General features: G+C 36.1%; 3 protein-coding genes and 1 non-coding gene across 4 annotated transcripts; 3 read left to right on the forward strand and 1 right to left on the reverse strand.

Annotated features, from left to right (window-relative positions):
* The first annotated feature begins 18,667 nt into the window (after positions 1-18,667).
* On the forward strand, positions 18,668-20,070 carry LOC113343342 (myb-related protein 308-like). Its single transcript, XM_026587566.1, has 3 exons — positions 18,668-18,797; positions 18,902-19,031; positions 19,107-20,070. The coding sequence occupies exons 1-3, from the start codon at positions 18,668-18,670 to the stop codon at positions 20,068-20,070; spliced, it is 1,224 nt and encodes a 407-aa protein (XP_026443351.1).
* Positions 20,071-32,003: 11,933 nt separating this feature from the next.
* LOC113343344 lies at positions 32,004-32,573 on the forward strand. The gene has a single exon (XM_026587567.1). The coding sequence runs from the start codon at positions 32,004-32,006 to the stop codon at positions 32,571-32,573; it is 570 nt and encodes a 189-aa protein (XP_026443352.1).
* An 847-nt stretch (positions 32,574-33,420) lies between these two features.
* LOC113343345 (transcription factor MYB46-like) lies at positions 33,421-34,831 on the forward strand. The gene is made up of 3 exons (XM_026587568.1): positions 33,421-33,559; positions 33,653-33,782; positions 33,856-34,831. Exons 1-3 carry the CDS (start codon positions 33,421-33,423, stop codon positions 34,829-34,831), a joined length of 1,245 nt encoding a protein of 414 aa, XP_026443353.1.
* A 14,300-nt stretch (positions 34,832-49,131) lies between these two features.
* TRNAY-GUA lies at positions 49,132-49,215 on the reverse strand. Its single transcript is given in 2 exon segments — positions 49,132-49,166; positions 49,179-49,215. It is a non-coding gene; the product is annotated as a tRNA-Tyr (tRNA).
* Positions 49,216-72,089: the final 22,874 nt, after the last annotated feature.

Below are 72,089 nucleotides of genomic sequence, written 5' to 3' on the forward strand. Positions count from 1 at the left end.
CATTTAATTATGGTTTTCCATTATATTTTAATTACCAGCAATTAAAGCATAACCTATGGAAAAGGATTATTAGTTAATGTGCTAAATTAATAATGTAAATTTTCTAAGAGATATTTCAGAAATATTGTTTGACATTAATTGTTAATAGGAAACCGAAATTAGGTACTTTAATGCATATCTTGAAAATATTTTCGGTTTTGGAATTTCCTTTTGCCCAAACAACATTGGTATATAAATACTTGAGTTTCCATTTCTTTCAAACTATCCTAAGATCCTGGAAAACTTCATTCGTGTTGTTTCTGGTGGAGCCATCTATCCAGAGAGGAAAGTAACTTAATAGGCGAAATCTCTTATTACCGCTCTTTTAAAGACTTCTGTGGGATCAAGAAGCTCTGCGAATACCGTTGGTTGGAAACTAGTGATTTTGATTGACTAACGGTTATTCAAACTTTGATTGCATCTAGTTTGATTATTCTTGAGAGCCTTCTCTTCTGACATAAGGATCACTCAAACTAGATCAAAGTATCGACGTGATCTTTAGAACTGTTGATAGATCTAAAGACATCTTGTGATAATTTATAGTTAACAGACTCCATTCTGTACGTGATTGATCACAAGAATATTCAAGTTTGTGATGTGTAGGTTATTAAGAAGGCAACCGAAGATTTGAAGACGAAGAAGATTTATCTAATTAGTTTTCATATCTTGTGAATTTTGTCACATTTTGATCGGTTGGGATCCAACTAGATCTTGCTTATCTTTGATAGACTTGTGATTATATAGTTAATAAGATCGACATCACTTTATAGTTGCTCTTTGAATTCTATATTGTTTAATTGCAAATCCGTAAATTGATTATGTCGGTAATGAATATTTGGATTGATCTAACCAGACAAAGGAGTTCATTGATTAAACATAAGAGCCTTTGTCAACGAATCAAACATATCTTTTACCAAAGATTGAATAGAGTGGTTACCACACAGATTTAATTCCTTTACAGTTTGGAATACGATCAAAAAGAGTAAAACAACTTGAGATAGTGATTTCTGTCTTGAAATTCATGTGCGTGACTAAAAGGTCGAAGACCCAGGGATACCGAGTGAACTAAGTAACTAGGGGTAGTTTAGTTGGTCTCAACTATATGAAGTTGACTTTTGTTCTTTGTATAGCGGCTTAATTATAAGAGTATTCAAAACTGGATTAGGTCCCAGGGTTTTCTGCATTTGCGGTTTCCTCGTTAGCAAAATCTTGTTTGCGTTATTTACTTTACTTCCGCATTATAATTTTTTTTTTATTATAATAAAGTAGTACGCTAATCCAAGATACTTGATAGTGATCCTCTGATCAATCGGTATTATAACCGTAACTATTATCAAGTGTATACCTAGTTGTCGTATTTTCCATGGACGATCACACTTGGTATCGGATTTATAGGTTGAAATTAAAAGATTATGATGTATTTGGGTACCCTCGTCTTTTCAATTGGTATCAGAGCAGGAAAACACGAAAAGATCTAACAATCTGTGTTTGGTGCGATCCAACCTATAAGATTTAAGTCTATGGATGATTCAGTTAACATGTTACAAGATTGTGAATAATCAGAAGTTGAAAAAGTTGCTACTTCCTTGACTCAAGATCTAGGAGTTAAGATGATCAATAACACATTTGTTACGTCCGACTCTGAAGTCAAAGAAGATGATGAATAAGAGCTGATAAAACTTCTACAGCCTATTAGACGACTGTCTTTTGAAATACTGAGATTAAAGACCAAATCTAATCTTCTCAGAAAAGAAGTCAGAGATATAGGTATACAACTTGAGACTCCAACCAAAGAGAATATGAATCTCACTGTCAAAGTAGAAGGTCTTGATATAACACTATTTCAAGAACAAGAATATCAATCTAAGACTCTGACTAATGATTCTGTTATAATTTCTTCGAATGAAGAAAACAAAACTCCTTGATCGACTTTTACAGATCATCATGACAAGACTTGTTTGATCACATCTAAAATAGATCATGATGATGAAGGTAATTTGCCTAACTACATCAAGTCATAAGAGAATGAAAAGCCTCCTTCTACAACTACTAATGATCAAACGAAATATAGTTCAAAGGAAACTTTGAATCGGTTCCATATAAAGTATCATAAGGAATACATCTTTCAGTAACTTTACAAGAAACTTGTGCTTCTTCAAAATACTCTTGTAAAAGTGTTAGTGTCTTGTCTTCAAAAACTGAAAGATCATTCCTTAGTAGAATGATAGATTATATCCCAAACTGGTAAAATCGACTCAAATTGCTCAAACTTAACAAAAAAGGTTCAATTGCGTTAGTCCAATTGATTCATGATAAGAAAAACTAAGTTAATTATGATCTTAGTTTAGGCTGATCAAAACAAGGGACAATTATTCAAGTTTTCACAAGAGTTAAGCAGAAAGGTTTAACATACCACTTTTGATAAGCATTACTCAAACCAGATCAAGTTAACGAAAATATAACTTGGAAATACTCTTATTTTTTGGAAATATTATATTTACGATAATATGGTGTCACCGAAATATCTTTTCCGGTGATATATAAGATATTCTTTTTCTACAATTTATTTTCAGATCTAAACTATGGATCAAGATTCGACGTCTTCTCTTTCAAAGGTGCTTGATCTAAAGAAATTCTTCTTCAGTAAATCTACACCATCTCTCGATGCAAAGAAATCGAAAAAGAAGATCAAGAAGAGGGATTAGTTTAGCAATAAGGAAAAACAAATACTATTAAAGAAAGAACACCGTGTTGAGATAATGACTCAATTCTGTATTCAAGACCAAAAAAGAGTTGCATGCTCTTGCAGTGTCATTCATTAAAACGTCTCAACCACAAGAAATTCTGCTTAAAAAGCAAGGTTATCTACTAGAGGAAATCCACAAACTCAAGTTTGAAAATATTAACCAACCATCATCAGGTGCTGAAAACTTATAAGGAATAATATGCATCAAAAGATTAATAAGATTCAGTTCTTATTTTATGTCTTTTATATGAATAGACTAATCAATTGTTGATTCACGTCAATGTTTGTGTAAAGTTTTTTCAAGCTATCAATAAGTTTAAATGGTTAAGTTTTTCTTTTGAATCCTTTGTGTTATTATTTAATAGTTACGATTGCATTGCTTGTTCCGGTCTAATATCTCTTTGCTTTTCTTTCGGTTTATGAGATTTACTTTCAATTTTTACTAACCTTAATGTTTCGATCTCATAATGTGTGTATCTTTTATGCTTTTGTGACTTTTTGATTTAGTGGATTTCGGATCTAACTATTGGGTTGCTTTACCAAATAATTATAAGTAGATTGATTAAACTCATGTGAAAAGTCACAATTATGCTATTGTCAATTTATGTTCCGTAAGTTATATATTTAGTATACATATGATCTTCGGTTTTAGCTTTTTACTTTTGCCACGTAATAGATAAGATCTTGTCTACCTTTATCTGGTAAAGGTTGTCTCTTTTTGTTATTCCTTTGTCTTGCAGGGAATAACCTTAATATTATTTTAGCGTATTCCAACAAGACAACAATATCTCACAGTAGCAGGTAATCATGAAATTTGTGGTAGAAAAAAACATTCTGCCTCAGCGGTCACATGAAACTTTGGGAGAACGACAAAGATTTTGGAAATTTGAATCAGTTAGAAAAATCATATTGTCTAACAATGGGGTAACTATTTACTTATCAGCATGCGTATGAGTCTATATTAGGCCATTTATATCATAACATTTAAGAAACCTAGACAAGTTGAGGTGTATCTATTCATCTCTAGATAATGGTTCCAAAGGAATAAATAATACCGATAAAATGCTCTAAGTTACTCTTCCCCGCTCTTCTAAGAAGTCTTAACAACTCAAAAAATCAATGGTGTAGACTGTTATTAAGGAAAGAACTAAAATTCAGAAGGGGAACTGGTACACTAGAAATAATCAAGGGATCACTTATTTTGGTTTACCAATTGGATCTACTAGAAAGAATGAGGCTGTTTGGGATATAATGGTCGTAAAGATGGAAAAATATATTACGCCTTGAAAGAGAAAATTTCTCTCAAAATCCAAGAGAATTACTCTTATTAGACCCTACTTAGATTGTATCCCTGTTTACTTCAGTCTTTGATGCATATTCCGGCTACAATTGAAAAGAAGATAACTAGACTAATATGCAATCCTGCAGTGCATTATTCAATAAATTTCTTCATTTATTATCAATGAAAATGTTGAGCCTGTCTTTTCGCGAACCAATGGCTAATGGCTCCGTTAGATAAATAATACTAAAATCCATTAATCTTTTCCATGTAAAAGAGAGTTGCAACGTTAGTTTGTATGCGATTACTTTTCCATGTTGATTGCGGCTTGTTAAGTTTGAGTGCATCCCAAAACATGTTACTTAAGAATATGGTGTACCTCTTTATGGACAATAAGAAAGATAAAACTACCAATATGAAACTACGAATGAAGTATGTACAAACTAGTAACGACAACTTAATTACCACATAATTTGTGAATGCTGAAGTGCTCATTTCAGCATGATGGTATTTGAAAATACAAAAACATATGTTGAATCATGAAGTAATGAAATGATGAATTTACTAAGAAAAGTAACAAGCAATATTAACTATTTGCGTTGTTGTTAGTTCTGAACGAAAATGAGTAATAGACACAATGTTGGATGGGATTAAAATTGCCTAAAACAACACTTTTGGTAACCAAATGTCGTATTAATACTAATGAATCATTTCAGAAAGAAAACTCTCAGTTATGCATTCTCCAATTCTACTATTTATGGGAAGATATAAGGATGTGAAAGAGGTGAAGTCAATAATTAAGAGTACTCCGTTACTTTGGGGTTTAATAGATGGAATTATAAACTATTCAACTAATGAAGTTCTCTATAAGTAAAGGTTAATTCAGTTGTTAAGATGATTAAAAAAAGCACCATTGATGATTGTGAGTGTGGAAAATACTACTTATCTTGGTGGAAGAACGAGAAACATAGCTATATTCAGGCGAAATTGAGTTGACGACAAAGTTGGACGTCCTGCCTAAGATATCTTAGGGAAATTCCAACCATATATCTTCCCTATCGACGTCGATTAGCTTGTAAACATTGTTCATCTTAAATGAGACATTAATTTTAGGGAAAACAACTCGAATATCTCTCTTCCTGAAAGACAACCACTAGATTTTACATGCCATATTTAAAAACTACATTTCTCGATGGTGCTTTTATAGTACTTCTGATTGAGAACAAATGGGATGAAAACATGAAGTATCAGGAAATTGGATTTTCTTTTATGAATTAAGAAATTGTTGGGATGTACTTTTTAGAAAAATAAATCTATTCTCAATCAAAATGTGTTTAATAGAAATTAATTTTTTTCTAAAATAAATTAATTTTTGTTATAATTATTTTGACTGTTTCATACTTATGTTTTTAATGGTGTTAACTACACCATAATAACTTTGAGAGTTTTATATTGTGGAGTTAGTGGTGTAAACTATACCACAATAATATTTGATAAATACGTGTTAAAACCTTTTTGTTAGAGCACTGCTCGGTCGAACTCGCAAGCGTTGCTATCTCAAGCTTGTTTGTCAAGTTTAGTTGATCAAAACCATATACTTGATTTCTAGTCTACTTATAGCTATGTCTCGGATTAGGATAGAAGTGAGCATTAGACTTCACGGCATTCACCAATTGAAAAACAAGATCTACTGAAGAGCTTGGAGGAGCTTTATCAACAAAAGGTATGTGGAGACTAAAACTTATCTATCACTCAGAAATCTATTTTATTATATATTCTAAAGAGACTAAGTCGTATAGCTATATACACTTTTACATTATACACATTTGAAATTTCGAGCCGAGTTTATCTTGTTTATATATTTCTCGAAATACGTGTTGGAAGCTTTTTAGCTTTAGCTAAACTACATCATCTACTTGACGAGTTTAGTTGTAGACAATTTATTTGTTAGAAACTAGATATTAAGTCAAGATGATCATGTGAAAATTACCTTGAACATCTTACATGATTTGTGTGAGACAATCATTTGATGTTATCTTGGGAAGTCTCGTAATACTTGAAAATTACTTGAAGCTAGTGGTATGTGTAAGATACCATTGTTTCCTTCTATGGATGTTTCAATGATTTGAATGAGAGTTTTAAAACTACTACCAATGTCTGGATATAACACAATATGCGTACCTTGTAGGCGAACTGTGAATACTAGTTCAGGTCCGGAACTCTTGTTTGCGAACTGTATTTTCAAACGAGTTTAACTGTCAAAGGTCCGGAACTGTGTAGTTGCGTATTCTGATCTTACTTTTTCTATCGTATTTAGTTCAATCTTCTCTAAAATTTCTCGAGATTTATCTCCGATAGGTAAGACATAAAAAGTAATCACAACAGTTCTTCGTCTCAGACTGTTGTGATTCCGCAATAACTTCTTCTGTTAATCAGTTAGGTTATTCACTAGTCCAGAAAGGGGTATTAATCACGCTTTTAAATGACAGATTAATTACCTGAATAATGTTTCACAAACAAATCCTGTCATATAACATGAAAATTGTGGGGTCCATCATTTAACGTAAATAAACTGTCATTCTCAAACGTGATATTTTGCTAGGTGTGTGATTTAATAATGAACCTGTAAGTGACAGAATGAGTCTGACACATACATTAGGTTTTTTTACACCCATCTCTAGTCTTCTATGGCGTACCCAGAAGTGGCTAGCCACCTATAATGCCATGTTTCCATCTCAACTCTCGTTGTCTCTCGTTCTACTACGGTCCTACCCGAGTTCGGCTGTGATTAGTATCTCCCTCTCTCCCAAAACAAACAAAATAAACCCTAGCTATCTCGCAGTCGGCCTCTTCCATCATTTCCTTTCTCTCTAGCTCACAGCCAGAACCTTACAGCCAAACTCGATCTCTCTTTCTCTTAAAATTTTGTTCCCTATCATAACTCGATCTTCATCTTTCTCGTTTCAATCGACGTTTGCAGTTTTGGCTACTTGTTGCAGTACTCATTCTTTTAAGCAAAACCAGTTTTTGTCTGGTGGATTTCGATAATGATGATGATCATATTATCTCATGGGTCTTCTCTAATCCTATTACCAGGTCAAGATCGAAACAAGAAACTTCGATTAATCCAACTTCCACCAGATTTGGTTTTGAATTTTAAAACCCTAGATTTTTATATGTAGGTTGATCTTTGTTTCTTTTTTCTTTGTAGGAATATTAATTGGATTCTGAAAAAACCTAATGGAAACGATGAGGTAACCGTTTCTTCAATTACCAGGGAATTATATATGGGTTTGGGAATATATTGTATAAAATTCTTATTTTGGGTTATATGTTTGTGTTTAAGGATTGTAATTTGGGTGATGTTATGGGTTTGATCTGTTTTTCAGCTAGCACCATTACTAATTGAACAGTGACTCTATTGTTTCGTGTATTTGTTGATTATATATGAGTTTTGTAAATGAATTACTATATGAGTAAAATGTTTAAGGTCAATTTATGGTTTTAATTCTAGTCAGTAGTAGTGGAATTTTGATTGAAACATGGTGGAGAGTTTGGTACAGATCTTGTTCCAAGGATCAAATCAAATCATGTAAAATAATATGTTGTGAACCAGGGTATAATATTTTACATTGCTCTGGCTTTGAAACCAACTATAGGTGTTACTCTATTGATGTGCTAAAAACCTGCTCATATTAGCATCTACAATATATAATTTAGGAAATAGTTTAACATAATAAGCATTTGTGTTTTGTAGTCAATAGATAGTATATGGGGCTTCATTTTCCCCTTTATTTCACTTCTTATAGTCCTATTTAGGGCTGCACATGGGTCGGGTTGGATCGGATTTGGCCTCACCCGTCACCCAACCCACTGATGGTGGGTAACAGAAGTTGTCACCCGCAACCAACCCAATATTATAATGGTTCAATTTTCACCCGACCCACATTACGGTGGGTTGGATCGGGTGGGTGGTGGGTTACCCACCATAAAATACAATGAACATTACATTAAGAACCCAAAGCCAACCCAAAATCAATCTTAGGAAACAAAACCCTAATTAGTATTTACAAATTACAATGATTCCTAGTCTCACCTTTGGTTGTTGGTTTACTGGTAACGATGTTGATTGATTGCTGCTGGTGATGCTGTGATCTGATTTACAAAGCGAAGAGAAAATGAAAAAATAAACTGAGCCTCTGAGACTGCCGTTGAAGGGAACTGATTGAAGACTCTTCAGTGAAGAGAAGCTACCGATGATTAGGTTTAGGCATTATATATTATCACTTTAATGGATGTCGTTCATCTAGGATAGGTAATCTAAGGGTTAGCATTAATTTATTTAGGTGGGTGAGTGGGTTGGGTCGGGTGAGGGAAGTTGTCACCCACAGTCGACCCACCGTACGATGGGTTTTGATGTTGTGACCCATAATCGACCCGCTCCTAAGTGGGTTGGGTCGGGTGCGGGTAATTTCAGGCGGGTGTGGGTTGGGTTGGTGGGTTGAGTCGGTTTTGTGCATCCCTAGTCCTATTGCATATAAACCAAGTTTCCACCATGGATTGTCTACTTATTGTTATCTTTTCCCTTTTCATTTTGTTATCTTGGCAGAACATGGGAAGGTCATTGATGGGTTTTTTTTTTCTGTCCATGGCAGGTAAGTTGACAGTTTTATTGCATTATGTTGTCATGCTTTCCTTCTGTTTTCACATGGTGAAAATACTTCAATTATCAGTTCAAACTTGCAATTTGACATACTATATATGCTTTTCAATGCTTTACAGGAAAGTTTCAGACATAAATTGAGAAGAGTTGGGCAACTGAGATTATTTCTAGAATAAACTTGAGGTTGGGAAATACTGTTCGATAGTGAACTCTCGATTCAAGTGCTTGTTTTCTCGTTCTCAACTGGTTAAGCTCTTTGTTGCATCTTCAGCCGACAGAACTTCCCTAGCACACTTTTGAATTTGTCAAATATACAACGGTATATAATCAGTAATGCACTAACCATGTAATTTTCTTGGAATTGTACCCGACCCTTACATGATTCACCTTTTATGGTATAGAAAACCAACCAACTTTAGTGCCTTTGGTTTTCCTCTCTCTCCCCCTTCCCTATCTCTATCTCTCTCTCTCTCTCTCTGTATTTGTTCCTTTTTCCTGGGGGATGTGTCATGTGGCTAGTAGCAGTAACATCAGTATGTTGTGAGGCAGAGCTATAGAAAATAATATGTTGTGAGGATGTTGCTTGTTATAAACAGGTTTGTTTTGACATGGCATTCCTAGATAATTGTTTGGATCTGTCCTAAGATGCAGCAACCGACTATATATCATTGATTGGGATGCAGGGTTATGAGCTATTAGGTCATATGGAGACATATATCAACAAGGTATGTTTTCTTAGGAGGCTATTGCTTTATGTAAAGTTGTGGCAATTTCCCTTGCTTAGTTGCATTGTGAGTTTGACTTTCATCATGTAAATCCATAGATATACAACTGGGAGCTAATATTAGTCGATTCCAGGATAGTTATATGCCTCACAGCTAACTGAATAAAATTTCCTTGTCATTGTTTGATGCAGATTACTAGTACCGATAGTAAATGTTGTAGCGGTGGCTACTGATCCCATTACGGTAACTTTTACTAGTGATCTTCTGTGTTGCAATTGTACTTATAGTTACATTCAGGTAAGGACAACAATCTATAAGGTGTCTGCTAGTATTTAAATCAAATACCGTGCTAATTGAGTTTTATTTGGTATGCCTTATGTTGTGGATATTAGGTTTTCTGAACTTGTTGGACCCAACTTGGTTCATGGATCTGCCACTTTTACCTTAGGAAGGTAGTACAACTTTTACATATGCTCAATGCGAACTGTTTGCATTCTAGTTTCTGTAACCTCTTGATCTCCTTCCATTTTGTTCTCAATCTTACACTCTTTTTCAAAAATATATTTTTGTAGGAACATTGGCGTTGTAACAAAGCTTCTTTTTACTACAAGAAGCTCAAGAGGTCGTCAATTTATGCTCAAGCTAGCAGGGAAGCTAGCTAGGAAGGAGCTTAGGAGGCTTAAAATGGTCTTCGAAGTTGTGTATTAGGTATAGTGCGATGGAGATGAAGTCATTGGTGATGTTTTAAGAAGAGGTGACATGATTAAGTGGCCAAATAACAAATGGCAATGTGACAGAAGATTGAATTTAGTTTTAATGTTCAATGTATGACTTTGGGTTGCTAGATATACCTTTCAATTTGTAGTCGGAGATTCTACATTTTAAACTCTATGCTGGGAAATTAATAAGATTTTATTTCATTTTCAGAACTTTGTTTCATGTCCAGATTCACTTGAACTGAAATTAATTTCAGATGCATCAAATCTGAATCTGATTGATTACAAAAGTCTGAATCAGTAGCCAAATTCACAAAATCTGAATATAAAAGTCTGAATCGGTAGCCAAAAAATGACGGAAGATGCTATTATTATGAAAATGTTTTTTTACGGCAGATATCAACCTTTATTTTATTTTACATATAATATTCGTGATACTTAATAATAGATCATGTGTGTGATTTAAAGTCACAAATTTTATTCTTCATATTTAATAACGTTTTTTATTTGTTATTTATAAAGAGTCACACCAAATAAATAACTGTTCGAATAACATATGGAAACCGTGATAAATCATGTTTTATAACAGACTTCATCCGTGATTTATAAACCTTTCTGGACTAGTGATTGTGAGGTGACTAACATTTCTAGGATGCTCTTCAGGAGTATAAGACCTGATTATTAGTTGAGTTTCCTGTACACCTTGATCTTTATCTTAACACAAAAATAAAAACCAGAATAGACTTATCTGTGGGAGACAGATTTGTTTATAAGTCTTCGACTTTGGGTCATAGAAACTTTTAGTTGTGGGTGAGATCAGCTAAGGGAATCAAGTGTACAGAGTCATGATGGGATTCAAGAGGCGTAAGGAACGTGATTGTACCTTAATTGTTGTGAGAATTGGTTAGGACTCAACTACATTCTAGTCTGAAGTTAACCTGTAGTAGGCTAGAGTCTGTAGCGGCTTAATATAGTGCGGTGTTCAAATCTGGACTAGGTCCCGAGGTTTTTCTGCATTTGCGGTTTCCTCGTTAACAAAATTTTTGGTGTCTATGTTATTTATTTTCCGCATTTATTTGTTTATATAATTGAAATATCATAGGTTGTGCGTAGTTCAATCATAGTTGATAAATCCGACCTTGTTTGTTGGATATGACTTGATTGAAACTCGGACATTGATCTTTGGTACCATCCGAGTTATTCTCATAACAATCAGTCTCACGGATTTCTATCTAGTTGATTTACTGATTATATTGAGAAAGAGATAAAGCTCTTTGGTATCTTTCTTGATTGAGTCTCACTTTTAAGTTGGTGCTCTCGGAATTATATTGGAGTTTAATCCATATAAATTGCCGAACGAAATATTGGGTGCGATTGCGATTCTCCCGCGTTTTCACTTGTAATATATCATATTTTGGTTGGAAAAAAATGAAAGTTGAATTTTCTTTATATATTTTTTTTCATAGGAGAAAGATTTTGTGAAAGAAAATTTCTCTCAAAAGGGAATTACTCTTATTAGCTACTCACTAGAAAGTATCCTTATTTACATCGTGTCTTTGGTGCATATTTCGGCTACAATTGAAAAGAAGATAACTAGGATAACGCGCAATCATGCAGTTCGTTATTCAATAAATGTCTTCATTATTAATGCAAATGTGGAGCATGTATTCGCGTACCAATGAAAAATGGCTCTATTACAACAATAATACTAAGATACATTAAGTTTTCCATGTAAGGAAGAGTTGCAACATTAATTTGCATGTGATTACTTTTCCATGTTGTTAATTATGGCTTGTTAAGTTGAATGGGATCTTAAAGTCATGTTACTTAAGCAAATGGTATATTAATTTATGGTCAGTAAGCAAGATACAATATTAATATGAAACTATGAATGAAGTATGCACAAACGAGTAACGCCAACTTAATAACCACATAGTTTCCGTGACCCATTTCAGCATGATGACAATTGAGATACAAAAACAGATGTTGAAGCCTGAAGTAATAACATGATGAATTTAATAAGAAAAATCACAACTAATATCAACTATTTACATTACTGTTGGTTCTAAATGAAAATGAGTAATTCACTCAACGTTGGATGAAATTAAAATTTCCTAAAGTAGCACTTTTGGTATCCAATAAATGTCGTTTTAATACTAGTGAGTTGTTTGAGAAAGAAAACTCACAATTATGCCTTCTCCTCTTCTACTATTTGGGGGGAGATATAAGGATGTGAAAGAGGTGAAATCAATAATTTAGAGTAAGTTGTTATTTTGGGGTTCTATGTGTTAAATTTTTAAGAACTATTCAACTAATGAAGTGTTATGTAATTAACGATTAATTCAGTTGTTAAGATGATTAAAAACATGCACCATTGATGACTGTGAGCGTGAAAAAGACTAATTACCTTGGTAGCAGTACGAGAAACATAGTCGTACTCTGGCAAAATTGAGTTGACGGAAAATGGTAGGAGTCCTGCCTAAAATACCAAGGGAAAGTCCAACCATATATCTTCCATATCGACTGGCTCGTAAACATTGTCCGAATCGGAAAAGAGACATTAATGTTACGTAAAACAACATCTTTCTTCCTCAAAGATATATGCTAGATTTTAAATGCTATATTCGAAAATTATAATTCTCAATGGTGCTTTTGTAGTATTACTAATTGAGAATAAATAGGATGAAAACATGAAGTATTAAGAAATTAAATTTTCTATTATTTAGAAATTTATCGAGAATATATATATATATTTAACCTAGGCACCTAATAACTAATTATATTTTACATAGGATTTGGAAAATTTATTTTGGGATTATAACAAAACAAATCCTTTTTTAACAAATACAAATATTCCATTACTACCCTATTATATCTTCTACTCTGCTAAATCTCTATCTTCCCGGTTCAATTAAGAACTAGTAAGATCAATGGTGTCAGATCATTAATTTTTCTCTCCTTTCTCTTTCTGATTTTGTTCCCTCTAGAATTGTTATTTTTTTGAAGCTTTTCAGTAAAACTATCTATTTGTGAATTTCCTTAAAAAATAAATAAATCTAGTTGTGAATAATTTGGATCTTGTTATTCATTGTTCCTTTTTGATTTTTCATCTTAATAGAAAGCTCAAAGAAACCGTCTTAACCATTTTGTTCTATTGTTCCTTTTTGATTGCCGGAAAATCACGAGTGGATCTAACCTTCCTTGTACTATTATATGCTTTCTTAGTTGGAACCAATTTATCAAAATTCTTCTCAGATTTTAATGGTCTTTAATAGCATAATAAAAAAGAGCAAGATTGTTTTTCTTCTTCATAGTGGAGATTAGAAAAGAAGACAACTTTAAAGTTTCAATGGTTAAATTTGAAGAAGCATGTTAATAAAGATACAAAAAATATGCAAAATTCAAAAGTTACTTCGGGCATTTTAATTTCAAAGAAGAATAAAACGAAATATAGTTAGAGAGAGACTTAAAGTAGAACTCTCCAAAGTGATACTAGTACTTTAACGACAAGGGTAATCATGAAACATCACATATTCACATAATAAAAAAATATATTAATATATTAGAAATTCTTAATCATTAAATATATTTGACATACCAGTAAATATTCTTAAACATTAAATAAATGGGGAAAATTATTTGTTGCCCATTTTATCCTTTTTTTTTTATATTCAAATCAAAACCCACCAATAAAATTAGACATTTGAGAAGCCTATAATCAGTTTAGTTTACAAAAAATAACCTTTAGTTATTTATGGAAATTAATCATATTTTAGGTAAAAATCTTTGTGGAAAAAATCCGGATACAAACTAATCCAAAAAGATCAAACTTCACCTTACTCACAATGTAGCAAAATATAATTAAATCCGTTATTATCTCAAAAAAAAATAAAAAATAAAAAGCGATAGTTGGTATTATCACGGAAACTATAAAATTTATCTCTTAAAAACAAACTACTTATTTAGAAAATTAGGTTTTATACTTCTAGGATTGAGTTAAATTAAATCGGATCACAATGAGAAAAGCTTGCATTCACCCGCATAAAATGGTGTTTTCATCTTTTCCTCTAGTTATGTGAACGGATGAGAGGTAGTTAATGATGATAAGACACATCCGTGCGTTATTGATCAGGAAAACCATAACAAAACTAATACTCTCTCCGTCCTAAATTATTAGTCCGCTTTGACTAAGTCAAGATATTAAGGAGACCGGAGAACTGTACAAAACTACCCCTATTAAATGTTATGTTATTACCAAAATTGAAAGGAGTATACGAGTTATGCAGTGTGTAAGATAAATAAATACTTGGTAATTTTATTATTTATAGAAATGTTTAAATAGCAGATAAAAATAAAAATCTTTATGGATTGATTTAGTAGATTTGTTTCCTATTGGGGAAGATATCATTTAAGATTTTAGATTGATTATATTACAAATAATTTTATAATTAATAAAAGTTGAAGGGTAAATTTGAAAGTTTGACTAAGAGATATGACTATAAACAGAAGCTGTTCAAATGTTGGAATCTATTAAAACTCCATATTAAACAAAATTGATACAAATACCCAAAAATTGATACAAAAACCCCAAACAAAATTGTTTTCATCAAATTCTATGATGAAAATAAATTTGGTTTCAACTTAATTTTGCGTATTTTTTTTTATCATGAAACCAAAGATTTTAATGATGAAACCAAATTTTGGTGGTACTGTTTCTGGTTAGTGGTGGTGCTTTTTATGGTGATGTTAGTGGTGGTGTTGGTTGGTGGTGGTGCTTTTTATGGTGATGGTAGTGCTAGTATTTGTTGGTGGATGTGGTGTTGGTTGCTAGTAGTGGTAGTTAGCGGTGCCAAAAACACCTTTGGGGTTTTTGTGTTACTTTTGTTATTTGAGATTTTTGTGTTACTTTTGTTTTGATGGTTTTTTGTGGATCGATAGTGACACCTTTGAGGTTATAACTCGCGGCCCGAAACCATAATGTAAAATTCAAGTTTTACCAAGTCAACATAATATTTTTAGAAAGTCATTATATTAGATATCATTTGATAACACGGTAGACGTTTGACTCATCTTACTGGTTACTCTCTCCACGACATTTGACTCATCATATTTCGATCCCACACATATAGCATGTTATCTCGTCTAAACCAGGATGAAAAACTTTTACTAATCAACACCTCCCTTACACCAACTTCTAACCATGTTATGCACACCGCACTTCTGCCTCATCACGTCTATCACAAGGAAAATGAACTTTTTTGGGGACACTTGGGAAATACAAGGAAATTGCATCCCATAAATTGGAAGAGAGCATGCAATAACAAATCAACAGTAGTCCTAGGCATTAGAACTAGCGAAACAATGAACAAGGCTCTAATTCTCAAAAGGCTTTGGGCCATTCATGAGCAACCAAACTCTTTATGGTCCTCCACCAGCACAGGTAAGTATTTCTCAAACTCTTCCCTTTTACATCCTGTTTTTGTTACTTGCTCTAACCCTAATCCTCTATGGAGAGATGTCAATAACTTGCTGTCTTTTTTCAACTTGGGATTGTTTCACCAAATAAACTCTGGAGAGCAGACAAACATATGGTCTCAACAATGAATCCCATGAGTAAATTCTTTACCCAACACTTCTTCTCAAAACCTGCAAACTGTCTCCCAACTAATCAACCCAACAACAAACACATGGAACATCCAACTCATCCAGACCATCACTGATATGGATACCCCATTAAAAATCATGTTTGTACCTCTACCCTCAAACCCAACTCCTGAAAAACTCATCTGGTACCCTACAAAAAATGGAAGGTACTCTGCTAAATCTGCTTATAGACTATTCCATCAAAAAATCAATCCAACCCAGAACACCAACTCACATCACTTCATATGGTATATTCCTTGCACTCCAAAAATCCAAATTTTTATATGGAAAACCCTAAACAATGGGTTACCTACTAAAGAATTGCTTCATCATAGACAAATCATAAATACCCACATTTGTCCTTGCTACGATGAGTCTCCAGAAACATTATATATCCCACTTGTTATTCTTGTGCCCTGAAACCATTTTAGTGTGGGAACAAGTTGGGAATTCACTGCACCAAAAATATCCTAACAATCCTCTGACCATTACCCCTCTGACCAATGTTCAGAATCTGTTACACTCTATTCACCCACAACCCAAACTTCCGCCAGATTTGATAACTCACCTGTGTTATACCTTATGGCACATATGGAATCACAAAAAAAAAAAAATTATGCTTCCAACACATCTATGAACCACCAAACATCACCATGCATTTAATTTCTAAAGGAGCCACTGAATTCCAATGGGCTCAACACCATCACCCACCTTTACCCCCGAGGCTTGACCCATCAAATCACAACAACAACACCGGAACCATGCACTATTATGCTTCAGTAGGTTGGAACCATCCTCCTACAGGTACCACTAAGCTATACTATGACGGAGCTTCAAGAGGTAACCCAGGCTTTGCTGGAGCAGGAGGCGGTGCTTCGAAATGAAAATAGCAAAGTGTTTTGCGCGATAATAGAACCACTTGGATTTAGTTCAACGATTATGGATGAGACGAGAGGAATGGTAATTGGGATGGAACAAGCTTGCATTATGAATACCACATCTCTAATTATCGAATCTGACTCGTTGACTCTTGTATGCTACCTCACCACCAACACTTCTCCACCATGGCACATCCAACCTCTCATCCACAAAATCAAGTTTTTATTGCATCAAATACCAAATTGAGAGATATTTCATGTCTACAAAGAAGCAAACCAAGTTTTCGATGCTTTGGCAAACATCGCAACTGACAAGACGCAATCCCTCGGACACGCATCAACAACACACATTTGGACTGATATGCACCCTCAATTTCTTAACGATCAACTTGGAATGACATTCCAACATGTACTCAATATTGCTTAATTTTAATAAAATTAGTTTGGTTTCAAAAAAAAATGTTATTTTGGGTATAAAAGCCCCACAGAAAACACCCATTACTGATTTGCCGTTGTCAACGGGTTTTCTTAAAAAAAAAATTTTGTTAATAATGTATAATTAGTTAAGGTTGATTTAGTCCATCTGAAAGTGTAAAAACTTAAATCTAGATTAAAAGAACTATTTTTAACCGTAGATCTTATTATTTTGGGCTATACATATATACCATCTTAATGATGGGTTTATGGAACAGAGAGGAATCAAATTTGGGTTCCTCAAAAATTTCCACTTAAATAAATGGTGTATGCATGGATGCATAGGTTAACAATTGCTTGTTTTAAAACATAAATTTACTCAAATTTAAAATGTGTTTAATAGCAATTAAGTTTTTTTTAAAAGAAATTAGTTTTTGTTATAATTATTTTGATCGTTTCATATTTATGGTTTTAGTGGTATTAACTACACCATAATTACTCAGAGTTTCATATTCTGGAATCAATGGTGTTAATTATACCATAATAACATTTGATTAGATATGTGTCAAAAGCTTTTAATATAAAATCCTATTTTATTTGTTGGAAAAAACAAAAGAGAGTTGAGTTTTCTTTATATTTTGGTTTTTAACGGAAAAAGAGTTCTGGTGAAAGAAAACTTTCATCATTTTTTTTATAAGAGTAATTCTGAGCAAGAATGAAGGTGCAGAAGTTTCACATCCTCTCACATCAAGAGTGGTTGTGTAAGAGAATGAACTCGGCTGTTTTATCCATGACGCGATAACGATGAACTGCTTGCACAATCTTGGGCAGAGCCGCGAAACCTTTTAAAGAGAGCGACCTAGTCTGCGATTCAACCATAATATTTGTTTTGTGTTTGTATTTTTTGCGGGCATAATTCAAGAATTGTTCCAACAATTATAAAGCATTCTATTCCGCCATAGATATCAAAAGAAAAACGATTGCCGAAACGCGATAAGTATCATTGTTTATTGAATTATTAACTATATAATTTTTATTAGCGATTAATACGATGCTTGGAATTTTAGGTTACTTGATAATTAAAATTTAATTTTGATGCATGATCATAATATACCAGAGTTGTAATATATTACGAAGTTTTCTATGCATCTCTTTAACGAAAATGACTTGGGTTTAGAAATGTTTACCAGATATATTAGACATCCTGAAGATCATTCACGTCAATTTTTGGATTCTTTTAAGTCTGAATAGTATTTTTCAACCATGGATTTTGTTTTTGTTAACCTCTACTTTGTATTAACTAAAAATATACTGCACCACATAATTGAATAATGGAAGTTTACGGGTAACTATACATGTTAAGACAAAAACCTCTATGTTTCAAACAATTTTTTCAGTCACCAAAGTAAACAAAATAGAAGTAAGAACAATTTGTTATTTTGTTGGTTTTATTGATCATACATCATACACATATATATAAAGGAAGAGGGTGGTATCTTCTAGACTTGTTATTGTGCTTGCATTTTCATTATAGAGAGAGAAAGAAAGAGACGACATGCAGCAGATGGGACACCACTGCTGCAGTAAACAGAAAGTTAAAAGAGGTCTTTGGTCCCCTGAAGAAGATGAGAAACTCATCAGATGCATAGCTACTCATGGTCATGGTTGCTGGAGTTCTGTTCCCAAACTTGCAGGTTATTATTATGATTTCGTTTTTTAGGAATTTTACATAACTTGTACAACTTCCTTCTTAATTTAGTCTTGTTCATAATTTTTGACATAATCCTAATCCTTACAGGGCTTGAGAGGTGTGGAAAGAGTTGTAGATTAAGATGGATTAATTACTTGAGACCAGACCTAAAAAGAGGTTCATTTTCAGCTCAAGAAGAAAGAATCATCATTGATGTTCATAGAATTCTGGGAAACAGGTATTCATAAATCTAAAAACTTTACAAGAATATATAAAACAATCAAAGTCATAATGTTTACTTTTGAATTAACAGATGGGCTCAAATAGCGAAACATCTACCAGGAAGAACAGACAATGAAGTGAAAAATTTCTGGAATTCATGCATTAAGAAAAAACTAATGGCTCAAGGAATAGATCCAAAAACTCACAATCTTAGCTCTTCTTCTACTTCTGGTTCCTCTTCTTCTTACAACAGTGCATGCAACAATATCATTAACCATCACATATATTTACAGCAACCTACTTCCTCAATTTCTCATTCTCATCAATATCATCATCAGTTAAATTCACCACAGAAAATAATGGTGATGTCCAGAGACTACCCATCAATGGATATGATGAAGAACACTCGAGAAATACCTGCCACTTTTAATGTAACGCCGGCTTCACCCGTACAACAACCTCGTCCTGATCGCCCTCTATATGATCTTGTTTCCATCCCTTCAACCAACTTGAACTATTGCCAAAATAATAACCTTACTAATAGTAACATTAATCATCTTTCTGTTAATGGTTCTACCAATTTAGAGAGTTGCGTTTCATTAATGGATACTGGTAATATTGGTCATAAACCCATTTCATATTCTTCGTTGGTGTATCCATCGTCGGATAATGGGTTTGAACAGTTTTCATCTTCGGAAGAGCATTGCATGTGGGCTAGTGGCGGTAAGGGTGAATCCTTTGAGGAAGCAGCAGTAGCATTGCAGCCAACACAACAGCTATCGGATTGTGAAGAACGATATAAACAAAATTATCAAAAACAACGACAAGAGCAAGAGAATGTTAACGTGTTAACGCTTGTGGAAAATCCGTTCGAATTCGACGAATCCGATGAAGTAACCGTAAAGGATATTAGCGCAGGCGACACCGACAAAAGGGATCAGATTAATTCATTATCATCACTTAATAATACTAACTTCTCAAATTTTGATTTTGAGTTCATAGACTCTACAATTATGTCTTGTGGCATATATTCGTATCATGCATTGCAGAATTAAGCTAGGAATAAGGACAATTTCTCTCTCTCTCTCTCTCTCTCTCTCTCTCTCTCTCTCTCTCTCTCTCTCTCTCTCTCTCTCTCTCCTGTTTATCTGTTACTGTTTCTTGCTATCTTTCTATTTGCAACAAACACACAGTAGCTAGAAACTGTGACAGGTTTCTCTGTTTCTTTGTCTTCAGTGTTATGTTTCAGTTTTTTCTTTTTTGCTGTTACAATTTTATTCCTTTTGGACAGTACAACAACATGCAGTTACTTACAGGCATAACATTAACTTTTAAGTTATCCCCTAGTTTGCCAAATCCGCCTTGAAAAATTGCCGATACATCCTCTCCGCAACATCATTAATTAAATAAAAAGACGCAAAAAACGATATCCATTTTCGGGGTATGCACGATTTTTCGTATTTTTCGTTGGCGTAACTGCTTTTCAAGTACTCGCGGTTGGATTGTCTGAATTTCGTTAAATTGACCTCAACTCTATCTGTCTCACACCGAAGAGGAAAATCTGATCCTCGATTGACATATTTTTCCGAGACAACCCTTGAACTCAAATTAATTAGATGATTTCTCTAGATCGATCTTCGTCTCAATCCTAGAAGATGTTAGTGTCGATTTCCCAACAAGTTTTAACGCCTTTGATGAAGATGGTGGCTCAGAGATTGATGATAAATTAGTTGGATTCTGATCTTCTTCGATCAGGTATATGACTCTGAATCCTGATTGTTACTTTATGTGTTCAAAATTAAACCTTCCCCGAAAGGGAAACAAAATTAAAATCCAAAATTACTCCCTCCGTCCTATTATACAGGCGAGTTTAAAATTTTTGTAGTCTCATTAGATATGCGGAGTTCTAGTTCCAAAGCTTTTTTTTCCACCTACACCCCTGTTAATGATACATGGATATTATATAAAAGTGTTTTACATGTGAGATAGAGATAGTACATGAAATAATATTTGTATTGGAACAAGGTAAGAATAAATTAGGAAAGTAGAAAATTTATGAATACTAGAAATTTTCTTATTCTAAGAGAATACTACTTCTCCGCCTATATCATAGGGACGGAGGGAGTAGTTCTTTTTCTCGATTAGGATATTTTTATTTTATTAATATTGACGTTGGTTTATAGCTCTTTTATAAGTAGTATGCTTGGAAAATTGATTGATTAATTCACGAATCAATTTGATTAAGATAACTAACTTCCAGTAGAAATTCATTCGTGTTTTAACATTATCAGCAAAATTATGAATGATTCTCACATTCTTTATGAACGACAATGGAACCGTGTTCGGCAAAGAACAGGTGGAGCAGTTAAGTATTTTTGTGTAGTTATTGATGAATGTTTTGTTTTGGTTTGTCTACCTAGTGGGTTAAATAAACTTGGAAAATGAGGACTTTGGTAAGAAGGTAGTGGAGACAACATAAGCTAATCTCCAGGTAGCCAACAGTTAACATCGATTTTTCATATGGTCATGCTTTAAAAGAATGGATTGTAGTCGTTTACGTGCTTGGGATATTCATCACATCCCCATCAATGTTATTATCTGGAACATAATGTTATATTAGACTCTTATGTTCCAGTAATATAGGATACATGAGTTTTCAACTCTCTCAGTGTAAACACTTAACTTCAGCTGTGAAGTGTCGTACTGGCAATTTTAGCTATTTTGGAATATGTGGCTTTTCTACTCTCCACTATTACCATAAATCTCCAGCTAGTAACTGCCACACTGCCAAGAATATAATTATGACAAGAATGGATACTAACCTAGAGTTTTTTACGGTGATACTAACCGGTGGATCTTGAGATTAAGAGTGTCGTTCAGGTGCATTTTAATGAATCTTTGAAATTTTAACAGTTCTTTGGAGTCAGTTTTCAATGTTCGGAACAAAATATTCATTTATTGTAAAATTGATACATTGGTTTGATGCTATTGAGGAACCATACTTGTACCCCAGGATGTGACAAATGTCTGGGGAAGTGTCTATGTTTTGTGGTCTACGTTTATTATATTTCTTAACGAGTCCTTGGGTTTTAATGGTTCTTCAGAACTTAGAGTGTTCTAGTGATTTCAAGGATATTTCAGTTGAGTGAACCTAATACTAGTTCTGGGTTGCTATTGCCAACATCTTAGAACGATTTCCATTAAAGCTGCAGCAATTCTTGAATATCCTTGTATTTTGTCGCTTACGTAAATTGTGCATCTTAGATTTTTCTCATTGTGATTTACCAGTTCTTAAGTACCTATTGTGTTCTACTGATTTGAACAAAACAAATAAAATTAAAGTACAGTTAGTGCTACTCTTGACATGGTATTAGAAAGTAATTGTTGTTGTATACATCTTTGTATAATTTCAACTTTCCACTGTAACTGCAACTTTTCTCATCTGTCTATTATGATGGGAGATAGAAATGTTCATTGATTTCACCCATATAATTGACGTCACTTTGAATTTTTAATATTAATATGCTTTTTTCATATCTGGTAACAAATCGTGTATTGTTTTCGCTTCAAGGTTGACCACGATGATGACATGGAAGACATCATAGACGATATCCGTAATGGTGGAGCAAAGGGTGGAATTGGTTGCACCCCAAGAGACCTTTCTAAATCTAAACTAGAGCGTCTTGGGTTTCATTGATAACTGGAGCAGAAAAACTCATGCATGAAAGGGGCAGTAAGTGATATAACTGGAGCCATTAAGAATTCGAACAGTATTGATATCCCATCATTGCTCAAACATAAAGAAGAAACTGGCACTCTAAAGAGCTCTGGTGGAGGAGATGTCATGGATTCGGAGGAGTTACTCGTATATGATTGCAATGTTTTCGTTCCTTGTGCTTTAAGGGGAGTTCTAAACACGTTTGTTCTTATCTGCACAAACCTCTTTTTCATTGCTTAAGTCATTGGTGATAGTCTCTCAGAATGTCATTGAAGTTAACTTCCTTCGCAGGAAAGAACAAGGTAACATTGCTTTATCTGATTTTATTTTGTTGTTTGCTGTTATACCACGATTGTGATATTAAATTTCAGTAATATAGACTTTGTTCATCTCAAACAGAAAAGGCATCTCTAACAAATTAATTGATGTGGTTAGAGCTTCCTCGTTGTTGCTTCTCACAAAAATTACAGTGTTCCCCCCCGCCCCGCCTCACCCCACCGTGAGCGGTCATCTAATTATTTTTGTGTAGTTATTGATGAATGTTTTGTTTTCGTTTGCCTACTTATAGGTGGGTTTGATAAACTTGGAAAATGAGGACTTCGCTAAGAAGGTGGTGGAGACAACATAAGCTAATCTCCAGGTAGGCAATAACATCGTTTTTCATATGGTCATGCTTTAAAAGAATGGATTGTAGTCGTTTATGCGCTTGGGATATTCAGCACATCCCCATTAAGTTTTCAATGTCATTGTCTGGAACATAAGAGTCTAATATAGGATACATGAGTTTTCAAGTCTCTAAGTGTAAACACTTAACTTCAGCTTTTAAGTGTCGTACTGGCAATTTTAGCTATTTTGGAATATGTGATTTTTCAACTCTCCACTATACCATAAATCTCCAGCTCACTGCCACGAATATAATTATGACAAGAAAGGATACTAACTTTTACGCTGATCTCTGTCTTACCACATCTGACCTTCGTCATGGGACAGTCCAGAGACTCAGGGTTGCTGAGCTTCTGTACTCTTCCCTTGACAACCTCTACTCAAAGCTGCATTGGAATCTTTTAAAAATCAACAAGTTAATAACTTCGGTCATTGTTTTGTTGTAGGTGAGTTCAGAACAAAGGATGAGAAAACACTCTCTTCTGCGAGAGTGGAGATGGAAAACAAAATTTAGATGCAGTATAAGCAGTGTTGTGTGATCTGATACATCGAGAGAACAACTTTCTACTGCACTTGCAGCTATGGGTCAGGAGAGCCTTGGTTTCAGTCATGGTTGTTACCCAAGTCACCTCTAGCTATATGTCATTGGAATCATGATGGTGTATAATTTTTTTTGTATGTGCATGGTTGGACTGCAATTGTAAAATCTATTCGGTGTTAAATGAAGGACATTTACGGAAACTAAATCAACCTGTACGGCTCATGAGATACTGTGAAACGGCGGACAGGTTTTGATATTGGAAAACATGTGATTTTGGTTGCATATATATAGTTCTATGGTCTAATTTTTGTTTTTGACAAGGTTCTTGTGTGCAGCATAAAATGGATCTGGCACAACTTTCTTTTTTTTCCCGCTTCTGATATTTGTTTATAAGATTCTAGGGAATCTTAGGCAGTGAAATTTAGGTTGCCATGACTTAACAGCCATGACCATTTGTGTGGCATTGGTGTTAAACGCTCTATGGACAGGAGACGAAATGCGCACGCAACGATGGCTGCGACCAGGGGAGGAGCCAGTGTATTAGCAAGGGAGTGCAGTTGACACCCTGCCCAACTGGCTCCAAAGCCCAGATATTATAACAAGTTGGGTCTTAAGCCCATTTCATCAAACTTGCACCCCAGAATTTGGTTACTTCCCCTTAGTTAAAGAACCATTTTTTGGGGACTACTAAAAAGAACTCTGATTTTGGGCATACCAAAATCTTCCTAGGCATACAAAGCACTAGTCCTAACTTAGGTGACTTTATAAGGGGTATCCTTTGGGGTGGTTCAATTACCTATATGCCCTTAAATCCTTTAAATTACTAATCTATCCCTAACCCTAATAAAAAAACCTATAATCAATAAAGCTAAAATCAGTTTCATTACCAAAATCAGTTTCATATCTCTAATCCCTTCTTCTCCCTCCTCCACAATAGCCGAACCCTTCTTCTTCTTCTTCCTTTTTTTTCATCGTATCATCGTAGAAATTTAATCGTCGATTCGTGAAAATTTAGTCGACGATTAAACTCATCTATATAATGGGTCGTCGTAAGCCAGTATCTCGTTCAAATCGATCGACTGAACAACCTATTAAAGAATAAGAAGATTTAGAGAGTGAAGAACAAACTAAAAATCAACCACAAAATCAACCGGAAGAAGAGATTGAAGAAGAACCAACTCCGGAAATGAGAATAAGAAGGTTAGTTCTACAAACCTATCTCGTATTTGATGTTTTAGATTGGTTTGGTCGATTTAATTTGTCAAATTCATGTTTCTGCGGCGGTGACAGTGTATAGTTCAGCGCAAAACAAATCTTAGATGTGCGCCGAGCTGTTCTTGAAACTGAACCCTGAAAGTGCATATGAACGGCTCGGCATAAATCTGAAATTCGTTTTGAGTCGAACTTAGTGACACAGAGACTTATATTTAGGATCGGCTTATTCGATGGTGTTAGTTTTGTGCCGAATATGTTTTGTGAATTTCAGAAATTTTTCATGTGCGTAGGATCGGCTTGTATGGTAGTATTAGTTTTGTGCCGAATAAATGTTGTTTGAATTTCAGAATTTTTGCATGTGCTTAGGATCGGCTTGTATGGTTGTATTATTTTTGCGCCGATTAATGTTGTTTGAAATTCATGAATTCTTCATGTGTAGGATCGGCTTATTTGTATGACACCATTTTGCGCCGAATAAATGTTTCAATTCATAAGTCTAGATTCGGCTTATTCGATAGTATTAGGGTTGCGCCGAATATCATTGTTAAAATTCCATATATTTTACAAGTGTATAGGATCGTCTTATTTATATGATAATATGTTGCGCCAAATACATGTTTGAGTTCATAATCATAGATTCGGCTTACTCGAAAGTATCGTTTGTGAGCCGAATATATAGGATCGGCTTATAATTGTTTTGTGGTATGAGCCGAACCTGAAAAAAAAACTCTGGTATTTTTTTGTTGTCAGGTTCGGCTTGCAGTGAATTGTTATTATAAGCCGAACCTGACAAAAAAAACTCTGGGTTTTTTTTTGTCAGGTTCGGCTTATAATACTCGTTATGTGATAAGCCGAACCTTCGCCTGTGTTCATGGTTCCAGTTTGCAGAAAACGACACGTTTCATAACTAAAAAGTAAATCATTCAAGTATTTCGTTTTGATGGGTACATTTAACTACAATTCTAGTCAAAATATCATCCTCATCTTACACGAAAATCAAAAGACACAAAATAAACGGATAAATTTATGAAACATTTTTATGGAGATCCTAAACGAATCTCATCCTCTTCACCGACCTCATTCTCATCATCTTCACTGACCTCATTCTCATCATCTTCACTGACCTCTTTCTTAACATCTTCATCCTCATCACTTGAAAACGTAATTACTTGTCCACTTGGAGGCTGCACATGCAAAGATTTCCAAAGATCCATTTCCGTCGCATAATTTGCACACCAATCCATCGCAAAATTAGTTTCCAATCTAGGCCAAAAGGCTACACTCATCAAGGGTGGTAATGGGCAACCGGGTTTAAGTTTTAGGCCGATAAAATGACAATTTTGAACAAATCCAAGAACAAGTCTTTTATCCTTTACACCATCATTGCAAGGTTTTGTTGGAGGCGCGTAAGTAAAGCTACTACCCGCCCATACGAAACAATGTAAGGCGCAATTGAATGGCTCCGCTATTAAAAACCCACAAATGGGCATCGCCATCCAATGTTCTTCGGTAATGATAAAATTCCCATGCAAACGACGTTCAAATGCAACGTAGTCCGCTGCCACCCCTGCATCTTTTCTTGGACCTGTTCTCATCATTGTCTTATAGAATTCTTTGTTTTTACGTAGGGTTTGTAACAATCGTTGCCGAATATAGTTCACTTCATTTTTAGGGGGCACCGGATTATTCCCTTCCATAAAAGGACCAAGTTGTTCCGCCATGACGGAATAACCACAATTTCCATCGCCTTGCACGTCGTCCATTGCTATAATATGCTCATGAATTATTGGCGATAGATGTTCCAAGTAGTTATCGTATATAAAATTGATAGGCCTCATATACTTACCGGACTTATCTCTTTTGGGTCCTCTCATCCTACCAATTTCATGTACGGTCCTTTTCTCCTTTATCTTAGTTTGTGAAGGATACATCTTAGCCTTTCCCTTGACATCCTCTTTACTATCCTTAGCTTGTAACGGACAATCATTATCATTCACCCTCTTTGTTACTTGTTTCCGATTTTTGAATACTCGGACGACCTCGTTTTTTTGGAACTTTGACTTCTTCCTCCTTCATCAACTTCTCAATTTCTTTCTTTGCCTTTTCAAACCTTGCATCATGGTACTCAACGCCGGATGGATTCCTTTTATTAGCCAATAGTTCCTTGTTGGCTTGTCTAGTTTGAAAATTATTCATTTTCTTACTCTTCCTACCTTTCGGGTCACTCTTCTCAGGTTCCAAAATATTTTCTTGGGTGAAAGGATACATGACCGGCATCATGTTGTCCCATAGGAATTTCTTTTGAGGTCCGGACATATTCCTATACATCTCCGCTAATTTTTTCCCATTTGTCGTGTCCCATATCTCTAGATCATCCTCATCGTCTTCGGTTGGGAGAGGATCGAAGCTTAATTGTTTCCAAAAATGATCAATATCCTCAAATGGTATGATACCATCCTTGTACCGAAGTAGGTCGTGGCGGCATGGAAGTCCCATAGATTTCTTCATTGTACAAACACATTCTTCCTCCAAGTTGGCGCCTAATGTCTTAATCAAATCCACTTCTTTCATCAACAAGTCGATGCATAGATGGGAGACTCTATAAGTTAATTCCCGTAGCCAATTAGTACCATAATTCTTGTGTCTAAACATAAGGTAATGCTCGAACGCGGTTTTAATTCTTACAACATCACTTTTGAAATATTCATCAATTGCATCAAAAACCGTGACAAATGTGTTAACACAACCAAAAAGGTTCTTCTTCAACCGATAATGAGCCGACTCTACCATACTTGTGGCTTGGTTGTCGAAGTGTTTGTGCCGATTTGTGAAACAACTCACGAACCTTTCTTTATTAGGTTCCAACACATCTTTGACCAAGTAAGTAATGACATCGGGGTAGGCGGTCTTCCAATGCTTAACAAGCATTTTAAAATTTTCTTCATAGACATCCTCGGTGATTGACCATATAAAAGCTTCCCATTCACCTTGGAAAGAAGCCCACAACATCTCATTATGTTCATATGCTTTCAAGAATTCCTTCTTTTTCTTTACTCGTGTCTCCAACGGTAGCTTAGCAATATTCTCTAATTCTTTCAACTTAAGTGGTTGAATTATCAGTTGGCATTTTTTCCTCACATTGCACCATATGTGAAACGTACAAAGAAAATTGAATGCATCCGGAAATACCTTCTTAATAGCATACATCAACGATGAATCTTGATCGGAAACGAACACTTTAGGAAGAGCACCCTCCCGGAAGATTAACTTCAATTGTTCTAACCCCCAAACATAACCCTCTTTCTTCTCGTTTTTCATGTAACAAAAATCCATGGTGAACGGTGCCTTTGTCGAAGTATGCCCCACAATGTTCATCAATGACATCTCATATTTATTAGTCTTGTACGTGCAATCCAATATAATAACTTGTGGGAAGCATAGAGCCAATTGGGAGCATTCCGGGTGGGCAAGGAAAAGGTGTGTGACTTGACCGAAGTCATCCAACTTCTTTTGGCAAGCGTAGTTATTCTTTACCTCTAACCACATTACTTGTTGCATCACCATCCTACCTTGCAAATTGAGTCTCATAATCTTTTGTCTTTCATTGTAGATAGTTTGCATAGTCGACTTGTTATTCTTGTTGTCCGCCTTCAATTTGCTAAGAATCCTAGAAGGTGGCAAACGTGCTCGTGTCATTTTATCCACTTCTAGCATCTCGTCGGGTATGAGTCACGCTACTTTCGCATGTCCATGAAGGTATTTGGGACGTGGGTGGTTATGACGACAATCCATATCTTTATTCATTATCCAATATTGATCTTCTTTGTTCATGGACTTATTCTTGAGGTTGAAAACGATCTTGAAAGGGCAATTTCTTTTCTTCGTCTTCGTCATATTCTTTCTCCCGGTCTTCCCAACGTATACAGTACCCTTTTTAACCTTGCTAGCGCCGGTTCCACTACGCTCACAAATCATTTCAAACTGATCCCATCGGCTTTGTTTTCCTTTAACTAGTACACGATTTATCTTCATCGCGTGTTCCTCAAGCCAATCCAGAACTTCTGATTTAGTTTTCCATATCTACGTTCATTCCAAAACAAGTAATTAGTAAGAAAAACTTTGGAATATTCCGACAACATTAAGGTAAACAAAAGGTTCTTACATACCAAATTATTTTGGAAGTGATCCTTGGTATCCTCGTGAATTATGTCTACTGGATCAGGTTGATTTTCCATGGGTCCAAGCACGATCTACAAAGAATATCACAAGGTTAAACACTAGAAAGGAAATATAATAACAAGGTTCGGCGCATTCGATAATCACATTATTTGCCGAACTATAAACATTTACATGTTTCGGCTTATACGATATCCTCAATATGTGCCGAACCACGAACAATATTTTAACCCAAAAATTAACAAATTCATGTTCGGCTCAGACGATAATCATATTATGTGCCGAACCTTGAACATAAGAGGTTTCGGCTGATACGATATTCTCCATATGTGCCGAACCAGTAACAATATTTCAACCCAGAAATTAAAAAATTATGTTCGACACATACGATTTTGGATATATAAGCCGAATTAGTAATGATTTTATTCCGGGCTATTCAGGATGTTGTTCGGCTTACTATGAAACTTTCATATAAGCCGAACTAGTGTCTAGCAAAAGGGTTGGAATTGGAAATTATAGGTTCGGCGCATGCAGTAAACAGATTCAGTAAGCTGGTAGATTCGGCTCATAGATGTGAGCCGAACCTCAACCTGTTTCGCCGAACCATGATTCAAAAAACCTAACTTTTGATAATTGAGAGCTATAGAAGTGAGATTAAGTATAGGATATAAGTGTACCTGTGTATTAGAAGCATTGGGTTCGTCATCAATGTCTTTATCATCTGGATTTGGCTCATAAAAATCATCATCTTGAGTTTGTGTTTGAGTTTGAGCTTGTGTTTGAGTTTGTGTAAAATCATTCTCATAATCTAAGAAATCAGCCATTTCTGGATCATTGTTCTACTTGATATGTATTTTCCTAGGTTTTTTAGATGAATGATGACCCTCCTCATCCTCCATTGAATCAAGAATTAGAATTTTCTCACTTTCTCCTTCTCTTTCTCTCCTTCTTAACCAAACCAAAACTTTGATTTTTTTTCCCCAAATTTTTTATCTAAACAACTTTTATAATTCTGAAAATTATTTTAATCACTAAATAAAATATTTAATCACTAATCAAGATTATTAACACTAATACGTAAAGGGAAGATTTACCATTAAAAAAGTGGGTTAAGGGGTTTTCTGATTTTGCTATTTCACAACCTTTTTGTCTTCATTCAGTATGCCTTGGAAGATTTTGGTATGCCCAAAATCAGAGTTCACTAAAAAAGGGTGGGGGACTACTTTGTGATAGGAATGTCTACCCTATACTTATAAGGGGTGTCCTAAAATGTGGAAATGACTAACCTACCCTTTATATATATATATATATAATTGACCACCTCCTCCTATCACCACCACCTATATATATATAATCACCTCCTCCCATCATCACCGCCGCTCACCACCACCAACCACTACAACCTCAAATCACCACCACCGCCACCTATATATATATAGCTTAATTTATATCATTAACAAAACAAAATCAAAATTATAACAAATCCATTACTTTTTATTCGTTTTCCGTTGAAAAAATGAGAAGTAATCATCAAAATGAGTTGAAAATGGAAGTTACAGAGAAAAGTTCGGCTAGGAATTATGTGAAACAGTTTGTCGAACTAGCCGAAATCAGCTTTAGTGGAGTTTTTTCTTTCAGAGAAAAGTTCGGTTACCTCGCAAATTTTTTTTCCTCACCGAACTTTTACGTCGCAACTTTTTTTTCCTTTTTCTCCTAGCCGAACTTTTAGTTCGATTACGTCGCAATTTTTTTCACCTAACCGAACTTTTCTCTAAAAACATATACATTGAGTTCGGTTTTGTCGATTTTTTTCCCCAACCGAACATGTGGTTCGGTTACGTCGCAACTTTTTTTCCTAGCCGAACTTTTTTCTGAAAGCAAAACCTCCATTAAGCTGAGCTCGGCTACCTGTGTTTTCAGAACTATTAACCGAACTACACTTGCAGATGAGTTCGGCTACCTGTTCTTCAGATGTCCTAGCCGAACTCTATTTCCATGGTCAGAATCAGTTTATAAATTTTTCATTTTTTCAAAAGATTTTTCCAATTCAAGCAACATTAACTAAATTTGAAGTATACCTAAGTACCCAAAACACTCATTTCGAAATCAACCATTTAAAAAAAAAAAAAAAACTTTCTTCTCAAAAATTATTCTTTTAAAAAACCCAATTAATTAATCTTAACCTCACTAATTAATCATTATACTAACACTAATTATTCATTACACTAACTAATTTAATTACCAAGGACAAGTTTGGTATTAGAAAAAACTTAGATAAGAGGTGACTCATTATTACTTCTAATATCCATCCCGAAAATGGAGAGTAGTCCCCCACCATTTTTGAATAGTCAAAAAAATGGTTCTAGTTAAATCTCTGTCTCCTTCCCTGTCTGCTCCATCATGTTTGTGTGGGAATGCTTCAAATGAATCATTTAGTACAGTACTATTTTGCTGGAGGCTCATGTTTCTTACTGTCTTTGTTCTAGATATTAATTAACGTTTGGATTCCTTAATAAAAACAACCAAGTTGAAAACAGGGCATGAGTTTGTTAGTTATTCAGTAGCTAAGCATGTGTTTTTCCACAACTAATCTTAGTAATTCTTACTGCATGATTCCACAAGAATGACAATCCCACAAGCTATTGGAGAATGCCCAATCTAATCATGTATCTGAGATGTCGCGTAAAAAACCTGCTAATACAACTAGACAACCAAGACTGAATTTACATTGGATAGCCCCTCCTAATGGAACTCTTACTATTAATTCTGATGGTTCTTTTGATAATTTTAATGGAGGAATTGGACTAATTATTTGTGATTTTGCAGGTCGTTACAAAGGTCCAAGGTGTATCTATCTAGCTAAAGCTTCAAGTCCAGAACACGCAAAGTGCAATGGTTTATGGGAGGCGGTGAAGTGGCCTAAAGAGATGAATTTGCGTAAAGTGCACATTGAATTGGACTCAAAGCTGGTGGTGGAGGCAGTGAATAATGATTCTTACAATATAGACGGGAGATTGCATAATCTCATTAGAGATATTAGAATTTCTTTTCATGAGTTTAGCTCCTGGAACTGTTATTATGTTCAAAAGGAGAAGAATAAAATAGCCGATGTTTTGTCCAAGCTAGCTATTGTAGATAAGCTAAATAAAGCTGGATACAATATATCCTCCTGGTCAGATAAACAATCTTCTGGAAGCTGTAAGGAAGAACATCATTGCCTAAAAGGGGTTTCATCACTCTGCTAGGAATTTTGCTGACTTGAAGTTAAATTTTACCGTTGTTTGGCCGTTTTTTGTGATGAATTTTACTGGGGTGTGTGTCATAGCTTTCGAAGATGGCAAATACAGTATATACTAGTATAACAAAACTGGTGTTTGCATGGTCCACTTATGTATAATAGGTTCAAAGTCTATCTAATTCTAGTAGGAGTAATGAGCTACTTTTAATTCTTTTAAGGTATTAATTTATTCACTATCGTGGCTTTGGTACAATTATTTTCTTAAATAAACGTGTGAATATGAATATATTGCTCGACCCGTAGCTGTCTGCGGAAATGACTAACAAAGGAAAAACATCCCCCAAGTTTTTTTCTGAAATAGAGCTTTTTGTACAGGTGCAATTCTATTGGATTTAATGATAATCTTCATAAACAAGGAAAGAAGTCATGGACCAGTAGTCCATCTTTGAAAGGGTAAACCCTAAGTTAGTTTCTTCCAGCACATTTTTCTCAAACAATCATAAATCTTGCTTTGTCAAATTTCTTTTTCTTAGAGTCGCTCCTTCATATTTTAAACCATAGGGTTTCTTTCTGGTTACCTCTACTTTGCATTAACTAGAAATATGTACTGCCACATCATTGAATAATGTAAGATTATATGGGAAACTATACAAGTTAAGACAATACCTCTGTATTTCAAACAAATTCTCTAGTCACCAAGGAAAACAAAAAAGAACAATTTTGTTGGTTTGTTGGTTTTATTGAGCATATGGCCTATGTATATATATAGGAAGATGGTGGTATCTTCTGGACTTGGTACTGTGCTTGTATTTTCATTATAGATAGTGAGGTAGAGAGAGGGAAAGAGAGACGACATGCAACAACTGGGACATCACTGCTGCAGTAAACAGAAAGTTAAGACAGGTCTTTGGTCTCCTGAAGAAGATGAAAAACTCATCAAATGCATAGCTACTCATGGTCATGGTTGTTGGAGTTCTGTTCCCAAACTTGCAGGTTATTATTTTGATTTCATTGTTTGTGGATTTTACATACAACTTCCACTCTTAATTTAGTCTTCTTCATATTTTTTTGACATAACTTTTACAGGGCTTGAGAGGTGTGGAAAGAGTTGTAGATTAAGATGGATTAATTACTTGAGACCAGACCTAAAAAGAGGTTCATTTTCTGCTCAAGAAGAAAGAATCATCATTGATGTTCATAGGATTCTTGGAAACAGGTATTCCTAAATTCAAGTTTGACGAAATCATTTAAAATAATCAAAGTCATAATGTTTATTTTAAAATTCACAGATGGGCTCAAATAGCTAACCATCTACCAGGAAGAACAGACAATGAAGTGAAGAATTTTTGGAATTCATGCATTAAGAAAAAACTAATGGCTCAAGGATTAGGTCCAAAAACTCACAATCTCATCTCTTCCTCTACTTCTGGTTCTGCTTCTTCTTACAACAATGCATGCAACAATAACAATAACCATCACATATATTTACAACAACCTACCTCATCATTTTACCATTCTCATCAACATCATCATCAATTAAATTCACCACAAAAAATGATGGTGATAGTCAACCAGCTATCAATGAAGTACACTCAAGAAGTACCTGCCACTTTTAATGTAACGTCGGCTTTACCTGTGCAACAACCTCGTCCTTACCGCCCTCTGTGTGATCTTGTTTCCATCCCTTCAACCAACTTTGACTACTACCAAAATAATAATCTTACTAATGGTAGTAACATTAAGTATCCTTCTGTTACTGGTTCTTTAAATTTAGAGAGTTGCTTTTCATTAATGAACAACGACAGTATTGGTCATAAATCCATTTCTTGTTCTTCGTTGGTAGATCCATCGTCGGGTACTGGGTTTGAACAGTTTTCATCATCGGAAGATAATTGCATATGGGCAAGTAGTGGTACGGCTGAATCCTATGAAGAAGCAGCAGTAACATTGCAGCCAACACAACACCTACCAGATTGTGAAGAACAAGATGAACAAAATTATCGAAAACAAGGACAAGTGCAAGAGAATGTTAATGTGTTAGCGCTTGAAGAACATCCGTTCGAAATCGACGAATCCGATGAAGTAATGATAAAAGATATTAGCGCAAGCGATACCGACAAAAGGGATCAGATTAATTCATTATCATCATTTAATAATACTAACTTCTCGAATTTTGAGTTTGAGTTCATGGATTCTATGTCATGTGGCATATATAGCAATATGATGTCATCCATGGATGACCAACTTATTGCATGGGATTGTTAATCATTAGACTTTAAATGTTATATTAATACTTTAGGCGCCTTAGTTATTAGCTTTTAGACTTCTAAAAATAACCGTAATAGTTCATAATTATCTTATAAACACTTTCGTATCATGCATTGCAGAATCAAATTAGGAATAAGGACAATCTCTCTCTTTCCGGAATATATTGTTGGAATCTTACAATAATGTACAACATGTTAGATGTATCAAGATTAATATGTAAAGAACTAAATCAAAATAACTCTATCGAAACAACTTGATTAGGCAGAATAACAGGTTCAACAAGTTGTCCTTAACATGTTAGTTCGCGGGTATACTCGAGATGAGTAATGCCCTCACAGCGAAGATGTGTCCGGGATAAGATTTCCCGGTATAACTTGTGCTAGCACAACGCAAGTTACCCACTCTTGAACTTGAACTTAGCAACAAGGATTAAAGTGAACGCGCCGCGAAAACAAATAAAGAACATGATAAAAAGAATTGCTTCTGATGTGTATTGAGAACATATTTTTGAGTTATATTTATAGGAGAAGATACTTGCAAGTCAAGTTAGGTTTTAGTTTTCTTCTAAAACAAGTTTTCTTGTAAAACAATTAAAATTGGAAAAAGAATCTCCCGTAAATAAAACTCTTAAGAAAATATTTTTGGAATCAATTTCCTAAAGAAAAAACTTACAAAAAAAAAGTCTAGTAGACATGGGACTTGGTACATGGTATGCGCGCATGTGCATGGGTCGAAACATGTATACGTTGGCCCACCCCTTCCACCATCGTTTTTCAATATATCTATAAGCAAATGGTCATATAATGGAACTCCTCTTTAGTTTTCCACTATATGGGACTAAAGGATCATTGCATTCACTCACAAAAATGACTAAGTACCCTTAGACCAATAGGTCATTAGATCAAACCACACCAAGACCAAACCATCCTTTATTAAAACTCATTTTATGTTACTTTTTCTTGCAATCTTTTTATTTGCAACAAACACGCAATAGCTAGAAAGTAGAAACTGCCACAGGTTTCTTTGTACGAAAAAGATGAACAAACCGTGTAAAAAATTGTGAGAAAAACCGTTCTCTCACAGTGGTGGACCAAAACCCACCCCTACGAATCCCACATGTGCAGGACCTTCAATCTGTGAGAGGACGGTTTTCCTGGGTGGTTCTTTTCACGATCTGCCTAGAATCATTGTTATTTGTATTGGATGTTAGTATGTTTCAGTTGTCGGCTGTTACAATTAACAGTGGTTCTGGACAGAGTCCCTGTAGACCACTGCGAAACCTCATAGAAGCATGAATGGTGGGTCATGTCCTGTTGGAGAAAAAAAGGGGTCCCGTTTTGGGTTTGGTTGCGTCTATGTGGTTTTCTTTTGGTCTGTTTGGACGGTTTGTCCAGAATTTTTGTACGATTTAGTTCTTTTGGACAGTACATGCAACAAGCAGTTACTGACAGTCTCAAGAGTAGAGGTATATTTTTTTACTAACCTATTTTAATTTTAAACTTTGAAGGATCAAATCCTCTCATCATAGATACAGTACAGATGATCACTCAAAATTGTCATCTTTTGCCATCAATGGTTGAGATCGATATAGAAAGATCTAAAGAGACAAAAAGAAATGTTAAAAAGTTAATCAAAATTAAAAAATAGATAGCATTTATAATTAATATTACTAGGACTTACTGGTTAATCCAGTATAGAGAAATCCGGTTAATGTGTGGTCCAGCACAAAAAAATATTTAATCGCTAGTCCAAAAACATACAGATTTTTTATCCTCTCATCCAGCACACGTGCAAGTTGTTTGTACCTGTAATTTTTATATACCCAACGTACCTTTTTGCAACTATATATAAGAAGGAAATCAAATTCGAGCTTTGTTTCCTCTTTTTTTCTTCATCTCAGATCCAAATTTCTCGCTCTCTGCTGCTGCGCTTTTTGTGTCTCTCGGTCTCTGATGTTGTTAGTGTCTTTCAATTAGGTTTTTCTCACATTCGAAGTAGGTTTATCTCCGATTCAAACAAGGTATTCACTATAAATCATCTCTCTCTGCTGCTACACTGTTATTTTTCTTGAAATAATGATGAACAATTAGGTTAAATAATTTTCTATAATGTACATTGTTAAATTTCTTTATCAATTCAGTTTACGATGATGTACAATTAGGTTAAACGATTTACATTGTTCAATTCAGTTATGTTTCGTTTTTTAAGTAATTTTTGTAATCTGTTTTTTGTATTTTTGAGATATGTTGTTCATTAGACAGATCGTGTAGTTATTTGCAATGCAAATCGTCGTAAACTGATTTACCTTCATCTGTGATTTGTAGTTATAACAAAATTATCTTCATATTTGGAGTACATATAACTAGTATGATTAGTACTGTCAATACTGAGAACATAACATACAAATATGTATTACCATATTTATCCTACATTACATACCAATACGAGATAAACCTAATTGAAAGACATATCAATACGTACTGCATATCCAATCAGATACTCAGTACATGTCAGTACATATTGATATGCAATACCTAGCACACTAAAAATACTTACACACCAATATGTAGTATCATTCTCAAAGAAGTATCATACAACATATTCGTAAGTAGTACACACTTGATAGATGATATGTAAGTATTTTTTAACACACTACATATGAACTTAGTATATGTTAATTTTTGGATCATTTTTTACAGGGTTAACATGTCTGACGTTGCTCACGACTCAGATATTGCTTGCTACTCTCATGTACACCATAAGCAATACCACTTTGGATATTTGGTTACATCGTCTACCACTTTAGAGGATTTGAAATTTTGCATTTGTAATATGTGGAGCTGGTTGACTCCATCGACTATTGCGCTTAACTATGCACAGAATCAAGTGATAGTTCCTATTCTTGCCGATGTAACGTTGCAGAGCATCGTTGCATTACAATCTGGAAAGAAATCGGCTTTCTTTGATTTGCATGTGGATGTAATTTCAGCTGGCGCATCTAGTTCTTCTAGGCGTATGAAAGTTGACAATAATACAGACTTAGTTATCATGGCAAAAAACAGTTATTTAAAAGATGGTAAAGAGGTTCCTAATGTGCTTGTTTCAGATGGTTGGGAGGACATTTTTGAGGATACAAAACAATTATTCTATGGAGGTGTTGATGTTGTACATATAGCTTGCCAAAAATACTGCATGAGAACTGGATATGAGGTAACTAAGTTGAAGAATGACCTTGAGAGATTCACCGTCGTATGAAGTGTGAAAGTTTGTTCATGGAGGCTTCATGTAACTGCCATTGGTTGTTCTATTGATGTTTTTAAGATAAAGGAATATGTGGGGAGGCACACCTGTGGTGGTGGTTATATGTTAAAGAATCCAAAAGTTTCAAGAAAGCTTATGAACAATTTAATTCATGAGTGTGTCAGGCACAACCCTCTCATAAAGCCAGCAGAAATTATAGATTATATTAAAGTTGGTGGAGGGATTGACATTAATTATCACCACGCATATCATGCACTTGAGTTGTCGCATAAACAGATTTTTGGTAATGATGTTAAGTCTTACACTGATCTTGCTTGGTGGGTTAATGCAGTTAGGGAAACAAACCCCGGGTTATATATTGATTTCGACTTCAATAATGCTACAAAGAGATTCGATAGACTTTTTATTTGCTTTGGAGCTTGTAGAGAGGGCTACAAACTTTGTCGTCCGATGATTTTCTGTGATTGTACATTTCTTACTGGGACTTTTAGAGGAGGTATCATGGCGACAACATGTCTTAACGATAATCAAGGTAACTGGTTTTTTTATTTTCATATGGTCTTTTTTTTTCATGGCGACAACATGTCTTAATGAAAACATGTCTTAATATGTACTGTCTATTTCTGTAAGAATACAAGGAAATATAACTAGTACAACTAGTATTGTCTATATATGATTTAAAAAAAATTAAAAAAATAGTAGTATAGAAGAAGGACTACATGTTAATATGTACTGGTTGTCTACTAGTATATTACTACATATTGACCTTACTGGTTGTCAATATGTAGTGTCAGGTAAACCATACTGCATGTCAATATGTAGTGTTAGCTTTTCATGTTGATATGTACTGGTTGTTTTCCTTTTAGAAGTTGCTTAACATAAAGAATAATTACTTTTGTAGGTTTTTATACCCTCGCATATGCATTAGTTTCTGGTGAAACTAATGACAGTTGGGAATGGTTTTTCAAGAATCTGAAGGAAGCTTTGGATGATGATCGTCCAACCACTTTTATGACTGACCAAGGTGAAAGTTTGATTAACTATATTCCCAAAGTGTTCTCTAATTCTCATCAAATCTATTGCTACTTCCACTTGGACAAAAACTTACCTATCGCAAAGTCAGATGAAAAGTATAAAGAAGTAACTGATGCTTTCCGAAAGGCAACATATGCGCTTTCTCCAGCAAGATACGAGGAAGCTCTTCAAGAAATGGTAAATTTGGGAAGGCCTAGGGTTGCCGACTACTGAAGCAACATTCCAAGGGAAAAGTGGTCCAGTGCGTTCTTAAAGGGTTGTAGGTATAGTCAGACTTCTTCAAGCATTGCTCAATCGTTCAATAATTGGATTAACCGTGAGAAGAAGTTACCTGCGTGTGCGTTCGTTGACAAGGTCAGGTTTGCATCCATTCCCTTAGTCACAGTACAAGCTTATATGTAGTGTTAAGATTTTATTAGTTTCTTTGATAATTGTACAAGCATGTATGTTTTGTTAATCTACGTATAATGTAGTATAATAGACTTGTTGTTTTCTTGTCGTGTAGGTTACGTATTATGGAGTTGATGTCAGAACGTCGCAAAGAGAGTGTCTTGATGAACCCAGAACTGCTAACCCATGTATACCAAACCTTGCTTGAACTACACCTTCAAATTGGCTGTCCCTGGAAAGTTAGCCAGTCAGATGCTAACCGCTTTGAGGTACATTCTCCAAGGTTAGATTTTACTCCTAATCTCTATCATCTGAATTTTATTATTTTTTTATTTTTTTTAAGCAGCATGCTTTGTGATGTGATATCCACCAAACTAGTATATTATGTGTATTGCAGATAACATATGAATATGTACTGTATAGATATTCGGTAGATAGTATGGTGTGTTTTGTGTGTGCAGGTCTCATATGGTAGATCTAGAGAAAAAAACTTGTACTTTCCAACGATGGAGCGTGTATGGTTTTCCATGCTCGCACGCTGCTACAGGTATTACTAGATCTGGAGGAAGGATACTTGATTACGTCGAAGATTACTTCAAAGTTACCTGTTATCGTGAGCTATATTCAATAGTTGTTAGACCTGTTCCTAACCACGATAGGTATGGGTCTTTAAACAGTACATTTTTTATGTTGTTTTAAGGAACCATATATTGTGTAGTTACGATTCAGTAATTTCCTCACAGGCCTGATGAGTATCACGTAGACGATACCCCACCAGCTATAATTAGGGCTCCACCAGGCAGGAAAAAAAGAAAGCGTATTAAAAGTACATGGGAGAATAGTAGAAAATATTTTAAGTGTTCAAACTGTAGTTTGAAAACTCATCACAACAAGGCAACATGCACTCTTATCCGTCAGTATGAACTTTCTGAAGAATGATTTGTGACAGGTATGTGTTTCAATCAGTACATATTAAAAATATGTCTTTGGGTAGGATGATACAATACAATGTATTTTTTTAATTAAGTAGTGTTTTGATTTCTCTTTTCTTTTATCACAGGATTGAACGTGCAGCAGAATGTGATACCGATGACGTTTCCATTCTTTCCACCAGCTATTAATTGAAAAGCTCACCACCAACTATCAACATGTAGTCCTTGTTCTATTCTACTGTTTTTGACTCGTCAGTACCAACTGAATTTGGTTAATAATTGTTTCTTTACAGTACAAACATTATAAGTGTATTGAAATTACTGTTTTTGTTGTTTCTTAGAACTTCTTTTGGTTTTCAAACATTACAAGTCTATCAATATGTAGTTATATTGATCTTTCGAATAATGAAATATGTCGTTAAGTGTCATTAAGTGTCGAATAATGAAATATGTTGTAGTTTGTCATTCACCATAAATGAAATAGTGATATTGATCTTACATGTCAGTATCTATCACCAGTATTTTAGTATTACATATTGATATGACATGTCAGTATTGTAGCGTAAGCATCTTCCACTACATACTGATATGTACTGATTTTAGTGTAACCATCTTCCACTACATACTGATATGTAGTAGTATATTGATAACCATCTTCCACTACATACTGACATTTACATCACTTAAAGAAAATTTAAACAATTACATAAGATTAGTTTAAACTTTATGGTTTCCCAGATGATTCACCATCAATGGGGGTCGAGGGGGCAGCGCCCCCTCGTATCACCAACACAAAATCACTAATAACTAGACAACATAAAAAAGTAACACAATTGAAATATCACTACATATACACTATGTTCGAGAATCAGGATATACTTAACCCTAGTACAAATTAAAAATCACTAATAAAAGGAAAAGCAATATTTAAGATATGTTTTTGAACATTCTTGAACTCATGAAATGTAACCAAGAATAAAAGGAAAATAGGTAAATATTAATATGTACTGTCAGACTACTTTTAGCAATTAGGACTCTATTGTGTCAGTTTCCAACTGATTTCTGGTGGAGATGCTGTCAGCAATTTGCATGCTAAAGCGACCCTTTTGTTATGAATCTTCAAATGCACTTCATCATCATCTCCTAAAGATACTACCACATATTTGCTTTTCAAATTCATCTTCATAAAATGCATCACAAATAGCAGGAAGTCTAGTGATTTTCCTTGTTGAGGTGCTTCACATTCATAATGTTTCTTTACTGTTCTCCAGCAAGTACATGTTGATAGGTTGGAACATGTAATCTGCCATTTTTGTGGAGTTTGGATAACATATTCCTCCCCATTCAGCCTTAGAAGAATTGTAGTGGTTGAACACCATTTTTTCGCAGTCATACTCAAGTAACGTCCAATGAAGATTGCAGTGTCACATTGGTACAAGAATCATCTTGATACTTTTATCCATCGCCAATATTGGTTTATAAACAAAATCTTCTTCCCCTCCTTTGAGCTTATCCGAGAACTCGACATTGAACTGAAAACATGGATGTACTTGAATAGTTATATCTAATTATGTTCTATGCAATATAGATATGTAGTGTACCTATTCCTACATAAAACACAACAACATTGCAAGTACTTATTCCTACATACTTTAATATGAATATGTACCGTGTAGATATGCACTATAAGATAACAACTTACCCAAGCGGACGGATCCAGATGCAAGACAGGTAAGTATTTTCTGTCTATTTTGTGCATCGACTGCTCTTTTTGAAACTTGTTGTTAATCTTGTATTGTCCATAGTTGAGAAAATCTTGATCTAATAAATCGTTATGTACCAAGTCCTCAACTATACTTCCACTAACACAAAGACCACCTTCTCTCATTTTTCAAGCAATTGAGCTGGAAAATAACGACGTAAAGGTTAGTATTCTTATGTAACATAACATATTAATATGTTCCCAAGCATAATATGCCAATACGTATGGATATCAAAAGTTCATACCAATATCAAAAGTACATATCAATGTGTAGTAGATATGGATATCAATTATTTTTTTGATGTCAATATGTATTGCTCACTATGAATATAACAGTACACAAAATTACTACTCTAAGGATCAATTTTTGTCTATGAAGATGTTCCAAATAATAGTGCCAATTAAGAACTCACCTAATAAAGTCTGCATTATCGAAGAATGTGGAAAGGATAATCTTTTGATCATCCTTCAAGTCATTATAGAATGGCGATTTATTCAGTTTCAGGAACACCTTGCGGCGCTATTTAAGCTTTTTGTTCTTCTTTAGTGGTATTGCTTATGGTAGGTGTGTACTGCTGCTTTGTGACGATCTTTTTATTCACTACTACCCTTTTTTGTTTCTGGCTTGGGGTAATTGGTTCCTGCATTTTTATCAACATAAAAGAAAAATATGTAATGTAAAAACACAACATAGCTGATGATTAACATTCAGTACATGAAGTATGCACAAAATAACATTTAGTACATATTTTTCACCTGTGATGGAACCTCCCAAAACATCTTGTGATGGGACCTCCAAGGTATCTTTTGAACTTTTCGATGGGATGTTTTCTTGTTTCTTAGCTATAACTTCACCTGCATCTTTCGATTCACTGGCTTCTTGTTGCTCACAGTTGAATTCTAAGTTTTGCAAATCTCTTCCAATTAAATTATCAAAATGTTGTCGTAAGTCAATACCAAAAAGACCAAGGTTTTGATCATTACCACTATCTGGAAGGAGGTCTGCATACTCTTCGACGTAAACTCCAATGTCGGAGTTTTCCATGTCTAAATAATCTCCCATAGAGAGTTGTTCGATGTGTTCCAAACTCGACATCTCACTAAAAAAAGGTACATCCATGAGCAGAAAACTTTCCGCCGCCGATCCAGCGCTATAGTCTGTAGATTTCTGGGAATTAACTTCAACTGAAGCCTTTGTTTCTCGCATAGTTGTCAGCAACTCCTTTGCTGCTACCTGCTTTACTTCTAGTGGATCAGTCTGCAAAAAGCAATTGAAACTGTCAACATAAACCTACTTACATACGTATTGCTATGTAACATGTTATGTAACAGTACATATTGATATGTAGTGGAAACAACATACTTTAATACAGTAAAAAGTGAAAATTATATCATACTTAGACTACATACTGATATGCTACTTACATAAACCTACTTACGTAACAATTAAATTAACATGCTATGTAACAGTACATAACAATATGTAATGGTAGATACCACTACAAGAATGTAAGTATCTACCATTACATATCAACATACTTTGATACGGTAGTAAGTGAACATTAAATCATACTTATACTATATACTGATATGCTACTTACTTGTGTGTTTTCTTTGTTATTTTTCTCTTGTATCTCTTTGACTTTTTGCTCCAAATTAGATCTATCCCAGTTTCTAACCTCAAAACGTTGAACTTCAACATCACGGAACTTCAATACTGCATGTGTTGTTGACAAACCAACTTCAGAGGTGGCATTGGCATTTCTTTGATCTTTCGGTGTTGACAAACCAACTTCAGAAGTGGCATTAACATTTGTTTGATCTTGCAATGTTGACAAACCAACTTCAGAAGAGGTGGCATTAACATTTGTTTGATCTTCCGGAGAAACTTGCATTTCGATTTCAACTATTGGGGTTGCTTTGAGTAGGTCTACATTCAAATCTTCATTTTGGTTTCTTTGAGTAAGGTACATCCCAAGCTAACATAATCTTCATGGATGGATTCTCTCTGCAAAGGGAAGCTTTCAAGTAAATTTCTTGCATCATCAGCACAAGCTTTGAAGCGTCAACTGTTGCTCCCTCTTGCTGCATTGTGTTCACTTCGCTCCATTTGGAAGATATTGTACTCCTCAAATCATCGTATTTTATTTTTCAATCCTCTCCCCCCCAATATTGAGTCATCTTCTTCCTTCTCTTATTCCGTTGGACTTCCACTTTCTTCTTCTTTCTCTTCTTCCGATTCAGAATTGTCATTTTCTTCAGTGAAAGTTTCAGTATTTTCTTCCTCTTGAATCCTTCTTGAGATACGATTAAGAATATTTTTTTCATGGTTTGTGATCTCGTCTTTGAATTCATCTTGGAACTGTACAAATCAAGAATGTAAAAAGCAACTACATATTAGATATTACCAACATAAATATCTTTCTTCTCTATCACAACTACATATTAGATACCTATTGGTATGTATCACCATATATTCAATATAACTACATACTGGCACAACATATTCAATGATAATAACTACATACTGGCATAACATATTAATATGTATCACCACATATTAAATGCTGATAACTACATACTGGCACAACATATTGATATGCTAATAACTACATACTATATCACCACATATTCAATGCTAATGACGACATATTGGCACAACAACGTAACACGATGCAAATATCACTACATATGAATATGTAAAACTACATGTACTTATCAATATGTATTTTTTTTTACAAAATATGTACTGCAAGTTTACCTCATACTCAGAAAGATCAATATCCTTTAGGAACTCAGTACATATCTTTGTACGATTCCATCTAACCACTCTTGGCACATACATTCCTTCAGGTGCTTTCACTATAGGCTCGGGCTGCACCAAATGAGTATGCTCCGTAAACTATGGCCGTAAGTATTGATATGCAGTGTTCGATATACTATCAAATGTAGAAAACACAAAAAGAAAAAGAGTTTTAAAGTAGAGAAAATCTTACCAACAAATGAACAGCACAACCATTAGTGTGTTCTACGGTTTCCTCGTTTTTATTCAGCTCTCTCTCTAAGTGAGAATGAATAAGGTCAGTCCATGAAATATTCTTGGCCTTCTCAAGATCAAGAATGAAACCAATTTATTTTTCAGTCAAAGAGTTTGTATCCTTTGTTGTGAAAAATAATGAAGTGCACATAAACAGGCAGATAAGCCTAATAAAATCTTCGGCATCTTCCTCGTCTTCCTCAGATTCTTGAGAATCTTCATGTGATTGATCACCCACGCTTTGCAGAGAATCTTTATCAGACTTCTTTTTTTACATTGATTGGTGTTCTTTTAAGGATTTTCAAGATTGCCTTCACAATCATTGGCCTAGTCACTTTATCACCAGCTTTCATCCCAGCAGGAAAAGTCCTTTTGAAGAATTCAGTTTCACGCCATCCACTTTTTTTATTGACCAATGTAAGCCTTAAATCATGATATTCCTTATTTGGAGTTCTTGGCATCCCATAAACGAGTGCCATTTCTTCTGGTGTGGATACCAGCTCATGCTGTGTGTCGTTCCTTACAAAGCAAAATGTAAGCTTGTTTGGATCTTGACCTTTCTTGTAACAGCGTAAGATTTTGGTGATTGCATCTTCAAGCTTCAACCAATGTTCTAAATCAAAACTTGTGTGCCAGAACATTAGGAACATGTTCCCATATGATGCTTCAGCGATCAGCTGCAGCTGCAAGTTACTCAACTTTTTTTTTTGTGGTCTTAATAGTCTTCACAAGCCCTATGATGCTTCAGCGATCAGCTGCAGCTGCAAGTTTCTCAACTTATGTTTTTTTGTGGTCTTAATAGTCTTCACAAGCCCATACAATCCCCTGAGACCGGCTCGGTATAAACTTCGTGGTTTTTCAGCTGCTTTCTTACGCTTATTACCACTTACACAATAACAAGAATCTAAACATTACATAACATATCGATATACCATATTGATATGTAGTTATAATATGTACCATGTACTTGAAACAACTACATGTTGATATGGTACATATCAGATACCACTACATACTGGTATTATAACTACATATCGATATTTGCGTGTTAAATTATACTTATAATATCTACTACATATCAATATGAAGTATCAGACATACATTACTACATGCTGATACGGTACATATCAGATAGCACTACATACTGGTATTATAATTACATATCAATATTTGAACGTTAAATTATACTTAGAATATCTACAACATATCAATATGAAGTATCAGACAAACATTACTACATACCTTCTTTCACGTGTAAATTTGCTTTCTTGCCTTTTGCTTTTGGTGAAGGAGTAGCAGCTCTCAGGACAAGTGTTTTCTCCCCCTTTGCTTTCGGTGAAGGAGTAGCAGCCTTTGTCGCCTTTTTTGCTTTTGTTTTACTAGTAGCCGCTGCTGCTTTTTTTTTTGTTGTTGTAAACCAAAAATAGTATCAAAACAAATATTCAAAAACAATGTCAGTACATATTCATAAACAAACACAACAATGCCATATGTATCACCATTTACGGGGGTCGAGGGGGCAGCGCCCCCTCATTATTAAGAATTACTAACTATTGGTGAAGCAGGAATAACTTTTCTTGTCCTTTTAACTGTTGGTGATTAAGCTGCTGCTGCTTTCTGTTTTGGTTTTGACACTACAAACATTACATATTATTATTGGTGCTTATTCAATCTCAAAGCAGGTTTCACACAGTGCATGGCAATATGTAGTTGATATGTAAGTTTTTTTAATACTAAAAACACTACATATTGATAGTGGTGTTTGTTCAATAGTGTCTTACATATACTTATTCTAAACATGTAGTGTTAGATCATAAAAGTATCAAACTATATGCTGATATGTAAGTATTTTGAATATTTCATATGTATTACTTTTCTAACACTACATATTGGTATGTAGCGGTGCTTATTTTAGGTTTTGAAATATTGCATGTCAATATGAAGTACATATGAACAATTAGGTTTTATTCTGATCTGCTTACCTTCTCTCTGAGGAACATTTGCTTTCTTTGTTGGTGACAGAGTAACAACTTTACTCATACTCCTAGTTGTCGGTGATTTAGCAGCAGGGGAGGTTTCTGTTGGTGAATCATCAACAGTTTTTCTTCTTCTTTTTGCTGGTGAAGGGGTTTCTTCTACAATTTCTTCTCTAATTGTCCGCTTAATTCTTCTATTCGTAACCATTTTTTCTCTTCAATTGAATGCAATGAAAATTAGGTCAGGAACTGATGTTTTTTTTTATTTCGATTTCTGTAACTGATGATTTTCGATCTTCTGATTTCAGTTTTTCTGTAACTTCAGCGATTTCTGATGGTTTTGATTGAGAAGAAAAAGAAGCAGTTTAGGTTTAGGTTCTGCAATTTTAAGTTGCAGAAGAGAGAAAGAAAACTGAGAAAGATAACTGAAAAGTAACATATTCACGTGTCTATAGGTAGAGAGGTAATTTCATGTATTTTAAACCTTTTTGGACCACCAGATAAAATTTTTATCCCGCTGAATTAACCATTAATCCGGATTGAATTTAGTGGACTAAACAACAAAGTTCTCTTTAAAAAATCGTTATTACCAGATTAAAACAGTGGCTATTGTCCGGCCCAGTGGGTATGATATTCCTTTTCAAAATACAACGGTAAGAAGTATCCAATTCTTCAAACTCATGATCCTTCAGTAATATACAACTCAATAAAAAAAATATAGGATTTTAATATCCATGAACATAAGAATTCCAAAAGAGAAGCAAAGAAAATGTTACTAATATTTCTTTTTTTTAAGCAAAGTGTTACAAGTTGTGGACTGGTATATAATAGTATTATTTTCCACTGGATAATGCTTGAAAAGAATTAATTATCCACTAGATTTGTGCCCATGGGCAAATGATACGAAACTAAATTCAGCTTTCTTATTCAACTTTAGGGGCTAACCAAACTTTTCCAACTAACACAACCTTTTCCAAACATGTGAACACCTTTAGATTTCTGAAACTCGTCCAAATAATAATTTTCATTAAAATATTAAAAAGGAAACGCTCATTTAGAATAAAAAAAACGCATAAATGAATAGAAGTAAAATTGTTTCGGAGTATCGAACCAAATACAGCATTCTTGCTGGCAAATTCAATTATTGGTTGACTAAACAATTATCAAACTGTTTCTCAGTGTGACCATTTTTCCATAACTTGGACATTATTGGTTTCATATTATACCTTCTGAAAATTTATAACCTTGTAAGTTGTAATCATCAATCAATCTTACGATCGTAACCAAAACCACATGCAGGCAGACATTGTTCTTCATATCCAGTTTTTGTATGTGCTCATGGACAAAAAAAAATGCCTTCCTCAACTCCAAAGGTAAACCAGACCGTTAGAGTAACCACACAAATTGAACAGAATTATATCGGAACGACGGGTATTCTTTTTTAACCGCATTATCGCCAATAATATCACATAAAAAACTTTGGCGGAGATATTGAATCATAACCTATGGTGTAGATGCACCGCCAGTTCGTTCTCTTGTAGTAATATCAATATACTTGAGACGAATGTTGTTTCTTTGTACAGCATATGATCTGAACAAAACCACGATTAGAAATGATTTGAAACCAAAACTTGCTAACACACTTGCATCTGAATAAGGATTTCACTGGTAGCCTTGCAAGGATTTCAAGATAGAATTTTCTATTGCACTTGACGTTGATGCTTCAGTTCAGTTGTGTGTTTTGAGGCCAGAGGCATAACTTAAATTGACGCGGAGTAACAGATACAAACACGAGGAAATCTGGATCGTGATTAACAAAATCTGCTTCAAGATGTAAGCTAAACATTTGTTCGCACTGAATAAGATCATCATATTCAGATTCACCATTAAAAAAAAAAAAACTATCCGACCTACCGGATTGAACAAGTGACCTAAGGATTATCTGCTACAACTACAGTCCTCCGCTCTACCAACTGAGCTAAGGTCGGATCTGCTCGTTTCCCAAGACAAAAACATTTAAAACTTGAACTGAGAAACGGGTGTCAAACTTCAGGAGGATTCGCGTAACAAGGGGAGATAATTATGATATGACTGGACTCGAACAACAGCCTCGCAAAGTACACCACTAGGTCCACTACACCCTAGGAATAAAGGGAAAATACGTATTTCCAAGAGAAAAAAATACCCGTACAGGGCGAAAGATTAATTGCTGTAAAATTCAAATAAGTCTCTCATTTGTTGATTCGTCACATTTTTTTCTTCAAAATCTAAAGCTTAACTGTTTGATTTGCCACATTTCACCCAACTGGAGGGATATATACTAACACAACAAAACATCTAAAATTCTTAGCTTCTTACTGATTTTTTACATCGAACTCAAAGACACGCTCCAAATATATTTTCAAGCGGAATTTCTCCCGGTGGAGGTACGATTTTGTTCACATTTCTATTTAGTCAACTTGTGCTGGTTGTGGCAGCTAATGTCTTGCTTGTCATGAGATGAGACACTGAGTCTGGGATTTTAGTTGATGAAGAAAGACGTTGGCGTATACATGAGAAGTCCCGGTGTATGGTAAGCTTACTGATATATCTTTGAGCGTGTTCCAAAGAAAGGACCCACCCTCAAGGGGTAAGAGCGTTCACAGTGGTACGATCAAAACCAAAGATCAAAGACCAAAACAAACGATCAAATTTGAGTTTAGTTTGTAGTGTCACGTTAAGACAGTGGAGTATATTTAGTCGGGCGGATGTATAATCTACGCTTGCATGTGGAGCGTGCGTATAATCTTCGTCTGGGCCAGGCGGCGATATAGTTTACGCTGGTTGTGGGGCGTTGGTAAAGAATACGCTGATTGTGGGGCGTACATATAGTTCACGTTCGGAGAAGGGACGTAGGTATAATCTACGCCTGGTGTGGCGTACGTATAATCAATGCCTCATTCAGGCGTAAGTATAGTCAACGCCTCCTACTCAATTAATGCTCTCCTAGCTTTTATCCCCTGCAACTGCTCTAAAAAACGGCATGCAAACTTGGGGAAATCACATGCTTACAGGATGATAAGATCGTGTGCAGATGTACAAAAGCATTCTAATCGTGCTTTTTATGTAGCAGTTTTTGAACGAGGAAGAACACATGAGTTCAAAGGTCATTGTTTTGAGTGGGGACATGATACATGTTCGATGATTAGAAGGCTATTGTTAACTGGGTTTCCTTGTGATAATCCTGTTTGTGTTGAAAATCTCTTGCACATGCATGCATTGATGAATTTGGGGTTTAATCTATGTTTTTTTTCTTTCTCTTTTAGTGTAGTGTCCAGATACCAATTATTTGTTTATGGGAGACTATGTGGATTGTGGTTATTATTCAGTGGAAACAGTAACTGTAAGTAAATAAGAAGAGTTCAGTGAGAAAAGACCAAATTGTTGTTAGCCAAGTGGTTTCCTACTCAAGCTTTGTAGTTGTTGGCAATAAAAGTTGTGGTTAGAATTCTCAACGCTGATCTTCTGTTCTATGCACATGTAAATGGGGCGGACCTATTAAGTCCGCTCAACAACAGGCGTTAACTATATATACGTCGGGCAGGGGCGTTAACTATATAAACGCCTGGCGTGGGGCGTTAACTATATAAACGCCGGGCTGGGACGTATGTATAATCTTCGTCTCAATGGGGCGTTAATTTTATGAACGCCTGGCGTGGGACGTAAACTTTAGCAACGTCCCAACGGGCGAACATTTCAGCAACGCCTCAACCAGGCGTAACTTATATACACGCCTCTTTATGGGGCGGTGACTTTACGTGCGTTTCACAACAGGCGTAGATTATATACACGCCCGATGACAAACAGTGATTATACATCCGCTCCACTATATATAGTTTTGGTCTTGGTCCCAGACCAAATATGGTCCTGAATTTGGTTTTGGTCCAGATTTTAATCTTTACTCCGTCCCGTTGCGTCTCGTCCATGGACCATAATTATAGGTTTGGTCGTCCACCGCAATTGCTCTAAGGGGTAATAATCTCTTCGTCACAAGGTACTAAAGTACTAATTGCTAAACCAAAAGAAGGCTCAATGTTCTTGATCAACCAATTTACGGGTTAGTGATGTTAAACTTGTGGCAGTAAATATTTTGCTTATCATGAGACATTGGGTTTGGGATTTTCAGTGATGAAAAAATGAGGTTGGCGTCGACATGTGACCCTGGGTAGCCAAAATGTGCACAAACAGAAATGGGAAATGAAAATTTACTGATCTTCTTGCGTGTCCCAAGGAAAGGACACATCCTCAAGGGCTAATATCCACATCACCAAGTGCAAAAGTACTAATTGCTTAACCAAAAGAATGCTCAATTCTATTACTCAGCCCAGTACTTATTCCTTCAAGCAAGAAGCTAAGAACATAATTTCCAGTTTATGTTACATTGTCAGAACTCAGAACCTTTCAAAAGGCTCACTTGATTTTAAGCTGTTCAATAAAGACTCGCCTAGCTATAGGGCCAACATATATGATCCGATTTCTTATAAGTATTGTTAAAGGGGAATTAGATAAAGAGACTCAACTGTTATAGATATAAAATGCAAGAACCCACATCCAAATATAAGATTTGGGATGCTATCTGTATGTATAGATAAAGAAAAACTTTTCTGTATGTGTCTCCAGTAGGCAATGGTACAAAAATATCTATTTATCACTCAGACGTTGTAAGTCGACCTAATGAAATGATAACTAGAATACAGTGGTTTGATGGAAATCTATGTCGACATTTGTCTCAACACATCGATATTTTAACATATTTGTCTTACGTTTAAGAGCATTCCGAAAACAACTCAATAGTTTTCATACTTCATACAGACAACTAACTTGATTCTTGAAGACACAAAGCATAAAACTAAAGCGTTAAAGAGAGGCAGCAACTAAACAAAAAGAGAAATACTACATACCAGTAGCCCGTAATGAACTTGTTAAAAACATTTGATAATTGTGATGGGTAAATCTAGAATTATCTAGATAGCTAACTATAAACTCCCATGGGCTTATCTCAATGCATAGGCCCAGTCTAGAGATATCTAGACTCTTCTAAGATAAAAAGAGTGTAAGCCCATTATAGAATCTTCTAAGACATTTTCCATCATGTGTATCTAGAGAATTCTTTCTCTAGAATGATCTAGGTCAATTAGCTCTAGAGATTTCCGAGTCTAGAGTATTCTTAATATTTGGTCATGAAGTAGTATAAATAGAAGCAAATGTTAGCCTTTGTGGTCATCCACAACTCAAGTGAGTGAGTAAGTAGTAAGAGTGAGAGCTAGAGTTTAGAGTAAGAGTCAAAGTGCCTCTTTGTAAACAACTAGTGTAAGCCAAAGTTGCTACACAAGCCTCTTGTAATATTTTAATTTTCATATTAATATAAGCCTCACCTTTCAATTAACCAACCTCTCTTCCTAAATTCATTTCCATAAACCCATCACATTTCCACATTGCGCCAACAAATTTGGTATCAGAGCAAACCTAACCCAGTAATCCTAAAACTCTATCCATGGCAATTAACCAAAGTATTCAAGGTTTCAATTATGCCCAAAGTCTAATTCCAATTTTTGATGGTGAGAGTTTCGATTATTGGAGTCTACAAATGAAGACATTATTCATTTCACAAGACCTATGGGATTTTGTAGAAGAAGGTTATAAAGTACCAGAGTCAGCAGAAACTCTGTCATCATGGACGGACGCAGAAAAAAAAGGAGTATAAGGAAAATAAGAAGAAAGATGCTAAAGCACTACTGTTTCTACAACAGGGCGTAATCAAAGCTATTTTTCCTCGAATTTCGGTGGCGAAAACTTCAAAGGAGGCCTGGAATATTCTCAAGTAGCATTCCAAGGATCAGAAAAGGTAATCTCCATTAAACTACAAAATTTATGGCGAGATTTTGATAATTTACTTATGAAAGACGATGAAACTATCCAGAACTTCTTCTCAAGAGTTACTGGCATAGTAAATCAAATCAGTAGTTATGGAGATACCATTGAAAATAAAAGAGTTGTAAAAAAGATTTTAAGGAGCTTACCGTTCAAATTCGATCACATCGTCGCTGCCATTGAAGAGTCCAAATATTTATCCACTCTCTCGGTACACGAATTAATGGGTTCACTCGAGGCGCACGAGAAAAGGATAAATAGGTTCGCGGAGCAACCGTTGGAGCAGGCGTTTCAATAAAAAATAAATTTCAGTGAAAAGAAAAATACGGAAGCCAGAAAAGAAAGCTCCAGAGGGGGATCGTCATCAACATCACCTCACGAGAAAGGGTCAACATCAAATCAAGGGCCCAAAAATTTCTACCGCGGACGCGGAAGAGGAAAAGGAGGTTATAGAAACAACAACCAAAGGTACGAAATAAATTACTCCTCAAATCTCCGATGCAGTGTTTGCAAAAAGTTTGGCCATGCAACTGAAAATTGCAAGTACAAGTGCACCAAATGTGATAATTTAAATCACATGGAAAAAGATTGTTGGCTTAAAAATAATGAAGCCAATTATTCCGAGAAAAATGATTCTCAAAATCAAGTATTTTATTCCTGCCTCACCTCGCAACAAGAAGCGCAAGGTATATGGTATGTCGACAGCGGATGCAGCAGCCATATGACAGGAAACAAAGAATATTTCGTAAAATTGGAGGAGCAAGAGATTCCACCGGTCAAGCTCAGAGATGGAAAGTTCCAGAATGTTGAAGGAAGAGGAGTCATATCCGTACGTACAAGTTCAGATAAAACTCGATACATATCTGATGTTTTTTATGTTCCTGGCCTAGCTCAAAATTTATTAAGTGTTGGACAACTTATAAGAAAAGGGTACTCACTACATTTCGAAGACGGAGAATGCACAATTTATGATAAAATTAATAAACAATTGGTGGAAAAAGTAAAATGTCAGGTAATTTTGTCTTTCCTTTATCTATGCCATCAATTGAAAATTGTGCAATGAGTACCAATCATATAGATGAATGCAAGCTATGGCATATGAGATACGTGCATCTCAACTACAGATCCTTGAAGGTTCTAAAATCAAAGAACATGGTAATTGGTCTTCCTAATATCAACAGTGGAGATAAAATATGTGAAGGTTGTATTCTTGGGAAGTTCCATAGACTTCCATTCACAAACAAATCGTGGAGAGCAAGAAGGCCCCTCGAATTGGTGCACGCCGATATCTGCGGTCCGACAAGAACAACTTCACTCAACAACAAAAGATATTTTCTCCTATTCGTGGATGATTATACTAGGATGATGTGGTTGTATACTCTCGAGCAAAAATCTGAGGCATTCACTAAATTCCTGAAGTTCAAGGCGTTGGCAGAGAAGCAAAGTGGCCATCAATTAAAAGTATTCCGTACAGACCGTGGTGGAGAATTTACTTCAAATGAGTTCATCAACTACTGCAAAGAAAATGGTATTAAGAAGGAGCTTACCGTCCGATACACTCCACAACAAAACGGCTTCGCAGAAAGGAAAAATCGTACGATCGTGGAAATGGCTCGGAGTATGCTAAAATCAAGGAAGCTACCCAACAGCTACTGGGCAGAAGCAGTTAACACGGCGGTTTACATCCTTAACCGTTCTCCAACAAAGGCAATTCTCAACAAGACTCCATATGAAGCTTGGCATAAGAAAAAGCCCGAGGTAACTTCTTTCAGAATTTTTGGTTGTGTAGCATACTCACATATTCCATCCCAACATAGAGAAAAGTTCGATGAAAAAGGAGAAAAGCTAATATTCATCGGATACAGCGAAGAGTCTAAAGCATATAGACTTCTAAAGCCAGATACAAGGCAACTGGTAATATCAAGAGATGTAATCTTTGATGAATTCAAAGATTGGGATTGGAATGATGAACCAGACAACCACGAGTCTCCACTACTCATCGAAGAAGAGACAGATCTGTCACACCAAGAAGAAAACACTCCACCAGCAAGCCCGAGATCTCCTAGTCCAACACAACAAAGTCCAAGTTTATCTGAATCAAGTGCCCCACCTAGAAAGGTGCGTTCCCTAAGAGATATTTATAATGTATCTAATTGTGCTTTTATAGCACTAGAACCTCAAAAATATGAGGAAGCGGCAAAAGAAGAAAAATGGAGAAACGCCATGGACGAAGAAATGCGAGTAATCGAGAAAAATAAGATATGGGAGATCGTTAATAAGACAATTGACAAAGAAATAATTGGTCTGAAATTGGTCTACAAGACAAAATATAATGAAGATGGGTCAATTCAAAAGCACAAAGCAAGGCTAGTTGCAAAAGGATATTCCCAGCAACCAGGAATTGACTACAACGAGATATTCGCCCCAGTCGCTCGCATGGAAACAATCCAGATGGTGTTAGCTTTGGCAGCTCAACTCAAAATGAAAGTCTACCAATTAGACGTAAATTCGGTGTTCCTAAACGGAGAACTTGAAGAAGAGGTGTACGTTGAACAACCTCAAGGATATATCCGAAAAGGAAAAGAAAAAATGGTATATCGTCTCCGCAAAGCACTATACGGTCTTAAGCAAGCACTGCGTGCATGGAACAGCAAAATCGACAAGTATTTCCGAGATAATGGATTCGAAAAGAGTCCAAGTGAGCCATCCCTCTACATAAGAAAAAAAGGTACGGATTTCCTATTCGTCTGTCTCTATGTTGATGATTTAATTTACGCCAGCACAAAACAAGACATGGCAGAAAAATTTAAGAAGGAGATGATGAAAGAATATGAGATGACAGACTTAGGACTTATGCGATATTTTCTTGGGATTCAAGTAAAACAATCTCCAGAAGAAATATTCATTTCCTAAGAAAAATATGCAGAAGACTTGCTGAAAAGGTTCAACATGATGGATTGCAAACCAATTGCAACTTCAATGGGTACCAATGAGAAATTGGTAAAAAATGATGGAGCGACAAAAGTTGATCCAACCTTATTCAGAAGTCTAGTTGGCTCACTGATCTACTTAACAAATACAAGGCCAGACATCGTCAATGCAACCAGTATTGTTTCTCGGTTTATAAGCGAGCCAAGCAAGTTACACTATGCAGCCGCAAAGAGAATTCTTCGGTATATCAAGGGAACGAAGGATTTTGGCATCAAGTATACAAGAGAAAAAGATAATGATTTAATTGGCTTCACAGATAGCGATTGGGCAGGTTCTATTGAAGACCGAAAGAGCACATCAGGCTATGTTTTCTGTATGGGAACAAAAGTTATCTTGGAGTTCTAAAAAGCAAAGAACGGTGGCATTATCGTCAGCCGAAGCAGAGTACATTGCATCAACAAGTGCAACATGTGAAGCAGTATGGTTAAGAAGAATAATGACCGACCTACAACAAAAGCAAAAAGAACCAACAACTATCTACTGTGACAATATGTCTACAATTGCAATGACAAAAAATCCAGTGTTCCACGGACGGACGAAGCATATAGAGGTATGACATCACTTCATCAGAGAGTTAGTAGAGAACAAGGAAATCGAGCTCCAATTCTGTCCGACGCAAGAACAAAATGCGGACATTTTCACAAAAGCAGTCACGGTGGATAAATTCAATCATTTTAGAGATAATCTCAACATCACAATTAAGAGGGGGTGTTAAAAACATTTGATAATTGTGATGGGTAAATCTAGAATTATCTAGATAGCTAACTATAAACTCCCATGGGCTTATCTCAATGCATAGGCCCAGTCTAGAGATATCTAGACTCTTCTAAGATAAAAAGAGTGCAAGCCCATTCTAGAGTCTTCTAAGACATTTTCCATCATGTGTATCTAGAGAATTCTTTCTCTAGAATGATCTAGGTCAATTAGCTCTAGAGATTTCCGAGTCTAGAGTATTCTTAGTAGTTGGTCATGAAGTAGTATAAATAGAAGCAAATGTTGGCCTTTGGGGTCATCCACAACTCAAGTGAGTGAGTAAGTAGTAAGAGTGAGAGCTAGAGTTTAGAGTAAGAGTCAAAGTGCCTCTTTGTAAACAACTAGTGTAAGCCAAAGTTGCTACACAAGCCTCTTGTAATATTTTCATTTTCATATTAATATAAGCCTCACCTTTCAATTAACCAACCTCTCTTCCTAAATTCATTTCCATAAACCCATCACATTTCCGCATTGCGCCAACAGAACTCTCATCCTTCATTTCAGAAGTAGCTCTCAGTTATTCATCTGACCTTGGAACACGCTCATCGATTCAGGAGTTTCTTGCTTGTACAGATTTTGAAATACGTTTATTAGAGCATGTCTTAGACCAAGTCTTATGGTGGAATCCAACCTATTCTAAGTGTGGAAAAATCATGGAATGTCTTTCAAGTTGGGGGTTTTCCACAGAAAATCCAAGCAAAGTTCCACCATTTTCGTGGAAGGGTTCGTGGAATCCATCTGAACGCCAATAAGAATAGCTTTTTTTTTGTCCGTAGATTTAGGATGAGTTGTTGAAATCTAACGGCTGAGAAAAAAACGCTATTCTTAATAGCGTTTTTAAGAATAGCGTTTTCACTATTCCACCACTACACTTGCACTTCCATCCACGGTTCCAAATGCTGAGGTGACGTGGAAGATGGAACTCTTCCACTATAAGACTTGCTCTTAATTCGGTAGCTTCTTGATCATGCGGTTTCACAAACCTGTCTGCAAAGTACTTGTCTGTCATTCTTGAAAGCGACCCCAGAGAAATTTTTTCTTTAATCAAACCCTTTGAGACTAAAATTCTTATAACAGAGCCCCTAGGGATAATCCTCTCCTTCAAGCTATTATTTAGAATATTTGGGTGTTCCCCAACACTCAATGAATCATAACCCATTTCAATTCACCAGGAAATTCATAACTGTCATAATCCTGTTCTCATAGAACAAGGAGTTTTCCTAAATGCTGTTTGAATATGATCTTCAGACCAACCCCATCTCCGGTAAACATCCATTTTCAATTTCCAAGTGGCTTCACTTCACTGACTGATGTCAATACCCGTATAGCTACAAGAAATGTTGTAAGTAAAGGATCTAAACCCATTTCTTTAACCTTCCACCACTGGAAGAACAAGAAAGAGGAGGAGAAAGGGGAAACGAGAGTAAACCCTTGAATTTTCAAAGTTTTTTTTTGATTCGACCATAAAAATGGAGTTGGTCAGATTCTGATGACTCATGTCAAGCATGATGGTAACTTTCAGTGATCCATGTTTTTGAGACTCATCCCCAGGGTACCGTAAATTGTTGTTGTGTTATTGAAGTTGAAGTTGCTGATGAAGTGGAAAAACAAAACGACTTCAAGCTAATTTGGGAAAAAGGAATCATTGTGAGACGTGTAATCTATGAAGCTTCCTCGCTTATGACCGAAAAAAATGACACTTACATTTTTGAAGCAGTCGAAGTAGGCAATGGCCCGATGCCATGGAAACTTGAAATATAGAACCAATTGAATTGAGTTAGATCCTTAGCTAAGCTGATAATGTAGTGAGAAAATCTGAACCCGAAGTTTTGTATCGATAACCAGAAATGTTAATTAGAGGCAATGATGTGGAAAATTGGAGAAAAACACAAAATTATCATAAACCTGATTAAATTGGGGCATATTGTGATTAATTTGGGTCTATAAATTATTTTATCTGCAAAGTAAGAAATGATTGTGAACACATAAATCACGAGGGTTTTTACGTGTTCACAAACAATGTTAGCACATATTAAAAACTCTTGACTTAAATGGAACATGCATAAAATAGATGATACTATCGGTTCATCGACTCAAAGCCCTCGGGCTCTTCACTGCCTAGTCGAATAATATCAGGAAAATGATCGTATGAAGAGTAAGACTACAAATACGAACATAAATACGAACCATAAGGGATATGCAATGAATATAAAAGTGCTGAAATATAAATAAGATGGAGATTTACGTGGTTCGGCACTAAGGCCTACATCCACGGAGGTTGGTATTTTGATAGGCACATTTTTGTGTCTTATATAATCTCAATTGTATATATTATTAGTTCTCGATTTTAATTTTATTATGGCTTTTTATGTCCATGTAGGTATTTTTGGAGAAATAAGCTTTTGCGGCGAAATTGGCTAAATAAGTGGTTTTTGCGCTCGTGGGAGAAAATTACTATACGAACTCTCACTTTGGATAAGGGGTAACCTAATTACTAAGGGGTGACCCATTTCCAGACAGCTGCTAAAGGGATACCAGCACAGGATAGGGGGATGTCATCTTCTTCGTTTAAATTCAGAAAAAAGGCGGGAAGAAATAACCAGCGAAGAACCAAACTTTCGATTGGATTTCGAAGATGTTTTAGTGAGATTCAATCACTGAAATTTGCTGGGATGGACGTGATTCAACTAAAAAGGCCTGGTATGTGCGCTGGAATCAATCGAATTGGGCTGGATAAGCCGGAAAAAGGAAACAGAGTTTGAGTTTTGCACGGGTCTCTGTATGACTTATTTTTGGAATTCTAGGAAGACTAAAGGCAAGAAACTATTCCCAAAGATACATATCTATCTAAGGAAGAGTTTGAGATAAGTTGGAAAGCTCAGAAACGCGTGAAACAATTTTGGGAAGAGATTATTGCCGTAACTGCCAAGAAAAGAAAATAAGAGATTTCGAGAAGTTTTGGGGAGATTAAATCGCTCTGTTGGCTATATATAAGTTGCTGAGAGTTCATAGAAGGGAGTCGAGACTTTGCGGTGAAGTTAGCACGGGAGAGCCAACGAAGGTCTTTGCTCGGAGAAAGAAAGTTGCAGAGTCGTTTCTGCACTTTCAGGGAAGAGGAGGAAGAAGAAGAAGAAGAACTGACGCCCTAAGTCAGTCGCAGAGAGGTGTAGTTTAGTTACTGCAACAAATAAGTATCGTTTAGAAGGAAGTCTTATATTCTCTGTAGTCCTTTATAACAGTTAGTCTGTAACGCTTATAAACGTTGCAGTTGATCTGTTTTATCTTTTTCTTGTATTTTCATTCTATTCAAACACGTTAGAGCCATGAATAAATATTTTGAGCATGTTTTCACCATGAAGAGGTAAAACCCAATATTGGGATGACGGAGGAAGCCTAATATCATACATGGGTAATTATATTTAATTCTTATATGACTTTTCCACTATTTTAAATTGATTCATGATTTTGATTAATTAGTTGTCATCGCGTTTGATGGGTCATGTTTGCCTAGATGTTTTGATGTTCCATGCTTATGATTTACAACTAATGTTTTGAGAATCTGCCTTGGCAAAAATAAGAGTCCATGTCTTTATTTATCGAGCTATAATTGTTTAAAGAATTAACATATGAACCTTATGTTATGAGTTTGGTGGAATCCTAAGTCCCAGTTTCTCTCGATATTATGACAACTTTTGTATATATATTTTCTTTGTTTTTATTTTTAAGTCTTAAATCCAGTCTTATCAAGTCCGAGTTGAAAGAACTTTAGTTACCACTTGAAAAACTACATCAATTTTTGGCGCCGCTGACGCGGACTTGTATTTAAATTTTTTTTAGGTTTCTTTTTATTTTTATTATTTTTTGTTCTTCTTTACGCGTTTTGGTATTTTTCGATTCTTTTCATATTTGGAGCGAATCTACAAGGGAAGAAAAAGTGTTATAAAAGAAAAGCATTGCCAAAGAAGGAAAGAAAAGAGGAATCCGAAAGGAGTGAAGAAGAAGATTTTGTACAAAGTTATTTTGTTTTATTTTTAGAAACTGTAAATAGGGTGTTATTTTTGTAATTTTTCTTTTCCTTTTTGGACATTTTTATTTTTAGACTTTCTGGACATTCTTGGACATTATTTTTTAAACCCTAAGGAATGGTCAAAATTAAATATCAACTGTTTGCAGGGAAGGACGACAGTTACGATACTGTCTCGGCCCCTCGGGTTCGTACACTGACATCGGAGTCGGTGGCCTGAGTCGACTTCAACGGTTCATCGCCCGTCTGGTAAGGGGGTAAGATTCTATCCACCCACGAATCCCCTGTCAGTGGGTTTTATTTTGTGTGACAACTCACACCCCTGCAATAGAATGTCGAACTGGTATTACAATAGCCGATACAACGAATATCCGACTGAGTTTCAATATGGACGTTACTTTGACCATAGTGTGAATAGTAATTGGGAACATCAGCCTTTTGAAGGTTATGGTCCATACCATGGTGAGACAAATTACTATTCATACGGCCACCGGTCATACGAGCAAAATTCCTCTCTACTAGAGTCTGCACGAAAGTTAGCTGAGTCGACACAAAAGTTACTTGAGTCGTCACGTAGTTCACCTGAAATGAATAACTTATTTATGGAAAAAAGCAATGCAATGTGTGAACCTTCTTTCCTAGATATAATTAGGAAGTCTTGTAAGTCGACTCAGAAAATGTTGTTAGAGGCCCAGGAAAGAACTGCTCAAGATAGTCTTAATTTCCAATATAGTGTTTCCAATAACACCTTTGAAAATGAGGATAGTTATTTGCATAATCAAGATGACAAGGATAGGATTGGTAACACTACTTTAGATGAGGTTTAACCATTTTCATGTTATTATGATGATTATGACGAGGATAGTGTTGATGATGAATTTGAAATATGAAGGCATAGTGATAAGGAATTTGTTACTCCAAATGAACTTTATGATGATAGTGTTATTTCTGGTTCAGACCCCGATAATTGTAATGATTATTCACCTATTCAAAAGGACGAGGATTTGATTAGAGATACCACTTCTTTAGATGATGTAGTATTTCCTTTTGATTACGAAGTCGATAATGGTTTAGAGGAACGAGTTTATTCTGAGAATATCGTTTTAGAGTCTAGCGATTTAGAAACAATGGTCTTAGACGAAGAAAATGAACTCGTACAACTATTAAATATGGGTGAGGATGCGTCACTTGAGTATAACCTAGAAGAAGCAATTGACTATTTTCAGGATTCCAACGATCTAGAAATTAAGTAAATTGTATCTAGTCTATCTAGAGATACCCAAAACTCTAAGTTTGGGGGTGATTATCATTCTCCATGTGCCTCAACCATTTTACAAGATTATATTCACACACGTTTTCCTGAACCTAGTGATGTCCATAAGGAAGTTCAGTTATTAGAAACCCATCCTCTCGTTGATGAGGTTAGACCAGGCTATGATACTAAGATCGACTTTGTTTTCCCACCAAATTTTTTTTAACCAATTGTGGGAACGTATAAATTTCAGATGTGTCAATTATTTAGTTTTAAGACTAAACCTAATTATTTTAAGAGATTAGGGTCTATACATTTGCTTAAGATTAACCACCAGTTTCATCGTGGTCGATTGTGTGAGTCAAAACTGATTGACTTTAAGGATCCTCAATTATTCAGGTTATTATTATGTGCTTTTAAATTTTTACTTGAGTTCTTTCAGACTCTAATACCTGAACCAGACCTTAACTTTGAGGAATTCCAGCGCATGAAAATATTTTATCTAGACCCTTTCATAGTGCCTGAACCTGAGCCACAGCTAGATGTAGTTGTCTTAAACAGGAAACTAGACAAGGGTGCGCTTTATTTGTTAATTTTCTTGGCATGTTGCATATTCCTTTTACTTGTGATATCTCTATTTGGTTTTGATGACCCACGGATATTTCGGCTATTACTTTATGATACGAGGTGATTAATCCTTTCTTATGTCTGGCTGAAGACGTTAAACTTAGCACTTCTTGGGAGATAACCCAATCTCATGCAACACGGTAATATCTTTCCTTATCTCTTTTGCTTCAAATGGTAACAGTTTCTCCTTGTTCATGCTTTTAATTTTATCTTTAGAACATTAAAGACAATGTTAGATTTAAGTTTGGGGGTATGGGAGAAACTTTTTAGTTGAAGTATGAATAAATAAACTCCAGAACCTAGAAATTTATGCCTATTGAGGATTGCACTAACTAATCTAAGTGGATGGAAGCATTTTGATTGTAGGAGTTGAGGAACCAATCTGATTAGATGGCAACATCTAAAGAGTTTATTCATAAAATCACAGAGCTAAGTTGGTAGGAATAACATGATAGTTTCACCATATCTCGTTGAGTCCTTTTCACTTCTTTTTTGATGTTGTTTTCTTTTTAAATATGTCTCTAAGTGATTTGGTGGGGCTCACTATTCAAGTTGTTACCAATGCTAGGGTGAATTAGAGTGATTGAGATACCATGAAAAAAAAAGGAAAAAAAAAAGGAAAAAAAAAAGGAAAAAAAAAGTTGAAAAAAAAAGTTAAAAGAAAAAAAAAAGAGGAAAAAAAAGAAATTGAGACCAGACCATTTGACCAAAAGGAATAAATTCAATAAAGTCGACCACTGGTACCCTTGTATATGTCAGTTGTGTTGACCTAGAGTTAGGTTATCGACCACTGGTACCCTTGTATATGCCAGTGTGTTGATATTAGTCAGACTAGTATCTCAATCCATTAGGATAGGTTCATTTTGGCGGAGGCCTTCAGACAGATATGGGAAACATCGTTCACTTAGTAAACATCAAAACCATCTATGTTTTCCATATCCATCTTCTTGATCTATCCATGTGATTAGTTTTGACTCCGGATATTGATGTCCATAGTGCGACTATCTGAGTAGATCTCTGTCACTTATATATGAATTTTAGTATGCTTGAGTGCAAACTCGTGTACAACAATTGGAATTTCGCATCAGAGTACTTCCTTCTGTAGTCAGTAAGTATGCCAACCAAGGAGATTCTTTAGTGCCTTCCAAGGTTCTGTGTAGATAGTTAGGGTATGGAGTAAATGTTTTGTGGGTATACCTCTTGTAAGCCTCCAGAGACAACACTCCGCCACTAAGGTTTTGTGGGTTTAAAGGCTAATTGGATACGCTAAATGCAATCGACGACGCCTGCGACAGTGAGTTAGGATTTTATTTTCTATTTGATTTGCTCGAGGACTAGCAAATAATAAGTTTGGGGGTATTTGATAGGAACATTTTTGTGTCTTATATAATCTCAATTGTATATATTATTAATGCTCGATTTTATATTTATTATGGCTTTCTATGTCCCTGTAGGTATTTTTGGAGAAATAAGCTTTTGCGGCGAAATTGGCTAAATAAGGGGTTTTTGCGCTCGTGGGAGAAAATTACTATACAGACTCTCACTTTGGATAAGGGGTAACCTAATTACTAAGGGGTGACCCATTTCCAGGCAGCTGCTAAAGGGATACCAGCACAGGATAGGGGGAGGTCATCTTCTTCATTTAAATTCAGAAAAAAGGCGGGAAGAAATAACCAGCGAAGAACCAAACTTTCGATTGGATTTCGAAGATGTTTTAGTGAGTTTCAATCACTGAAATTTACTGGGCTGGACGTGATTCAACTAAAAAGGCCTGGTATGTGCGCTGGAATCAATCGAATTGGGCTGGATAAGCCGGAAAAAGGAAACAGAGTTTGAGTTTTGCACGGGTCTCTGTATGACTTATTTTTGGAATTCTAGGAAGACTAAAGGCAAGAAACTCTACCGAAAGATACATATCTATCTAAGGAAGAGTTTGAGATAAGTTGGAAATCTCAGAAACGCGTGAAACAATTTTGGGAAGAGATTATTGTCGTAACTGCCAAGAAAATAAAATAAGAGATTTCGAGAAGTTTTGGGGAGATTAAATCGCTCTGTTGGCTATATATAAGTTGCTGAGAGTTCATAGAAGGGAGTCGAGACTTTGCGGTGAAGTTAGAGAGGCACGGGAGAGCCAACGAAGGTCTTTGCTTGGAGAAAGAAAGTTGCAGAGTCGTTTCTGCGCTTTCAGGGAAGAGGAGGAGGAAGAAGAAGAACTGACGCCCTAAGTCAGTCGCAGAGAGGTGTAGTTTAGTTACTGCAACAAATAAGTATCGTTTAGAAGGCAGTTTTATATTCTCTGTACTCCTTTATAACAATCAGTCTGTAACGCTTATAAACGTTGCAGTTGATCTGTTTTATCTTTTTCTTGTATTTTCACTCTATTCAAACACGTTGGAGCCATGAATAAATATTTTGAGCATGTTTTCACCATGAAGAGGTAAAACCCAATATTGGGATGACGAAGGAAGCCTAATATCATACATGGGTAATTATATTTAATTCTTATATGACTTTTGCACTATTTTAAATTGATTCATGATTTTTATTAATTAGTTGTCATCTCGTTTGATGGGTCATGCTTGCCTAGATGTTTTGATGTCCCATGCTTAGGATTTACAACTAATGTTTTGAGAATCTGCCTTGGCAAAAATAAGAGTCTATGTCTTTATTTATTGAGCTATAATTGTTTAAAGAATTAACATATGAACCTTATGTTATGAATTTGGTGGAATCCTGAGTCCCAGTTTCTCTCGATATTGTGACAACTTTTGTATATATATTTTCTTTGTTTTTATTTTTAAGTCTTAAATCCAATCTTATCAAGTCCGAGTTGAACGAACTTTATTTACCACTTGAAAAATTACATCATGTTTCACTATGTATTGAATGTTTACAAAGACGAATGAATTTTGAGTATACATTAGTCTGCGGAAGAAGGGGATTTACTTATTCTTCCTATTTCTCTCTCTTATGTTCTCTTCTAAGGATTGTGGATTGGTCGACCTCTTCTCTCTTAGTGGAGAAGGGTATTTATAGGGTTGAAACATGGGTCCTACTTCTGAGAAGCCGTTGCAACCTTATCTTCTTGTGCTTTGTGTCCATCACGCAGAGGTCTTCGTCCTTTACAATGCCCCATGCGCTCCATGCTTGATCACGAAGGGTTGTCCTCGTTCGTCCTATGGGTTGATTGACACGTACACTGCTCAGAGTGTTTAATGCGGGTAGTTGAGACGTTTGCTCGTGTGAGACAAGTGTCTTCTGCCCCTGTCACATCTGTGTCAGTCAGATTTATCCTCGCCGTTGATCTTGGCTCTTTCTGGGGATAAGAGAAAGTAGATCTTTGGGGGATATTTGGTGCTCCGCAATAACATCATACTTCGGTACACCTTAATTTTCTACCATCGGATTATCTGGACAAAGATCTGATGTTGATGGGACATGTTTCTTGGTTGTGAGCGTGTCTCATCATGTTTTGATGGCTTGGTTCGCATGCCTTCCACGTGTTTCTTCATAAACACGTGGCTGATGGTTAAATATGTACACACAATTTTCCCCTTTTCTTCTGACTTGGGTATTAGTGGGAGTTTAGAAGAAAAATAACGCTACATATTCCTCATCTCTCTCCTAATAACTTCCCTTAAATATTCGGGCACGTTTCCTAACCCATGTAATAACTGCATTCTTAAAAGGAGGGGACGGTTACGGTTCTTCTCCCAAGATTATTAATAAGAGAGAGAATGTGAAAAAATTTCTAGAAATAACTTTCATTCTCTCATTGTCAGTCTTCATATTTTTTTCAGAGATTTTGTTCTTTCTCCTCGTTCTCTAGCTATTAACTGCTCCTGTCTTTTCATTGATCACGCCCTGCTCCTGATTCTTTCTGATTCTTCTGCCCTTGCCTGTTCGTTGGTGTTCGTCTTCTTCTTTGTGGTTTTGTGAATTCCTTCTATATAGGTATGTGGTTTTTTTCACTTTTTCTGTTGTTGATTTGTCCATCTTCCGCTGTTTGTATCGACTTGTTTATCTTCTGCTGCTGTAAGTTGTTTGTTTTGTGATGAAGAACACATATGTCGAAACATATATGCTTGCCCCTGTTCTTCTTTACAAAGCGAATATGCCAGTATTTTGATAGATTGATTGTTCTCTAGTTTTAGGGTTTTTGGGAGAGACTAAGATGAACTGTCATTTTATGGGTTTTTTTTATCTTTGGTGGCCCCCTCGTATTCATCTCTAAACTGTTTTTGTGTTTCCTCGTAGCTATGTCTGATCGTCCGCGGGTTCCTTACCATACCCCGCCGTCTAGTCCACAAAGATCCCCTCCACGTAGAGATTCTGAAAGATCTCCACTTGGGGAAGGTTCTTATAAATATTCACAATCGGATCCTCGTGTTCATAGGGTTTCATATTCTTCTGGTGCGAAGGCTTTGCCTACTAAGAAAGGGGATCTGCCGAAGGGTCCTTCTGGGTCTAGGTACGCTGTTAACCGCGCTCCTTCTCGTCCTCGTGAAGATTCTAGGAGTACGCAGGCTCCTACCCGTGATGATTCTAGGAGTACGCGGGCTCCTCCTCCTCGTAGTGAAACATTGTATGTTCCGCCCCTTCGTTCCATGGCTCCTCCTTTGATGCCCCTGCAGAGTTCTTTGCCTCCTCCTCCAACGGTTTCTTTCAAGGGGAAGTACTCCAAAGGTACTACGTTGAAAGCTGATCCGCCTAAAAATCTTCCTTCCAAAAGGAAGGCTTCAGAATTGAGTCCCACGTCAGATTCCGCAGACGAGGAAGAGGTTGCCTCCGTGATACGCAGCGTTTCAGTTGGTAAGAAGAAGGTCACTTTCAAGCATATTGATCTTGAGATGTTCCAGGCAAAACATGAGCTTCAAGCCTTTGAGGTTCACTTTTATGCCCCTGATGATGATATCACTTACGAACTCCTCTCTAAGTATCAATTTGATGAGTTCCATCTGTTGACTACGGTTGGAGCCTTCGAGGCGGGTCTCATGTTGCCCCTGTATAAGTCGGGTGACTCCTTTTATTATGATGTGCTGGCTAGTCGCGAAGGTTCTTCCACAAACACTCATAATCATTCTGTATCGCAATTGTCTGGGAACTATCTTTGTGCACTGAAGGAATGTTATCTGCGGGGCAAGGGGGAGACGATGATGACCTGCTACGTTCCTAATCCTGCTGACAAAGAGTGGTACACTCCTCAAAATTTTAATAGTTCCTTTGGGGATTATGTCAACAGTAGGAACCGTAAACCGTGGAGTGTTAGTCTTCGTAACATTGCTGCTCCTCGGGGTGAAATTCTTCTTTTGAGTGAGGTGAGTGATGCCAAGCTGAAGTATGTTCCTGGCACTGAAGGATCTGCTAAACGGAAACTCTTTCTTTCTCGTGAAAGGATTAAGCGTGATCATGATTATGAGTGGCATGCTACTGTCTTTGAAATTGTTGGACCTTGGGCTTACGGTTGGATCCCTGGTCCGCGCGGTTGGCGTCCTTCTGAAAACAGCAAGCCTCATGAAACTCCTCCTGCTCGTTGATGGAGATGAGGAGGAGGGTTCTGGTGCTACCCTTCCTCCGAAGAGTGACACTACTACCAAGGTACAGTTTCTTCTTATATTCTCTATTCTATTTTCCCCCCTTTTTTCCCTTGGTTGAAAAAAATTTTAAGTGAGGGAGAAAATGAGCCTTTCTTGGGACGTTTAATGGTTTGTAGCTATAGAAGAAGAAGAAAGTTGGACCCAAGCAATCTTCTACTGTTGTGACTGGTGAGGCTGAGGTTTATGAGGAGGTTACTAGTCCTGTAAACGAAGGTTTTGCTGAGGATAAAGAAATGTCTGATGGGGAAGAACGCACTGATACTTCTCCTCCTGATGACGAGGGTGGTAATGGTGAAGAAGAAGAAGTTGTCGCGGGTGGTGATGGTGAAGCTGAGGGTGATATTACCGCAGGTGGTACTGGCGAGGAGGGATCTTCCCCTGTTGGTGGTAATACTGGTGGTGTGGGTGGTGAAAAAATTTGCTGCTGGTAGGAATGAGGATGTGGGTACTCTTCCTGTTATTTCCACGAATTTTCCTTTGGTAATATATATTTTGTAGGGGGAATCCTTTGATGTAAACGCTGTCATGGGTCTTGCCGAAGACTTCTCATTTCTTTCCCCAAATGATGATTGGGATGTGCTTGGGAATCTTGGTAAAGAGGGTGCCACTGGTCAGCAGACTGAAAACGCAGGTGGTCATGCTGAGGGTTGTGATGTCGAAACTTGCGCGGATGAGGATATAACAGCCAGGGAGAAGTCTGCGGTTGAGTCTTCTTCGGAGGATTTCCCTCACTCGCTGATGCCTGAAGGCGAAAATGCCATCTTGGTTTGGCTTAAGAAGAAGAATCTGATATTCGTGCCAAATCCTGCCCCAGTGGTCACTGGTGAGAATAATTCCGACGCCTATACTCGTCAGATGATGCAATTGTCTTCTAAGGACCGTGTTGCTGAGATGTGGGAGAAGAATTTGAGAGCTTCGGAATCTAACCTAGTATTTGACCCTCCATCCTTTGTTGCGTATATGATGGCTATAGCTGATGGGTACCAGTACGGTTTTCCCCAGCAGCTTGTCTTGGAGGTAAATCCTTGTACTTTTTTGTGAACCCTTTGGTGTAATAATGTTTGTTGTTTGAGACATAGATGATGAGGAGCGAACATTGTAACCATGTTCTGTACCAATTCTTCAAAGAAAAATCTTTAAAGTTGGAGGCTAAGCTTCGTCATAGAGAAGAGGAACTGTCTACGGCTGAAGTGGAGATAAATGAACTGAGGGGCCGTCTTAAGGAAAAAGAACAGCTGGGTAACGCTGAGGAGAGTCTTGGTTCGGAGCTTGCTGCAGTCCGCAACGAATTGGAGCAGACTCGCAGAAATGTCTTGTCCCTCACAGGTTCGTATTTTACCAATCTTTCACTCCTCGTGATTCCCTATTTGTACTTTGGTGTTCTGTCTGAGTCTCCCCACCCTATCTTCAGTGGGTGGAGTCCCCGAGCTGATATGGCTTCGGAAAGAAAGGGAACGACAGAAATCCCGTATTGCAGAGTTGGTGGGGAAGTTGAAAAGCGAAGACGTAAAGTGGAACGCTCGTGCTGATGAGCACAACGCCTTAGAAGCTGAGTGGCGTGAAAAGCGAACACAAATGGTTGATATGCAAAATAAGTACAACCATGATCGTCGTCTTTTCAATGGTACAATGTTATGTGCGTGATAAACTGCGGGAAGCTCGAGGGCATGCTTCGGACTTGGAGGCTAGAGTGCGCCTTTTAGAAGTAGAGTTACAACAGGCTCGTTCTTTCTTAGGCCCCGAGGTTAGGGATAGTATGATGCGTCTTACCGAAGAAAGAGATAATGCTAGGGCTGAGGTCGGCGCTCTTAGTAAAGCCCTAGCAGCGTCTCGAGCTGATGTTGCCCGCCAAGTGGAGTCTGAGAGAGCTCTTGAAATAAATGTGTATCGACTCCATAAAAGGATGGGGGAGATGAATGATGAAGTCAACCATCTTCGTCAGTTGGATTCAATGAAGAAGGTAGACTTAGATGCGAGTCAATTTGCTCTTACGAACCTTCAAATGGATTATAAGAAATTATCCGACGAGTATGACTTTCTTGATGAGGCACGGGACGTAGTTGTTAATGAGTATGAAGAGGCTTCGGCTAATGTCGAAGGTATAACCTCGTTTTATCGAGTGCGATTCTGTTATTTCTTTGTTTTAACCCCTTAGTATTTCTTGTTTTCAGCGCTCGAGGGACATCTTCACGTAGCAAATGATGAGCTTAAAAAAGCTCAATCTGCCTTAGTGCAGCAGGAGGGACAAACCAACTATTTCAAAGGGTTGGCCGCGTCTCGTGAGGAAGCAGCAGAGATTGCCTCCAAAGAGGCGGAACGCCTATCTTCATTGTTGTCTCAGGCCCACCAGTGGACCGATGTTGTACATATAAATCTCGATGTCAGTTAGCTGAGGAGACCAACAAAGTCCTAGACAAGATTGAACTTGATCTTAAAGCCGAACATGGTCTTGTAAATAATTATCCGCGTCGTTCCCCACCCGCGCCCTTGCCTGGTTCTTCTGGGCCATCTTCAGGTGGTAGCATACCTTCATCTCGCAAAGAAAACCCTGCTGATGGAGCTATATCATCCAAGTAGATTTATTTTATTAGTCATAGAAAGTTGATCCTTGTTGTTATATAGTTTCAGATCATTTTTTGATGTGTTTCTTGCTCTATCTTATTTTCTGAACTTGTAATCAACTCTTTATGAAATGGATCATCCTTTTGGCATACCTGCATTATCAATTCATTTTTATTTTAAGTATTGTGAAGCGTTAAATTAGAAATAACTTTCTTTGTAAAAAGTTATAGTGTTTGGGTGCGACACCGAAGGTAAGTACCTTCGTGATCGTCTTGAGACCTGTCACCCCGCTGGCGAATCCTGGGCTAGAGGATTCCCAAACGGTGGGGGGCGAGGCAGCGTTCTAGGATATGGGATGATTATTTGAAATATTTACATGCACCCATTCCGTCGACCCTCTGTCTTAAAATTGGTTGGGTATCTCTTTCTGCTGGGTGCCTTCCCCATGGTCTTACACTCATAGACACTGATAAGGGAGCCCTGAGAGATTGTAGATTAACTACTTTCCCCAATATTGTTAATTTATTATGTAATGTACATGCGTTCACCCAGCGGGCCTTTTGACCATTTCGTTTGCTTGAAGATTTTGCAAAAAGTTTGTTTGATTGATAGGTTGAGTCCTGCTACTTCTCGTCCATAGATAGAAACATGTAGAGCGGTTATGCTGCCTTCTTCTTATGGTATTCTTCACGCAGATGCAAAGCTGCGCTGCTCCTATGGGTAGTACGGTTTGAGCCATTTAGCATTCCAAGGGTGTCGGAGGACCTCGCCTTTCAGATTGCGAAGATAGTAGGAACCGTTTCCCGCAATGTATTGTATTATAAAAGGTCCTCCCCATGTAGGTGCTAACTTGCCCCATTTCTTCTCTTGTTGATACTGCGGGATTGTTCTTAGCACATACTGCCCTTCTACAAAATTTCGAAGCTTAACCTTTTTGTTGTATTCTCTCGCTAATCTTCGTTGATAATTTTCCATGTTTTGCAATGCAGCTTCCCTCCTTTCTTCCAGGTCATCCAGTCTCTCTAACATCATGTCTGTTGTGAGATTTTTCTCCCATGCTTCGGTCTTTGTGGTTGGCATGAGGATCTCTGTTGGGATGACTGCTTCAGCTCCATAAGTGAGGAGAAATGGGGATTCCCCGGTAGC

The sequence above is a fragment of the Papaver somniferum genome, unplaced genomic scaffold (assembly GCF_003573695.1).
Source record: "Papaver somniferum cultivar HN1 unplaced genomic scaffold, ASM357369v1 unplaced-scaffold_57, whole genome shotgun sequence".
In the NCBI taxonomy this organism is placed as follows: domain Eukaryota; kingdom Viridiplantae; phylum Streptophyta; class Magnoliopsida; order Ranunculales; family Papaveraceae; genus Papaver; species Papaver somniferum.

Bases quoted from the DNA above. Each gene is read 5' to 3' on its own strand.
- LOC113343342 (XM_026587566.1), top strand. From the start codon at position 18,668: ATGGGACACCACTGCTGCAGTAAACAGAAAGTTAAAAGAGGTCTTTGG. The intron at 18,798-18,901 runs GTTATTATTATG...TAATCCTTACAG, and splicing joins TTCTGTTCCCAAACTTGCAG to GGCTTGAGAGGTGTGGAAAG. The intron at 19,032-19,106 runs GTATTCATAAAT...TTGAATTAACAG, and splicing joins CATAGAATTCTGGGAAACAG to ATGGGCTCAAATAGCGAAAC.
- LOC113343344 (XM_026587567.1), top strand. From the start codon at position 32,004: ATGTCGCGTAAAAAACCTGCTAATACAACTAGACAACCAAGACTGAAT.
- LOC113343345 (XM_026587568.1), top strand. From the start codon at position 33,421: ATGCAACAACTGGGACATCACTGCTGCAGTAAACAGAAAGTTAAGACA. The intron at 33,560-33,652 runs GTTATTATTTTG...TAACTTTTACAG, and splicing joins TTCTGTTCCCAAACTTGCAG to GGCTTGAGAGGTGTGGAAAG. The intron at 33,783-33,855 runs GTATTCCTAAAT...TAAAATTCACAG, and splicing joins CATAGGATTCTTGGAAACAG to ATGGGCTCAAATAGCTAACC.